This window comes from Ctenopharyngodon idella, chromosome 10 (assembly GCF_019924925.1).
Source record: "Ctenopharyngodon idella isolate HZGC_01 chromosome 10, HZGC01, whole genome shotgun sequence".
Taxonomy (NCBI): domain Eukaryota; kingdom Metazoa; phylum Chordata; class Actinopteri; order Cypriniformes; family Xenocyprididae; genus Ctenopharyngodon; species Ctenopharyngodon idella.
Window position 1 is genome coordinate 26,357,574 of NC_067229.1, and position 72,089 is coordinate 26,429,662.

Consider the following 72,089-nt stretch of genomic DNA (forward strand, 5'->3'; position numbering starts at 1 on the left):
GGTCACCTTCAGACAAATGCTGATGACGTGTACTCCAGGTGCTCCTTTTATACTCAGTCGCACTAGAGTGACGTCATAGGCTGTCGCAGGCCAATGCCATTGTCATGTTTCTATTCTTCAAACATTGTCAAGCCAAGGCATTCCCCAAAGTGTCTTCGGACGCAGTGTCTTGTTCCCCTTCTCAGGGAACCATGGTTACATGCGTAACCTGAGATGTTTTCTTTCTCGAACATACATTTCACAGTATTCCTCATTAAAAAAATCCCACTCGAGGCATACACAATATAAAGGTTAGAGGCCTGGTTGAGTTCCGTTAGTAGTGTGTTGAAACTCGCGGTTATGGTAAGCGGCGTGGCATTTCCTAAACATGCTCTAAGCGGTTGACAAATCACAACACACTGATCCACCCAACCAATCAGAGCACATTGTGCTTTTCAGGAGGAGAGGTTACAGAGCGTTACTGACAGACTGGGAGGAGAGGTTCTGCAACAATATAAAATATGTGAAAAATAAGGTGTTTTTGAACATTCAAGCATGAAAACCTATTAGAGCCCAAACACAAATTCAAGACTTTGCAAAACGACAGGAGCAAACCAAACAAACTTTGACTCTCAGAATGGGTGTGTCCCATATTTAGTGGCAAAAGAATATCCACAACCATCTTAACAGATATTATGAACTAAAAAAAAAAGAAGTTATGCAGTGTTGGGAAAAGTTACTTTTAAAACTAATGTGTTACTTTTATTGTGTTACTCTATTAAAAAAAAAAAAAAAAAAAAAAAAATTAGTTACCTTTTATGGAAAGTAATGCATTTTACTTGTGTGTTTTGTGTACTTTTCCCTCAGCTGGGCTGGGCTTGCTTATTGTTTTTTAATTAAAAAAAAAAAAAAAATGTAAAGGCAAATGTTTGGCAAATGTAAAGGCCCTTTTACACCAAAAGTGAAATAATCCCCAGACTGAAGGAAGTGCAAATTTATATTTGTGCAGTACAGGCAGCTCAAACAAACCTTTCTGCCATTCTAGGTTGATATTTGCTTATAAGTATGGTTAAATTGTATCATCGAAGGTCAGCAGCAAAGATATTGCTCAATAAAGTCAGATTAAATGCATAAAGTATATTTGTGTAATTTAACGTTTAATGATTGCGGGTTTGGATAATTTTCTGAAATCGCATTTCACTTTTTTATTAATTTTAAGGAATACTGAATCTGTTTTTGTGCAGGTGAGATGAGTAAATGCTCACATTGAGTCTACACAGTTTAAGCAGTGCACACAACTCCTCTGTGATTACTTACGATTTCTCTCAGAATAGGGACAGGAGAGCTGTCACTCAATAAATGGGAAAACAAAGTAAACTTGCTTTACTTGTTTGAAAAAGTAACTCTGATATTTTGTTATAAATTTAGAAGTAATGTGTTACTTTACTAGGGGTAAAGTCTTACACCAACACTGGAGTTATGTCATATAATTTGAGATGATACTTTGTTATATTGATACTGATATTGATAGTGTTATTAATGTACCATATAAATTTTATTCTGCCTATTCGTTGAAAAAAATTGAAACCGTTTCCATTACAACTATAAAAAAAATCAAACAGTATTAACTTACATTGTCACATGACCAAATATTTAACTTTAGTGTTTAGGTATCATTTTATCTTTTTATGCATTTTTATGTACATGAAAACATGAGTCCAGATGTTAAACAGCAGGACTAATATTACTTCTGGTTCATTGCATTGGGATGCAGTGTTCCATATGGTGTTTCCATATGTTATATAATTATATATAATATATATGAACAGCAAGGAAATCTGCAATTCCAAACATGTGCCACAGTAGTTGTTTACATGCTGACAAATAATCTGTTAACAACTCATGAGGCTAATATTTTTCCATATATAGAATTTTGAAATTTTTTGTGGAGTAAAATGATGTGAAGTCAGCTTCTTTCATGTAGTATTTCTACTTATGTTAGAAATGTTATGTTACAACACTCCAGTTATGGATATGTTGAATGGCATGATGTATTATTTTCTAGTAAATATCTTAAATATCTACATCTTGACAGGTTGATGTGCAACTATGCCATCAACAACCATGCATATGGAAGAAAATGCTTTTTGAATAGCTGTCCATTGTAATGACCTCTATGAATGAAAGGGTTAAGCTTTTGATTGAATACACCAGAGCTCCGAACAAGTCATCTGATGCCATCAGCTGCAAATTTTCCATAAAGTTTCTCTTTTGAACTCTTTTGAATTATCTAGTTGAACAGCTTCTAAAACATGATCCATTCTTCATCAAGTAACAATAATGATGTGCCTCTAACAAACAACACAGTCACACTTTATTTTGATGGTCCCCGTTAGACATTCTGTTGACTATAAGTAACTTTGCACCTAAATGTCAACTAACTCTCATTAGAGTATTAGTAGACTGTTTGCTTAATATTTGCTGACACTTAATTTTGATGGTCCCCCAAAAGACATTCCCAAGTTTGTTTGCCCATATAATCTGTAGCAGATGCTCCGGCAGTTAATTGAAGGATTAGATGGGTTCACTCCTCCCGAAATATGTTTTGGAACTTTACTTCTACTGACTATAAGTAAGTACATGTCAACTTAACCCCTTATTCTACTAACTGTAATCATACCCCTAAAAGTCCTACTAATACTCAACTAATACTCTAATGAGAGTTAGATGACATGTAGGTGCAACATTATGTATATTCATAATCTAAAGGTGATCTATATCTATATTCAAAGATCTAAAGTGGACCATCCAAATAAAGTGTAAAACACACTCTCTAACAACATTGGTCACATGGTTTAAACCATCAAGGTTATTGATGAGAGATGTGTAAAACTCATAGGATCTTGAACTCTTCGAAAGAGAACTTCCCAGTGAATGCAGGTTTGACCTCTTCACATCAGAATTGAACATGCAGTAAAAAATATATTTCAGGAGAAAAGTCTGTAAAAAAAGTTTCTCCAGTTATATGGGCAAATAAAAACCTCCACGGCAAAAGTTGAATGTACACAGCATTAAGTTGGAGTAAACAAATCATTTCCTACCAGCACCAAAACCTCATGCCATCTGTGCAGTGAGTTTGAGAGAATTGTTTCCTGCTTCAGGGTTTGAATGACTTGCAGTCATTAACGGACCAATGAATCACAATAACAGTGCATCTGTGATCTAAAAAGAAAGTAACTGACAATCTGACAATGCCAAGCAAAGGCAATAACAGGCTCAAACAAACGGAATTGACAAACTTTTCAATTTGGGGTGAACTATCCTTTTAAATTCTATTCAATTCTAAATTCTAAGTATTCTAAAGTGTCAGAGAAACATAATCAAGTTACTTAAAGCATGATTTCTTGTATCAGCCTCAAGTCATTATTATACAAAGAGAATGAAAAGTTGACATAAATCTCTAATAAATATCCCGAGAGGTTTAGATGAAGACAGTTCATGTATGAGGGCACTGAAGCAGCAGTGAGCTGTAGATGGGCTACGAATAGGATGGTTTAACTAAGCCACAGAGGAGCCAACTTTGCCCTTAGAGGATTCAAATTCAGTCTTTGCGATAATTAACATCTGCTGAAAATCATATCTTGCCTGCTTGTGTTCTTACATTTTACCGAACAAGATTTGTATAAATTATCATACAGTGGCATGAAAAGGTTTTTGATATTTGATATTCTCTTTTGATTTATATTTGGATAACAGAATGGTTGTACATTTTCAAATGGAATGTAATGTTGCACAAATGGAAACATTTCAATTAAGAGTTAACATAGACTCCCTATTATTAACCCTGTGAAAAAGTAAACAAATATTTGTAAAACTTATACATGTACCTGGTTGGACAGACACAGACATCCACATAGATTCACTATGCCAACCCTGTGTTTCTCTCTATTAAGTATGTTTTCTTTGCACACTTCTTATTGCTCAATTATGAACCCAGACCAGCTGGTGCTTGAGATGCCTGTAGTTCTTTTAAAGGTTTTCTGGGATGTTTTGAAACTTTTCAGATGAGGTGCCCCAGTAACATCTTTTCCATTTAGAAGTAAAGGCTTGCATTGTTTGATGGAGTCCAAGAACCTTAGAAATGGCTTTGTAACCCTTTCTAAACAAATATATGTATTAATTTTCTTAGCTGTTTTGGTATGTACCTGTATACATTTTATTGTGACTATAATGGAAAGGTTCAATATATAGCCTATGTGCAATTTAAATTCAACAGGACTATTCAGAACTGGTTCTATTAAAAAGGAGGAAACTGGCATCGAATAATTCTCATCATGAGTACTTAATTTAGACTTAAAATTTAGATATACACCAAAGTTACAACACACTGAAATTCTCTGCAATGCCTGGCAGTGGCACTGGATACCTCTTGTGGGATGGCCTTTAACTCCCCTGTCTCCTGATGCTGACTGGAGGCAACGGCTCCTTCAATGCCAGTGTCCGGCAACGAGTCCCAACCCGTTCTGCCTGCTCTTCCCCATACGGTGGACAGCAGCAGGCCCCAATGAACTGTGCCGACTCCACTGGCTCCGTCCGATGGCAGCCACGTTCTGCCTGCTCTTCCCCATATGGTGGACAGCAGCAGGCCCCAATGAACCCTGGCGACTCTGCCGGCTCCTTCCGATGGCAGCCACGCCATAAGGCCCCAGAACCATTAATTTCCTTATGATTCCCATCATGGTTTCACCAGATCTCATCAAAATCGTAACAATTCATTATATTGCGAAAGGACACTTGAATCTAATTTTAGAAGATTTGAAAGAAATATAATCTCACATCTGAAATAAATCTCAATCTCAATATATCTCAAAGCCATTTTAATTCATAGAAACATAACCATTCAAGGTTAACAGTGTGTGTTCAAGGTTAACTTTCTTGTTACAACTCTAAAGACAACGACCTGGCTTTCTTCTTAAAAATGTTCTCAGCTCTGTGTATCAATATGCAGGAGACGCTATCACACATCACAGTTTGACACCTTACATAAATGTCATTTTGACACATAAATGTCTTCCCTTTAGGCAGTTATGCTTTGTCTTTTTTTCATCGCCACATACAGTAAAAACAAGGTATCCTCAGAACTGAAATTCTGGGAATACATAAATACACACTGCTTATATCCAATTTTGACTCCCTCTGTCCCTTTTTCAAGTTCAATTCAATGAGGAATCATAATAATAATAATAATAATAATAAAAAAAAACTCTAAATAAAAAAAGGGCTTCAGAGAATGTGCTGAGAAAGTCTTGTTTCCCTTAGGAGCTGCAATTGAAATAACCAACTGCTAGGTCCAAGCCTTTGAACAATGTAACCCATAAAACTCTCCAAAGCCATATTTCCCACAAGTCTAGGACTCGGTTGAAGTCTCTGTCTTCTGATAATGCTCCAGCTCTTTTTTCTTCTTCATGGCAAGCTGCAGTTGCTTTTTGATATGCTGGATTTGTGTTTCCAGGTCTGTCAATTCCTGTACTATTGGGTTCTGGGCAAGACCCAGCAAGTCGGTTCTTCCGTTAGATGTGGCCTGTAATGGAAGCTGTCTCTTTTCCTGTGGGGACAGCAGTTCTTTACAATGTGAACATTCCAGGTCATTTTGTTGTCCCTCTTGATTGGACAATTTTCTCCTGTTGCAATTGGAAGTTCCCAAAGAGTTCCATGGCATTTGTTGGTTGTTTCCAACATTGCAGCTTAATTGGGACAATAATTATATCACAGTATCAGTATATAAATACACATTTTAGGAAGCAAGTCATTCAAAGTACTAGTTGTCCCAATAATGAAAATCCTGTCATGATTTACTCAACCTTATGTCATTCCAAATCCATATGACTTTCTTCTGTACAACATGAAAGGAGAATTTCTGAAAGACTGGATGCTATATTCCATGCATATGCAACAAAAATGATCTATTTTTACTTGTGTACTATATTTCAAGTGTTGTGAAGGCATATTATATCTTTCGGTGAGAAATTGATCACTAAAAATCTTCACATCTAACCTAGCTTTCCTTAGTGTGTTCATGAGAAATGTAGAAATCATGAATGATTTGGGCTGGATTTCCTGAAACCTTCTTAACTCTACGTCGTTCTTAAATTATACCTTAAGCTGTACCTTAACATTAATACGTGTTTCCCGAAACGTTCTTAATTAAGCATACCTTCTGTAAGTCATTTATTCGGAAGGTTGGTCTAGACCACTCTTAGCTATACCTTATCACTGTTGACAGTCTATACGAATATAATTCTGAAGTTGTAATACACACAATGTTCAATTAGGATAATGGTAAAGAATAAAATGCAAAGATTCACTGCTAAATTCAAATGTGCTTTGTAGCGGTCAGCACTTGTCATATTCCATACACACGTCTATGGAAGCTGCAGTAATAACCCTTTCAATTATATAATTTGACGAGGGTTGGGGGCTCATCTAGAATATAGAGCTCTCAGAATATACATAAAATACAATATAGATTTCGATTGCAATTTGTATTATTTTTATAAGATCCCATGAGTCCTGATAAACGCCATTTCTACTTCTGAAGTGCTTCTTTTATAAAGACCACTGCTTTCTCATATAACGCAGTGAAGCAGCCCCTGTATAGAGTGAATTTCCGATTCTAGAGCCATTGATGTCAACCAATTCAGCACCACTGCCATGGACAGCACCTGATAACGTCGCACTTAAGAAGATATACCTTAAGCAACCTCCTAAGGTATAGTTCGGGCAACACGCCTGGAAAAGGTATATCTTCAGTTAAGGTATACCTTTAGAGTCTTCGTAACGCACTAAGAGACAACGTTATCGGGAAATCCAGCCTTGTTTCTGTGGGTCAAATCTTTTAATGATCTACCTGAGGTGCTTCACAAAACTGGTCTAATAAAAACCAGAACAGTAAATAATGTCTTTAAAAGACTTACTAATAATATACTAATATTGTAGCATACAAGTCATGTGACAACTTGTATGATACTTTAATGGTGCTTTATGTCATTTTTAGAAGTGTGAAAGCTCCAATTTACTGTAATTACAAGAAAAAGCTGAACAAGTTCACATTCTTCAAAATTTCTCTTTGTGTGTTTCCTGGAAGAATGTCACTACTTCAGGACTTTAATTCAATGTTGCTTGAACGCTAAAAAGTATTTAAAAGCTCCTTCAGTATGACAGCAGTTTACCTTTTCTCCGGTTTTGCAACAGTCTGTAATTTGTCTTCTTTGAAAGCCGGGTTAAGTGCTCGATGTAATCTCTGAAAAACAATTAAATTAAGAATTATTAAAGTGAAGAAGTGCTGAGAATTACAAAGTAAATAATGAGCAAAACATTCTCTTCATTTTAAAATGTGTCACCAAGATTACATGTAATTATGTTTAATAAAACCAGCCTAGAACTCTACAAATGAACTTACTTGACTGGTGTGGAGCCAGTACGTATGCTGTGATGACTCCTGCATTCTGGGTATCAGCCAGCGATGGACGATGTGTTCACCTAGTGTGGTGAGGAGAGACAGGGCCACTCCAATGCATAGCATGACAAATAACCCTGAGAAGTGCTTTATTCCCATCTGTAAAGTCTGGGTATGACAACAGAAAGTTAAGGTTAGAAAAGAGGAATAGTTGACCCATGAATGAAATTTTGTCAGTATTTAATCACCCTCACATAGAACCTCTTATTATTTATTATATATATTCTGTATCACACACACACACACACACACACACTCTTAAAAAAAGACAGGCCCTTCAATGTCCCACCCCTGAAGTGTGCATATTAGTAGCCTAACTATATCAGTACTATATTTAAAGGAACACTCCACTGTTTTTGAAAATAGGCTCATTTTTCAACTCCCCTAGAGTTAAACAGTTGAGTTTTACCGTTTTCGAATCCATTCAGCCGATCTCTGGGTCTGGCGGTACCACTTTTAGCATAGCTTAGCATAGTTCATTGAATCTGATTAGACCGTTAGCATCTCCTTAAAAAATGACCAAAGAGTTTCAATATTTTTCCTATTTAAAACTTGACTCTTCTGTAGTTACATCGTGTACTAAGACTGACGGAAAATGAAAAGTTGCAATTTTCTAGGCCGATATGGCTAGGAACTATACTCTCATTCTGGCGTTATAGTCAGGGAACTTTGCTGTCGTACCATGGGTGTAGCAGGCGCAATGATATTACGCAGCGCCTGTGACCCCCTGTTTGCACAGGGAGCGTGCCTTGCAACCACGGAGACATTTGTGAGAGGCGCTGCGTAATATCATTGCGCCTGCTGCAGCCATGGTACGACAGCAAATTTCCTTGATTATTACGCCGGAATGAGAGTATAGTTCCTAGTCATATTGGCCTAGAAAATCACAACTTTTCATTTTCCGTTGGTCTTAGTACATGATGTAACTACAGAAGAGTCAAGTTTTAAATAGGAAAAATATCGAAACTCTTTGGTCATTTTTGAGCGAGATGCTAACGGTCTAATCAGATTCAATGAACTATGCTAAGCTATGCTAAAAGTGGTACCACCAGACCCAGAGATCGGCTGAATGGATTCGAAAACGGTAAAACTCAACTGTTTAACTCTAGGGGAGATGGAAAATGAGCCTATTTTCAAAAAAAGTGGAGTGTTCCTTTAAACAGCTTTATTGAGTGAACAATCAAAATTATAGCATTTCTGATTTTCAGTTTGTATCATGACTTACTTCTGTGACTGCAAAGCTTCTTTTACCACAGGGTACCACCTTGTACCACTTATCATGTAGCATGTCCATAAATCCATCAGATTTGTACTGACTGACCAACTCAGAGATATTTGAAGTCAGAGGAGAGTTCTGTTTGAGCCCAATGCCATAGCCTGTGAACACAAGGGAAATGTATTTTTTTATCTTAGCTATTAGAGCAGCATGTGCACAGTTTTACTCTGTAACCTATAAACAATAACAAGTGAGTAAAAAGCATTCAGTTACTTGCCTTCAATAGCAAACGGCTTTCCCACTGTCAGCATTTTGCAGTCTGCATCAATGGACACTTCATAGTCTAAAAGAGCTTTGTCCATTATAAAAGCATCCAGCTTTTGGGGATCATTCCTGAAAGAGCATCAAACAGTTTGCTATTATACAGTGACACACAGACAGTATTTGCTGCATCCAGACAATTTTATTTCTTTTTTCTATGGAGGTACAATGTCATGTAGTCACAATATGAACTTTTGATCAGTATAGTTGAGTCAGTCAATTAGTCCTAAAGTCCTCACAATGAACCAAATCTACTAGAACCAAATACCTATACACACTTGTAGACGGGAACACAGAGTCCATAACCTGACTTTACTACTAGCAGTTGCACCCTTGTATATCCTACGCAGTTCAAAAAGTATGCTATCTTGCAAAAACACGTGCTGGACTGATTTAAAAGGAGAGACCTTGCTAACCTTCTTAGGAAAATATTGCAAATTTAATCTACTTCTCCTGAAATCTATTCATTCTGCCCTGCTTGAAGGAATTATACACTGTGGCAATATTTTGGAGTATGTAGTCTGATTTGAGGACTGCATCAAATCATGTCCTGAAGGTTGTGGAGACTCAAAAGAGGAGTTTCAGACTTGCAACAGAGGTTTACGAAAGGAGGAAAACCTCTTTAAAACTTAGTTAAGTGTGGCCGGTCGAACACTCATGTGACGTTGTCTGGAAACTCTTGGCATTGACTTATTTGCTTGGGACATTCCTACAATTAAGTACATATGTGTTAAAAAGCCTGATTTCAGTCATTTTCGTCCATAACTTCTAAAAACAACAACGAAAAAAAAAAAAGTATCAAAAAAACAAAACATGTTTTCTTTAAATATATAGCTATAATTTATATATTAATGTTAATTGATGGTCAGGTTTCCCATCCCATCCATCCTGCCCATCACTTACTAAGCAAAAGCTAACTTAAGCTCACTGACATTTTAGTTTAAGTGCCCTGACAAGAGGCCGTGTCAAGAAATACATCCCTGCAGTACATTTTAACAAAAGCATACTTCTGTTTTTTTTTTTGTTTTTTTTTTAAGAGCTCAAGGGTTCAAAATGTACAGCATAATAAGAAAAACCTGCTTGCTTCCCCAACATAAACTGTTGTTCCCCAGCATATCTGTTGTTTTGATTCCCATATGGTGACAGATAGATAGATAGATAGATAGATAGATAGATAGATAGATAGATAGATAGATAGATAGATAGATAGATAGATAGATAGATAGATAGAAAGATAGATAGATAGATAGATAGATAGATAGATTGATTGATTGATTGATTGATTGATTGATTTCTTTTCTATGTGTTTTCGCACAGTCCAAACATCAGTCAAACAAGTCTATTCTTTCCTAGACTTGTACAATGAAACCACATGGATTTGTACAACATAGCAAGAAGGCGAAAGCCATCTAAGAAGGACGTGGTAGAGGGCATCCAGTAAATTAGTGCTGCTTCAGTGATCTATGCCACTTTGCAATAACGATTACGACTTACTTGAGATGATGTATTCCATCAGGGGTTGTAGGGACATTGTATCGTCTCATGTATTCATGCATCTCTGGAAAGCTTTTTTTCACATAGTCCTCAGCGCTGCTCTCTCGAACAGTTCCAAAGCGGAAACCTTGTGATGGATGGTGGAGCTTGAAAAGCAAGAGGACCATTTTCAGCAACCAGTAAGTATATTTTTAGCCTCTTAACTATTTGTAAGTTGCAAGCCTGCCAGTCATTTTGACATAATTTGAAAATGATGCACGCAAGTTACTCTTACCTTGGGATCATGTATACCTGAGAGTTGCTCGTAGGTTTTCTCACCAACCATTACAGCAGCGAGATTAGCTGTGTATGTTGACAGACAGAACAAACAGAAAATGGCCCAGAGGTTCATGAGGAATCTCCCAGTCCAACACTTTGGCGGCTTAATGGCGGCAGTCCTGCCGAATAAGATTGCGTAGCAAACGTTTAGCGCAGAGGAGAAAGAAAACACACGGTCCCTGTTCCTTCCCCTTGGGGTCAGCCCGAAAGGGCTTTTCCACTCATAGAAGGTCAGGAACACTGCTGTCACATGTAAAGACACAAATATTCCTAGCCACATACTCCAGTGCAGGGGCCACATGAAGGCACCGATAGGTGCAGCAGTATCTCTAGTCCTGACAAGAATTCCCAGACTGGTGGAGAAGAACGGGCTGGTGAAGTCAATGACCTGACTGCGTGCTGAGTTGATGCTAAAGGAAGTGACAGCCAGATGTGCAGCCCCACTCATGAGGTCCCCGACCAGCCCTGTCCAGCGACCACTCTTGTAAGCTCCGTATTTTCCATCTCCCACAATGTAGAGGTCAAAGTCAAACCCCATGTCCTCTGCCAGCTTCTCTAAAAGATCAATGCAATAACCATAGCAACATTTTTTAAACTCTATGGGCACGGTGTCATTGGCACCTTGTAAACCCTGAAAAAGACTTTCCAGCAAGGCTGTATCGTTTGTTAGGGGGTCAAGGCAAAACTGGCCAGCCGGGCACAAACCTTCTTCATCAACATCTCGAGTGAAGACAAACGGGTGTTCTACCAGGGTGACGACTCGCAAGTGTAGACGTGAGGAATGCCGCCAGTCTGCCCCTGTCTGAGACTGTCTCTTATTAGGCCAAACACCATAATCCATAACCACTTTTCCTTGCTTCCAGCTGCCGAGACGTGTCCACATGGGCTTGCCTATTGGGTCATGCTGTAAATTCCATATGAAGTGATTGTTTTCAGAGATGATGGTAGATTCCTCTTGAACATTGACGTAGCCACTCAGGCCATCAAATGACGTGTTGGCCATGTATCTGAGAATCAAGAGAAAATAGATTTCATCTAATCCATAGAAGTTAATCCAGTCTAATTCTAAAGCAAAAGCACTAAAGCAAAATTGACCTAATTTGCTTTTATAACAAAATGTCACTGATCTAATGGCCTGTTCACACCAAGGATGATAATAATAACTGTATAGTTTTAATAATCATTCTATATGAGAATAGCAGAGTCCACACCACAACTATAATAAAACAGAAATGATATTGTTCATTTTCAGAATGATTTTTCCAGTTGATGAATGATAAAACATTGACAGCCAATCAGAATTTATCTGACTTTAAACAGCACGAGCATTTAAAGCTGCAGGTGACATAGCATTGTGTGCTTACAATAAACAGAACAGTCTCATGCGTTGGTGTAGACGCTTTATATAGTTATCACTATAGTTAACATTCTTGGTGTAAATGGGCCTTTACTGTGCACGATTCATCAAAGAAAGATACTTGGTGTATTTATCCTTTAAACAGAATCTACCACAATACCACAGAAACGCTTGTAGTATACTTGTAGTGTAAATAGCTGCTTCCAAATAATGAAGCCCAATGTTTTATAATTAAATGAAATCCTGATAGATAAAATCAAGTCCCACTCTACATTACCTTTAGATTGGGCAGTAAAAATAAAATAGCGCTACTAACTTCCATGCCACATTTGCAGTAGCATGATCATTGCTGGGTTGTTTTTAAAACAGTGTAGCTTTTCTAGTAAAAAGCGATTCTTTTTTGTCACATTTTTGTTTTTATGAGATCCGTATTTTGTGCCATATAAATTCTGCTCTAATTGCAAAATATAAAATAGGCTGAACAACTTGTAAGATACAGCCCCTTTAATGGCTCCTGTGTAGTTTCTTAACATAGGTATAGCATAGCTAACTACTTTTCGTCCAAATGTAATTTTTACTATTAGCATTTATCTGTAGATTAACCACCTCAAATTATTAGCAGCTTGGAAATCTAAAAGCTTATAGAAGATTCCCCAACACTGATGATTTTTTACTGTACATTCTGTTTAATTTGTAAACATGTAGGGTTACAAAAGTTAAATGTCTGTGCAAATGCCTTGCCATTTTTCTTTAATGCTTTAACTTCACATTGATCCCATTGCCTGATGGGTAAGCTGTACCATTTAGCTACTTGACTGACCTTTCAGTTTAGGGAAAGGTATTATTGTGTCTTGTATTTTTCTCTCTTCAATGTAGAGTTTTTTTTTTTTTTTTTTTCTGCAACAGTAACCCTGTTAAATCAGTAATGGTAGGAGTGCTGAGCATGTGAAATTTAAGTCTTGAGGCAGTTTGGTTGGAAGTTGGCGAAGTAGTTTCCTGACAGTGCAGTGTTGGAGAAAACGCTCTTGATATGCTGTCTTAAAAAGCTCCTCTCAGCTGTGGATGAAGAGGATAATCCTTATATAATATGCAGACATGCAGTATAGTCACTGGTCACAGATTATCAGAATTCTGACATGGTTGGTCTGTCAAAAATTGTCAAATTTTACATAATGTAAAAAGTAACCTTTCTAAAAGGCTGGTGGAAACTGAGAGCGTATCTCTGTTCCAGCTTTGTCTGCTGCCTTCTAAGGCAGCATTCCAAATGAAATGGAACCTAATAAGATATGATTTGGAACACTCTACTCACTCTACATTGCTGTTTAAGTAGACAATGCATTTTGAGCTTGTCTTCTCTACAAATCGTAAATTTGATGCTTTCTTAGAATTTAGCCGAAAGAATGTACACTCTTAAAAATAAGTGTTCCAAAAGGGGGTTTTCACAGTGATGCCATAGAAGAACCATTGTTAGTTCCCCAAAGAACATTTCTTAACAGATCCTTTTTTTCTTCTTTTTTTTCAGTTCTTAAAAGAACAATTTAATAACCTAAAGAGCCTTTTTCCACTACACAGAACCTTTAGCGCAATAGAAAGATCCCATGGCAGTCAAAGGTTCTTCATGGAACCATAGATGCCAAAAAAGAACTTTTACTTAATGTAGTTCCAAACGTAGGTTCGGGAGGAGCTTAAACATTCAGTCCTGTCAATCATCATTACGAACGTATATAAGCAGCAGTCACTGCGTCATCCCAGCAACAATTCTTCCAGCAACCCTCCTCCTCCCCATCTCCTCCTCTATTTCTGTTATTCTCTCTTTACGCAGTACTGTTATAGGGGGGTTTAACTGGGAGCTCAAGCCTCTTTCGAGGACAGCAAGCCAAGTTTGTTTTACCATTAACCATTCAGACTGAATGGGCAGGCGAACTTATGAATTGTTAAGAGTGTACAAAAGGCAGCATAACATTTTGGTGCAGCATTTTCATTTGGAGCATGTCTGTGATGCCATTTAAATAACACAAATATTACAAAATATCAGACAGTGAGCTAAATAAAATACCTGGACAGAAAGGTTCCTGATGTGAGATTTTTAGTCTCAAGTCTTGCCAGACAATTTGTGATGCCAGGAATCAGTGCCAGCTCTGGAGACACAGTGGCGGCTGATCCCACTGCCCGTGCCACCAGCTCTAAAGCATCCTGGACATAATGATCCAGTGAAGGCTCGCCCATTTGACCATGTGCAAGAAGACCCAAGGGAAGCCCCTCTGTCCGTAATTCCTCCACGTTTTGAGAGTCTCCTATTATCCAGCGGTAATCAGGAAGAATCAGACCAAACTTTGCAATGGTGGTAAAGATTCTCCTTATATCCCTGATGTCACATCCAAAGGTCACTATAGTAGATGTTGAGTCTTTGATGGACTCCAGTTGACCTTGAAGTGACGTTTGAAAGTCACTTTTGGAGCTGCTGTTGGTGGATATCTTGAGAACTGTCCCCAGATGAAATTTGGAGTTGTTATGGAGCAAGAAGACAAAGTCTGAAATGTTCATCTGTTGACACATCACCAGACTGACATCATACCAGTTATTCATGGACAGTAGGGAGAAGATGAGATCTGCTTGAGAGGTTTGAGGATTTTGCATGGCCATCTGGAAATGGAGTGAGTTCTGCTGGGAAGAAATAAATGAGAATATCATTACAGAGAAATTAGTGTAGTAAGGACGAGTCACGTTGGTCAACAATCCAATGTCCAACTGGTTGATAAGTGACGTTGACTGGTTCATCTAGACTTAATTTGTTTTTATATTTTTAGCAGCAGTGCTAAAATTAGCATGGTTTTGTGGACGATATTTTCAGTCATTTATATCTGTTAGCTTTGAGGTCATCTATATGGTACTATGGTAGCAAGAATTAAATCATGAGGTGCATCACAATTGGCATACTTGTGCTGTTTTGTAGTATAAATAGTTTGGGTTGTGTGTACACACTGAACATTCCAACAATAAGAAGTACACTTTAAATACCCAGATGATGCACTTATTTAACTGGAAAAAGGAAGGATGGAATGTTGGATACTTTGTTGGAATGTTGGACAGCCATCTAAATGTCATAGACTAGACAGTAGAGTACACAGTACGTAGTTTAGTATAGTATATAATACTATAATACATAGTGCATATAGTATATAATTTGGGACACAACTATGATTCATGGCTGTGCTGTATCAAAACATAACAAGTTCAATAAGTCCCACCCAAACCACCCCGTTTCAATAGAAAATATATCAATGCAGGAAAGACATCAAATAATTGCTTGGGGGTTTTTAACACATCCAGACAGGTTGTATTTAGAGTGAGGTGAATGTAAAACCTGCCTAATTATGCTTATATAATTATATTCTTTAAGAAAGACTGATTGACTACTCATTCAGGCAATTCTCCATCTAAACTCCTGGAAAAAAAAAGAAAGAAAAAAAAAAGACCAAGCCAAAAATGGCAAAATATTTAGTGGTCTTTTAATGGTCTTAAACATTTAACCACATATCACGGAATAGCCTTTCCCAACTTGCAGATAGCTTTTTACAGTAAGAAGAGTCAGTGTTGTTCCACTCAAAGTTAATGGCTTCCAATAGTTCATGAATAGTTGAATAACGTCTCCCAGTTCATTTAAGTTTAATGTGAGACCAAATATAGGGTTCAGATCTGAACTTTGACCAGGCCAAAACATGAGCCTGATGGACTTCTTGGTTGTCTTTGCAATTTGGGCAGGAGCATTGTCTTGTTGAAAAATAACATCTGATCATTCCTCTTTAGATAACAACTTTTCAATTGTGGGAAGCACGCCATTCTGCAATATTCTCCTGTACTCCAAAGCAGTAAATGACTTTTCACATTGAAGTAGCTCACCAATACCAAGCAACTAAAAGGCTCCCCACACAATGACACCTCTTCCTCCATGCTTCACTGTGGTAAAGATGCATTTATTATTATACTTCTCAGCAGAATTTCAAAGACACTGCTTTGGAGCATCACCATGCAACTCGTGTTTCACTGTGATTCATCCCTCAACACACAACTTCCCGTATTCTGCCAAAAACTTCATTCTGTCTTTGATGGGTTTTTTTTCTGAGACAGCAAGTAGTGCATTAAGTAGTGCATTTACAATGTAGTCGATTTTGAAAGTGTGCAGTTTTGCACATCTTTTCCCATCTGCCAAATAGAGGGAAGGCATGAGTTTAAATTCCAACAGATATTTATCATAATGCATGATTTGATGGAATGTCTCCTCCTGTTTGCAAATTGAGTTTCTGAAGCAGATTCTCCTCTGGGGAAAACAAATATTTAGATTTTCAACATGATGTCCAAGTGTGCAATTCTTTGCTCCTGAAAACAATTACTTTAAGCACTCTCTGGTTCCATTTGTGATGCATTGAAAAAGAATTGCATCTAGAGGGGACAGAACTTTAAAACTAGTTTAAAACATTTGAAACTTGATGAGTCTGAAAATAGTCAAATCAGTTCTGATTTTTAATTAGCATCTCCATGCTATATTTAACTGCATCATGTTGCTCTAAAGACAAAATGTATTCAATAAGCCTAAATGATTTGATTTTGATTTCAGAAATGTTGGCTGAAGTATTTCAAATGACCAAATAATTTAATTGTTTGATTTTCCGTCTTACTTAAATGTCCATTAACATGACCAGTGGTCAAAAGTGTGCTTTATTGACTCTCTCAGGTCTTTTCCAGGTATGAAAATCATTCATACCCATCAATATATGAATATAGAGTATATCATTTCTTTCCAGTAGAAATGAAAATATATACTTAGTATCAACCTCTAAACTATCAACTTCTAAACATTACCCACTAAGTACAGTGGACATTTAGAAACATTTATTACATGAAGTCTGGAATCTTGTTGTTTTAATGATATAATTGCCATTAATAACATGGCATTGTCCTGCAAAGGAAATCAAGACCTTAACAGACACTGGCAGATCAAATGCTTAGCCGAGCCATTTAATTTCCCCTGGGGCTGCAATTATGTGATGGCAGAAAACAGGCTAATCAGAATTGATTAAGGAAAAGATTTCCAGGGATTTATTTTAACATGTCTATACAAAGTCAGACTTATTTTCTGTAGGAGTTGTCATGAGATCTAACTGACCTAACTAGTGGGAGATCAATAAGTACCACTAACAAGTTAAGAAGTGAGGTTAACCACTTAGAGGTTTTGAATGACTACATCATCTGGAATGTGTTTTATCTTGAGGGGGCCCATGCCATTAAATGATTTGCAAGCTGGGATAGCGCCAGATATTACCACTGTGTCATAAAAAGCACTGGAGGGTGATACAATTATGTGCGTTTCCAGCAGTTTTAAAGATGAATCGTTAAAAATGGCTGATCTGATACACCCCTGTCCTTCGGGCCTGTGGAGAGTAATTTGATGAAATTTCCGTTTGTCTTTTCATAACCTTGAATCCTTCAGAATATCCTGAAAGGTACTCAGAATGACAAATGACAAAACCATCAAATGGTGCAAAATTATATAGTTGCTATTATATTGTTATTATGATATAGGCAGGGGTGCTGCAGCACCCCCTGTTTACACAGGTTTATAAACGCAGCATAATTTTTAGAAAGAAATCAATACATTTTAAATTAGTAAACCTTCAGGAAGGAATTTAACTTTAAATTGTAAGTAGGCTACAAACCTTTTCTCTTATTAAACTGTTTTAATCTTACAGTTGACTTTCTCAAAATAGATTAGGCTATTATTTTACTCCTCTTGGATCTTGATTGATGCACACCAGGGGGGCTATCACACGAGAAAAGGCTGTTTTTCCCCAAAAAACATATTGCAAATGTGTTATTGATATTATAGAACAGTTAAATAATCAAGAAGTTAATATTAAGTAACTTACATTTTTGACACATATTATCTGTTTTGGTAACACTTTAGTATAGGGAACATATATTCACTATTAACTATGACTTTTCCCCCAATAAACTCCTAATTTCCTGCTTATTAATAGTTAGTAAGTTAGTTGTTAAGTTTAGGTATTGGGTAGGATAAAGAATGTAGAATAAGGTCATGCAGAATAAGGCATTAATATTTGCTTATTAATTACTAATAAGCAGCTAATATTCTAGTAATATGCATGCTAATAAGCAACTAGTTAAAATACCCTAAAATAAAGTGTTACCTCTGTTTTTGCTCCAACAAAAATTGTTCCAAACAAATCTGTTGCATGTGTCTTATAGCAACATGTTTAATTCCTGAAAGAATCAACGTTTCTGAATGAATTGATTTGAATTAATGATTCAGTGACTCACTCATTTAGACAGTGACTTGCCTACAGCTGCTGGCGGCTTTCTGCTGCACTTCACTCTAGAGTGCAAGTCTGTAAGGTAGGCACAGGTGTTTATTTATTCATTCATGCATTATTGTTTATTTCGTCATGCAGGCTCATTTATTGGCTGCAAAAATACCTCAATTGCCCTTTTTTAAATGTGTTATATATTATATTTCTTTATATACCATTAGGGTCCAATTCTCATTATTAACTAACTATTAACTATGATAAACTCCTAATTACTGCTTATAAATAGTTAGTAAGGTAGTTGTTAAGTTTAGGAATTGGGTAGGATTAAGGGGTGAAGAATATGGTCATGCAGAATAAGGAATTAATATGTGCTTTATAAGTACTAATAAACAGCTAATATCCTAATAATATCCAAGTTAATAAGCAACCAGTTAATAGTGTGAATTGGACCCTAAACTAAAGTGATACCACTATTTCTTTACCACAACCCCCTTAACCCCTCCCTTTCAGCACCCCCAAACCTCTTAAATTCTTGATTTATATTAATTTTTTACACATATGGTAAATGTATTATTATTATATTTTAGTTCTTTCATTCTGTAAAATGATATGCGATAAAATCAATTGAATACATTTTATTATCTTTCAATACCCCCAAATCCCTGTTTACATTTAAGATTACTAAAAGATTAGAAACACTATTATGAAGAACCAAACAAATAAAAATCAAGTAACATTATGATGGCGATGGTCCCAGAAACCTTTGGGTTGAAAGGTATGAACTTTGTGTTTATCCACCATCTGTGAACAGCAGTAACAAGCACATTGGGAGACTAATTGCTATTTGGACAGATACTAAACACTGATTCTGAGTTTACAGATAAATTGGATAGGATAAATTTCACATAATCCTTGTAAACAAAGACCTGACCAGAAGATGGTGCTAACCTCAAAAGATCAGATATCAAGTAAGCTACTTGATATCAGCCCTAAGGGTGTTTAGCAAAATGTATTTTTACAGACACCATGTGCCACAGGCATCTAAATTGCTGTTTTGTGATTTAGGCTGATCCAGCAGGTGTCATAATAAACTTATTAGTTTAATGAAAGCAATCCAACCCCATCTGACCTCAAACACCTTCAGTGCTAGTTAGATTCAGACACAGGCAAATGTAGTGAACATTAATACCAGTCTTTAAAAAAAAAAATCAGTTGCACTAATAAATACCACTGGCGATGTTTATGCACTAAATATAAGACATGCATCAATATTAGACACACCCATTCTTTATGACAAATTGTATTTGCTCTTTAATTTCTAAAAATTATATTACTATTTCACTCACTCCACCAAACACCACCTGTCATGATGGTGGTGACAACTCCATAATTCAAATAGGAGCTTATAATCAGTTTAAAAGAGTTCTATATTTTCAGTTCGTTATTAATTTAAATTAAATCTTGTCACTATGTGTAATAATTATATGACACACATTCTTTTTGCATCTGACATGCTGACATGTATTGAGTGATCACAAGGGGAAATAAACATTTTTTGAGAAGCAAAGTGTATCAGTGAGTTTCATCATGCATTTATACTCTGTAGTGTATTGTTTACAACCCCAAACCCTAAAATAACTACTAAAATAGTTCATTCATTCGTGCTTCCAAATAATGTATCAATCTGCTTCCTCAGACATTTCAACATGTTTCCTCTAATTCCATTTGAGTGTAGTGCAGTTCCCCAACATTACAGCATTTATTTTCATTTCTGCTGGAAAGAAATGGTGCTGGGGGAAAACAGCACTTCCTGTATATACAATATGTAAACATTATGATTTATTATGAAAATAAACACACCTGACTCTGGCGTTTGAATACCTTCTGGACGACGCTGATGACTGGAATCTGTAGCGTTGAGGCAATAAATTCCAACTTGATCAGTTCATCTCTGTTTTGTGGAAAAGCAATGATGGCAGAAACTCCTTGCACAATGACAGTGTGGCAAACACTTTGCAGGAACGACACAGGATCACCACAGGCAGCTGTAGATGACGAGGAAAATGAGAAAGCAGGTAATTCTCCAAGTCCTGCTTCCACAGCCATGACTATCTCAAGGGTGAGGTTGTAGGGTAAAAGCCCCACCACTCGATTAAGGGTCTCCGTAGCGAGTATAACAGAGTCGCGAGGTAGAAACACAGCATCCGTACCCACTTGTTTGAGTGCGGTTTTACTTTTGGAGGCCTTGTGTGGGTTATTCGCTGAGCTTTTAGTCCTAATATCCCTCCAGCCGTGTCCGTGAACACTTTGGATGATCATGTCCCAGTCTTCCCACGTTTCTCTGTCTGCATCCCAGTCCGGATCTCTCCCGCTGAGGGGATCCTGCCTGAATACTCGTGGATGCAGGTGCAGAGCTCCGACTCTCACCGTATGTCCGATCCTCTTCAGAATCTGACATGGTTGTGGATGCGCCAGAGATGCTGGGGGAACAAGGAGCATTATCAAAGCGCTCGGCGCAAGTAAAGAGAGACACACCAACCTGCCCAGCGCACCACAGATCCAAGAGCCCGGCATTACTCCAAACAAGGCTTTCTTAAGCTCTGGAAATGACGGGATCCGCGTCCACCTGCGCGCCCGATTGTTCCTGTACAGCGCTGGATAGATGATGGATCACCGGTGAATCTCCTAGACGCAGCAAAGTTGCGCTCCTCTCCAACTGGCTTCTGAGGGATCGCCAGCAGTGCACATGTCCAGCGCGGCTTAAAACACTCGTTGCTCATCTCAAAAGCGTTTATGGACGAAATACTCCCGGTGTGAAATAATCAAGAGTGTTTTTACGCGCTCTCCAAAGCAGGCGAAAAGGCAGCTAACTAAAATGCAAAGTGACTGTAAAAACTCAAAAAAAAAAAAAAAAAAAAAAACTAACAAAAAAAAACGATTATGTTCTCCAAATCAATGCAAGGTATGTCCAAGAAAAGAAAGAAAGAATTGGATTTTCGATTTCTCTTTATTTTTGTTTGCAAACCTTTATTCCATCCTGTATTTGATCACGAAAAATCGTGACGGATCGATCTCCACAAATTACTCGCAAACTATGTAAAAACAGAAACGGTCGTGGCTTTACATTACAGTTTAAACACGTTGCGCAGTGAAATTGTCCCGATAAACTCCCAGAATGACGCTGGAATAGTTCAGATAATTGCACTGGCTGTGCTGTGCGTTTAACCCGTTCACTGCTGCACTGACGCCTCTGCTGCTATAGACAGACATCAATCATAGATTCTGTATGCGCATAGTTATATGGATTTATATATATATTTATATAGTTAGTATATTGAATCGCTAACCACACACATACATATATTCTATCAAAAAAAGGTAAACCAACCAGATTAAATCCCATCCAATTTGATTTTATCTCTATAGCACTTCTCAAAAAAAAAAAAAAAAAAAAAAAAAAATTCGCACCAGTGAGCAAGTTAAAGGTGACAATGTGGCAAGGAAAGCAGATGCTGATACTTTCAGTTAAATGGAAAATTTCTAGTATCTCCAATTTTCAGTTGATAGCTTCACAACACTTTATCTGTTGCAGCAGCCAGTTGAAATTACTCACCACTTTTAATGAAAATGATTCTTATTGGTTAGGAAGTATAACCTCTGCCTCTCCCTTGAATCATCAGCACCCCTTTCGTCCTATCACTGTGCAATCCTGACTTACGGCTGGAGAGGTTGGATAAGAGGAGGGGTGTGACACCAGAACACTGCTGTCAGTGAGTGATGAACACGGAAAAATCTGATGGCTGTTGTACCTCATCACCACTGCCATAAATCTCACACATCGTTCCTCTGCTGAAACAGTGCAGCCAGTGCAACGGTTTCCCCCTGAGGTCCAGGTATGTCGTATACAGGTTACAACAGATGACCTGATGACTTACTGTTATGTAAAGTGTTTTAGAACACATATTTTTTTATTTTTTTTCTTCTTCAGATTTTGATACAGTCTGATGCATACAATAATATAGTGTTACGACCCAGGGTCAAAGTCTGTACCAAAGGTTATCGTTTGCTTGTTTCTTTATTCTTTTTCCTTGACACAACTCAGATTAAAGGCAATCTTTTCAGGATTGTGCAAAGCCAAAATAATAAACAAAAGAGGTAAAACTTTACAATAAGGTCTCATTTGTTAGAATTAATGTATTAACTAATGTACAATTGTTACAGTATTTATTAATCTTTGTTAATGTTAGTTAATAAAGAGAGTTCATTGTTTGTTCATGTTAGTTCACAGTGCATTAACTAATGTTAACAAATACAGCATTTGATTTTAATAATGTATGAGTAAATGTTGAGAGTAACATTAATTAAGATTAATACTGTAAAGTATTGTTCATTCTTAGTTCATTTTAACTAAAGTTAACTAACGGAAACTTATTGTAAAGTGTTACCACAAAAGATGCCGCAGACTAAACCCACAACCACTGGAAACCTACTTGAAAATAAATGACAGTGGACTACCCTGACTTCCTAACTACACAGTAGAAAACATTAGAAAAAGTATTTCCAATCAAAAATAAATGTCACCCAATCCCTAGCCTGTCACGTTTTGAGTTTGTCTTTTGATCTGTTTCTCCTTCCTGTTCATGTTTGAGTTTCTTTGTTATTCTTTGAGTCTGTTAATTAGTTCAGTTCTCCTCCGTTCTCCTCTTGTTTGTATCCTAGGTTACTGATATGATTTGTCCTCAGTTCAGGTGTCTTATTAATTAGCCTCGTAAGCTCCTCTGTTTTCTTTGTATATAAGCCCTCAGTTTCTATTTGTTCTTTGCTTTGTTAATGTCATGTGTGATAGTGGTATGTTTCTCCTCTGTTGATTCTCTTGTTTATTGTTTTGATTGTTATATTGAAAGTCTCTTGAATAGATCTCCTTTGTGCTCTTTAATACAGCCACCAACCCTGACATAGCCTCTGTGGTGGAGAAACACAATAATATTTACACTATTGACAATAAAGTGTAAAAAAAAAAAAAAAAAAAAAAAGTGATACTTGCCACATTGACAAAACAAAGAAAAAGAACAAGCGCATGGGTAAAGTTAATGAAACAATGATTGACACCAGGGGCCAGCTGCATAAACTTAGCCTTTATTTTGATACTGTGTTTAGTAACTAGTTTGACCAACTAGCAGTTGTACAAGAGGTAATCACTCTGACTTTTCATATTCAGATGGAACTACCTTTTTATGTAACTGACTTCAAAAAGTTAGAATCTTGAAGAAAAAAAAAAAAAGGTTAATAACTTTTAAGACTCCTCTAAGATGTTTATGCAACCGGCCACAGAAAACAAAGAAATATTTGATCAAGAATTATACACTGCCCGGCCAAAAAAAAAAAAAAAAAAAAGTCACTCTTTGGATTTTAATAGGCAAATACTTAAGAGTCTATGGATGGATCATTATTACATTGATTATTACTTTCTAGCACGTTATATGTTTGGCAACGGTTCTTTTAACCCTAAAAGATAGAGTGTGTAGCTTTTCATTTCTTAAACAACCATGTATTAAGATGTATCATGGCCATATTCCAGGGTGACAATGTCAAGATTCATCAGGCTCAAATTGTGAAAGAATTGTTGGGAGGGAGCATGAAGAATCATTTTCACACATGAATTGGCACTGACCTTAACCTCAGTGTAAGTTTTTGGGATGTGCTGGAGGAGACTTTACAGAGTGCTCACCTCTTGCGTTGTCAATACAAGATCTTGACCAAAAATGATGCACCTCTCGATGGAAATAAATGTTGTGATGGTATTTCCATCAAGAGGTGCATCAATTTTTGGTCAAGATCTTGTATTGACAATGTAAGAGGTGAGCATTCTGTAAAGTCTACTCCAGAACATCCCAAAGACTTTCAATGAAATTAAGGTCTGGACTCAGAGGTGCCAATTCATGTGTGAAAATGATTCTTCATGCTCTCTGAACCATTCTTTTACAATTTTAACCCTGGTGAATCTTGACATTGTCATCCTGGAATATGGCCATGATGTGTCTTCCAACATGGTTGTTTAAGAAATGAAAAGCTACACACTCCATCTTTAAGAATTAAAAGAACCGTTGCCAAATATATAACATGCTAGAAACATAATAATCACTGTAATAATGATCCATTCATAGATTCTTAAGTATTTGCCTATTAAAATCCAAAGAGTGGCTTTTTTTTTTTTTGGGCCGGGCAGTGTATAACAGCAAATCACTCACACCAGAATATAATACAACGCTAGATAAGTACTACACACCGATTCACTAAACACAACAACGGCATCTCTATTCTCCCATATCCTTCTCCAGCATCCGTGGTGTATTTCAAAGCACGCCAGTCTTAGGCTGGAGTCTCCTAAGAGCGAGAAAGAGAGAGGCCCTGGCTATCCCAAATGGCACACTTAGGGTGCTTCTCATTTCTTATTTGTGCTTCCTCGTTTCCTTTACTCGCTTCCTTTCCTTGCTTTCTAACTCCATGCAAGGAAAGAAAATGAGCATGGAGGAATGGAAAGAATGCTTATTTGTATATTGGAATATTCTTGATCACTCAAGCATCACATTAAAGCATCATCAGCTGTACTCAAGGGATCTGCCCTTATGTTGTTGAAGTTTGGTTATTTAGGGAAATTCATAATAAATAATAATAAAGTAAGATGCTCTGTTGAAATATGTGAGATGTGTGGTTTATTTAAACTGCAAAGGTAAAACATAAATACAAAGTTCTGTCATGAAACTCTAGAGGGCGCAGGCTTGTAAGCCTGCTTAAAATGATAAATCTGCTTGTAATTACACCATTCTCTATAGGGCACAACTGATTGGTTCCCCCTGTATTGGTAGCAAATTAGATTGCGGTTCAACATTCAAATTCTTGCCTATTGTTTGCTGTAGCAGTTTGAAGCATGCTTTCAGAAGCCTCCACCTTCCCCAGCTCCACCTGTACAGATCTGCTACAGGGGTGATTCATGTGTGCTTGCACAGCAGCAGGATGTCTTGCTTGCTCATAGCAGCATGTTGTGTGTATGGGCAGTGCCATGTTTCATACTTGCTCTGCAACAGCAGCAGCTATAAGCAGAGTTGTCATGACAGAAATTAAAATTATTGTGACAGACGTGAACAGGGAGGAGAATTTTGTATGTGCGTCAGGTTTTTTGACAAGAAATATTTCTGCATAGGATACACTGCAAAGTATATCCTCGCTCGCAGCTCCTCTGGAAGCTTTCTCACTACTCATTCCTCACCTTCTCGCAGTCCAATTAGAGAACTGAAATGTCCTTCAATAAGACTAACTTGGATTCCATTGGTTTCCATTTCGGACAGGACCAGACACGCACCAAAATATGTACCAACAGTATAATGTCATTAAAAGTGTTTAAATGACATTAGTTAATGTTTAAGATTTTACATAATTGTGGTAGGCGATAGGGAGTAATGGTCAATTAGCTTAATGTAGCTTATTGTTAGTATGACATGTGGATTATTTTAGTGTGTAACAATCAGCTCCATTTTGAAGACTGTGCATGTGCATAAATGCATAAGGCAACCTCGGAGTATGATCAAACATCAATATGGGAGGAAAGTTTACTCCAAATACATACTGCATGTTAACCTGAAAAAAAAAATAAAAAATAAAAAAAAAAAATAAACAGCTTTCTGTGCTTTGTGTAAATTAACTATATTAATATGACATTATTTGCAATCTCAAATCTATTAATTAACATAAGTTAACTCAACCGCCTGTGTGTGACGTCATTCTATTGTTGAAGCAAATCAAATGATCATGTGACCATGTAATGGTTTCGGGAAACAGTTGTGACTAGCTAGTTAGTTTCTGCACTGATGCTTAGTACTACGGCAGTTAAGCAGTGAGTTACGTCATTGTATGAGAAACGCAGCCCTGGTCTGTTCAAACAAACCATAAAAATACTGTATATGAATATCTCTGAGATCACCCTGTACACTTGCCTATATCTGGACCTGCTGTATTTCTTTCCTGCATGATCTGACCTTCACCTCCCCTACATGACAAGGACACTATGCCCATTTTATTATTTTCACATGCAGGACTGAATCACAGTCCTTTAAGCGTCCTAGTCAAGTCTTTTAACTGCTGCCAACACTCCTTGTGATAAACCCCTTATCATACAGTATATTAAAGTCACCATGAAATCAAAATTGAGAATTCTTATTTTTATGGAATATTGCATTGATTATTATAAATGATTTATCCATGCACATTAATATTTTTTTTAATTCATGTGCCCTTCTAAACAAACAAACAAACAAACAAAAACATAAGACATAAATTAGTCAGACATAAAATGTTAAAAAAGCAAGTTCGGTTGTTTAGTGAAGCTGATATCTTCTAATCATCTTAGGCATGGAGTCTTCATTTTTAATTTGTAGCTGCTGTTCGAATGGTAGCTTGGTAAACTTGTTGGCAATCAAATATTTAATATCTCTACTCTCCATAATTAAGGTAGTTGCTATATTATCAGCAGTAGCAGTTCAAATATCACTTAATTTAGACCTATACGTCTCTGTGATGACTGGTTGATATACCAAAGGAGGCTAGCCTCCTCTACGAAATAATATTTTTTCTCAACACTCTAACCACTGAAAGTGAAATACTCGATGGTGATTGGGTAATTTGGTGGTAGCAAAAGTCTCCGGCTCCCCCTCCCCTTATCTATTTTCTCAGACTTGCCACAGTTTTCTGAATGGCAGATTTGGCATGTTCAGGGAAAGCAGCAGTGGTTCAGTAATACTTCAGTAATATTTAATGGTGTTACCATGGTGAAATTACAAAAAAGTTGTTCACATTCTGAGACGTGAAATTAAATGAATAACTGAGAATTTTATTAAAGGGGGGGTATCACACACAGTTTCTGCCAATCTCATGTTAATCTTGAGTACATATAGAGAAATACTGCATCCTTCATATCTCCAAAAAGTCTTTAGTTTTATCATATTTATAAAAGATAGATACGCTGAGTCTTTCCAAAAAAAGCAGAGCTCCTGGAGGCGTGCCTGCCGTCAGTGCTGTGGGCAGAGCTAAAGTGTCACAAGCGCGCACAGCTTTTGCGTAGAGATCGTCTGCAAGCTGTGACATCTTTATAAATAAAAAGGGAACAAAAATGTTCATGTTGTTTACATTTTATACACTTGCACGCCGATTGCCAACAAAACACAGACATCTGATGCAGCTTTACTCACCACCCGCGATCTGCAAATCCAGTGCCGAACTGGGACTTGTTTACAAAGCATTTGTCACCGAAATCCCGGGAACAAACAAACATACGTGCACAACTCCGTTGCTGCCCCAGAAAAACAATTTTTTATTCACTGTTCCCTTAACGCTGGGTTGTTTTGGGAAGTTGAAAAAGGTAATCTTTCCCTCACAACCAAAAACACACTCCTTTGTTGACAGGCTGCGTCTCATTTCGGAGGCTGCGTCCTCCAGAGGTCGCATTTGAAGGCTGCATACGTCATCAAGGATGTCATATTTAAGAAAAGTAACCGTAATAAAATTGACTGATATTTATTGTGAGGTGTAAAATACTGTAATTTATTTCTTACTTTGCAATCTAACAGGTTATTTTTCTTAAATGAGACTGCCACGATGATGTACGCAGCCTTTAAAGAGTGCAGCCCCTGAATTGGGACACAGCCATTGTTGAAAAATCTCTCGGCTTCCGTATCCCGACCGAAGCGCGTTGATGGGTGTGCTCTTGCTCTTGCTCTGGGTGACGTGTGTGTGCACGCTTATCAGGGAGAAGTGCCTATACAAGGAATTCCACCCTTTATGACGTGAAATAGGCCATACTCGAAAAAAAACTCTCCGAAACATGTCCACAACCAGAAGTAGTGGATTTGGCACAGAAATACTCCGTCATACGTCCAACTTGTGTTTTGAAACTTTGGCCATGTTTAGCATGAGAATGCAACTCTTTAACAGTGTAAATAAGTCAGAATGCATGAAATAGCATTACACTCCCCCTTTAACATTAAATCATCCTTCTCCCATTTTCCATCTCAAATGTTTGGGTAGGCTGTGCCTCCTTTGCCTCCCCTGACAAGCAGCCACAGTTTGAACTAAGATTTTGGATGTTTTTTTTTTTTTTTCTTTAAAGTGTTTTATTGTAGAATAAAGTGCCACACCAAATGGCTAGAACATACATTAATCATTTACAGTTTATAGGGCCAGATTTACTGACAGTGCACAAATTAAAGAACACAGACACAACAGGAACTCATTTCCATAATGGCCTCATTTATCAACAGTTCGTAAAAAAGGTTCTATGTTTTGTCATATGAATGAAATTTAGAATGCGCCTCACTACAAAAATATCTGTATTTATCAAACGTGCATATGCGGTTCTTACACACACCAGTAAGTAATTATTGTTGAGAAATCCCACATGTTCTTAAGCACCATGCTCGTTCACGTTCATGGTCATTTGCATTCAGAAATGCCTGCAATGAACCATATATGGTGACAACACTCTCTTTATAAATCTTGTTAATGTATATGAATTCTCTGCGCAGTGCATGGTTTGCCAAATCTTCCAGCAAAGCGAAACCAGCCATGACACTACATTTCAAATGACTTATCAGCTGTCTTTTATAGCTTTTCACACCAATTATGCAAATGTCTAGCTTGAACTATGAAATTACTAATTGAGTATTTGCAATTAAGGACACAGGAAACACGCGGCAGCAGTTTCTTTTTGTAGTATCACCATTCTACCATTAGATTCACCACGTAAGCATGCTCAGAGTTGTGCTTGTATTTACACACATTCCTACGTATAAGTACAAGTTGTTAGATCCCACACTTTGCGTGAAACTGTTCTTACGCACCCATTACTCACACATCTGGTCATACGCACTGTTGATAAATGAGGGCCCTGCAGCACAAATTATAGTGTAGGGTCACAAACAAACAGAGTCGACGATAATCAGGTGAGGGTAATCTATATTCTGGTGATTCTCCTACCGTTGTCCGTTTTGGATTTATTAGTCTGTTTCTGTCTACTCCTCATCTTCGTGCGCTTCACAGCTACCTAACGTGACACCTTGGTGTTCGTCTTCCTTTAGCAGTCTTTAGTCATGCAGCCCTGAGTCTTTGGAGGCCCTTGGCAATCAGAGGCCCCAAGTCCCTGCTCATCTGGTCTATAATCCAGCCATTATCAAAGGCTTTTCCAAACTCATGGACACACAGATCATCTCCTTTATTTGACATTTTTGTTAATGGAATTCCAAATTTCCAGTTTAAATCATATGACTTGTCATTCAGATAAATGGCAATGAAATATAACTAAAGGCAGGATGATTTCTACAAATCACAAACTATTATTGATTCAAAAACAAGTGTGTAATGAATGAATGTCATCTCAGTAATTGCCCTAGCATGAAATCTACCATATAGAGGGCATTAAACTCAGAGTGTAGACCTGCATCATGAGAGAGATGTGCTTTCAACGGTGACACTTTGACCCTTCATTGACAAGCCACAGCAATAAATCTCATGTTCTCATTGCCCTTCTCTCAGACTTGGGTCCCTCTCATAATTAAGCATCAGGCATGACTGGTTGCATCATCATCTTCTGATGCTGTGCTGATGCCTAATGTAGGTCATGAGAAAATACCATTGTGACCTGTTTATACACTATAGCATGGGTTCTAAACTAGTGTGTCGCAGACAGGAGAAAGAAAAATAGTAAATGAAAATAACACAGTTTATTCAACCTAATCTCATGAAAAAAAAACAAAAAAAAAAAAACCTTTTTTTTTTTTTTTTACAAAGTGGGGATTTTGTATGAATTCATATGATGTGAATTGTATGAAAACATGCAATTTTTTAGAAAAAAAGTAAGCATTAAGGTCTACCCCGAACCTCACACTGTCACTTTCTCTTATGTTTCTGTTCTTAGGACTCTTAGTTTGTATTTTTTTGTTTCCCGTGTTTAGTTCCCACTTTCTTTGTTCCCTTGGTTCATATGTGCTAGTTTATCATTTAGTGCTTTTTTTTTCTGGTTTTGTTGCACCCCTCGACTTGAAAAGGGGGAAAATATATCTTAATAAAAGAGACACAGACTCGTGCTGCTGTCTGCGTGCTGAGCTGTATTGGCTGTGTATTTTCTTTCTTTCAGTATATACCATATAACATATAACATTAAATTGAATGCACACAACAAGACATTAATTTCCAAACGTAAAGCATCACGTTAATATCCAGACTAGATAAGAGATGCAGATGTATCACTGTCAGTATAACACTGTAGTTTAAATACTTCTTTGGTTACATCTTCATAACTTTTCACTTTTATAATTGTTTTATAATAACACTAAACCTACATTTCTTAAACATTCAGTCCTCTGTATCCATTTTTATGACTTATTTGAAAGTAAAATAAAATAAAATAACTATTTGAACAATATTTCAGTAGCCCATTATCAATCAACAAGTTAACCATGAAATACAAAAGTAACATTGACTACATCCAAAATATTATATATTCTCAACCATTTCCACTGATAAATTGTTTTCACATTACAGTTTGGTTAGCATGTTCATTCCTCGTGGTTAGCATGGTTAACATGACAATCAGACCATTAAACCTCACATTTTAAGCACGTTCAAAAATAAAAAGCATACAAACTACTGTGCAATATTAACTTATGACAAGGAAGGCATTAATAAAAATTCCATACCTTGAAAAGGGGGAAAATATATATTAATAAAAGAGACACGGACTCGTGCTGCTGTCTGCGTGCTGAGCTGTATTGGCTGTGACGCACAGCATAGTTCGAGTTTAGCTATTCCCGGCAGCCTTTGAGTTCCCCCTACTGGACACTCCTTGAATTACATCTAATTTTTAGTTAACCAACAGAATTAGAACAATAATAAACATCACATGAATTAATCATTTTGACTTAGCACTCTTTATGTTGCAATTAACAAACTGATAATAGTTATGAACTGTAATAGTTAATCATATTGATCTTTTTTAACCACTACAGTTTCCTTTCTTTTGCTTGTTATTATCTTTGTTAATTTAGTTAAGTAAAAAAAAAAAAAAAAAAAAAAAAAAAAAAGCTGCATTTAGATCCTCATTTCCTGTTCCTTGCCTGGCTTCACCGTAAATACTGGTATATCGCTACACCCTTAATTCAAAATATTCTGGGGGCCATGAAAGACTTGTGAAAATGATCAAAAATGCTGGTGCTTTCTGGCAACTTACAAATAAAACGCAGACAGGAAAAGAGTCAATTAAAATGCAACACAATCTCATAGTAATTTGTAACTATTTTACATGTGTCATGCTGGGTTGCAGGAAGGCAGACACAGACGAAGATAATAAATCCAAAGTACTAGTTTTAATGATGACTCCAACGGGCAGAAGAGCAGGTGTAACACAACATACATGGACGATGATCAGACCAAGACTGAGTGAACGGGAGGAACTTAAGTAGCAAACATAACAAGGGTAAATTAATAGGATACAGGTGATACAAATGAACTGATGATGAAGAGCGGGAAAACAGAACAAAGGGACACGTGACAAATGACGACAAACTGAGAGTCCTTACAAACAGAAACTGAACAGAACAGACTGTGACAACATGTTGGCAAATTTTGTATGAATTTGTACAATCTCTTTCTGATAACATCTCAATAAAGGTTATGTTTAGGTGTTTACATCCCTCTGGGCTTTTAGTCCAAAAGTGTGCTCATTCGGATAAAAACTTATGGATTATCGTACTTAGTATTTTTTCTTCTATTTTTACCCAAAAATAAGATGCTGTGAGCATTATGGAGTGCTAAACTCTCACATGTAATTTATGTTTCATTCATACTAGACGCCAAAGACATCCAGCGATCGCTGTAGCTGAATAAAAAGGAGATAGAGACATTTTGACTAATTAAACATAAAGAGAATTAACACACCATTCTGACAGTATTATGGTTTATTTGTTCTTCAAGCCATCTTGGGTATTTTCATAAGGATAATGTATATTTATAATGCAATGCCAATCGACATAGCCTTTATCACTATATATAATACCATAAAATAATATACATTTTTTAAAAAAAATTCTATTTGACTGATAGCATTAATAAATTATTTTTATTATTTTTTAAAGATTTTTATGAAATATGCCAGTATGTGTATGGTCATAGAAAACAAGGTGTTCAAATTTTAAGACGTAGCGCTGCGCGGCGCTTCTCTCAGCTTGCGACTCTCTTTACGCTTTGTTTTGCTAATGTTTGAGGCTCTTTTTAGGAGAAGGGTTCTGATAGTGATGCCACGCAAAGTGATAGAACATAATTTATGAATCATAACCTGCCAAATTGGCAAGTGTGTTGAGATGTGTTACCTGCCACGGTGGATTTTCACGTGCATTTGGGGTGTTAATTTCAAACATTACCGTGAATTCCTTAGGCTATGATAACTGTGTAGTGAAAAATCTGATATCGTGATAGCCCTATTATGGATATGCAATATGTATACTGTTAATATATCAAAAGAAAGAACATGCCACACGATCAGGAATTTCATGTGAGGGCAAAATATTTCCACACACAGATTTTGAAATGCAAGATTCACCGCATTGACCAACAGAAAGCTGCTTAGTTTCAAAGTGAATTCTGTGTGAGCTGTGCTTTATGCATTGCTACACTATTGACAATAGAAATTTAGTCAAAATTTCACTAATGTGTTCGCACCTTTAATGTACATGTTTGATTTTAGTTTTTATTATTTTTTAATTATTATTATTATTATTATTATTATTATTATTTTGTTAAATAATTTTGGTTTTCTGTTGCTTGTGCTCTGAATTCCTGGAGCAAAACCAGAACAACATAGTATTGCTTATTTCAGGCATTGATGCTTAGTATCATGAAATAAAATATGGATGACCAGGATAAGGACACCAGAAAATTCCATCAGGATTGTTCATTCCATCTTCTGTGAAACTGCAAAATGTAGTGACACAAATCATGCTTATAATGCAGTGTGCTGTTCTGGAAATCTAATCTAAACTAGAAAAAAGGAAAATACACTCCGCTACAGCTCTACAAGAAATAAAATCCAATAGCCAAGTAAATGTTCAGGTATTGATGTAACTGTCTGGGTATACGTGTAAGATTGGCTAAAAGGCCTGGCACATCTAGGGTTGAAGTACTTCTTGGTTGTACATACTAAAATAATTTAAAAACATGTAGAAGTAAGTAGAGATATTAGAGCAAATGTGGCTTTGGGCAAAGCAAGATGCATTTTCTTAAATTAAAGATGACCTATGCTTTTCAAACGTTTGGGGTTGGATGGGATATTTTTTATTTATTTATTTATTTTTAAATGTTTTTGAAGAAAGTGTCTTTTGCTCACTACGCCTGTATTTATTTTACCAAAAGCACAGTAAAACAGTAATATAGTAAAATATTATTATAATTTAAAATATCTGTTTTATATTTGAATATGTTTTAAAGTGTAATTTATTCTTGTAATAAATCAAAGCTGAATTTTTAGCATCATTACTCCAGTCTTAAGTGTCACATGATCCTTCTGAAATCATTCTAATATGCTGATTTCTCAAGAAACATTTCTGATTATTATCAATGTTGAAAACAGTTGTGCTGCTCAGTATTTTTGTGGAAACTGTGATACTTTTATTCTTCGAAGAATAAGAAGTGTAAAAGTAATGTAATGTCAATATAAAGGTCTTTATTCTCACTTTCAATTAATTGAATGCATCTTTGCTGAATATAAGTATTCATTTCTTTAAAAGAAATCTTACTGACCCTAAACTTTTGAGTGGTAGTGTATGTAATGTGCTGTTATTTACTTACTCTAATATAACCCTGGCCTGAATGCTTATAAATTGTAATGTCTATATAGATAAGACGAGAAATCTCATTCGTTTATACATGCCATTTGATGCCTTAGGTAAAAACAATCTATGTTTTTAAATGTCATTACAGCAGGTTCATTACGGAAGATATGATTTGAAAGAAATAGTAATTATTTGAATTCATGACATTAACCAGATGCAGCACAGGTGCTACAGAGGGCACATGACTCATATAATGTTTATGTTTTATTAGTGTATCGGAAGCCTTCTATTTCTTGTCTCAATATTTTTACCCTGTGGCCTCAAAAACCTTTTCCCTGCTGTTGTCACGATCGCTGTCTCGTTCAGTTTGTTTTGGTTTGCATCTGTCACATGTGCTCCTTTGTTCCACAATCAGTCACCATGGACATTAATCATATCATCACCGCTGTCTGTCATTTTAGTTAATTGTCTGTGTATTTAAGTTCCTGTCTTCCCTCAGTTCATGGTCGGGTCTCGTATGTTTATTGTGTTGTGTTGCGTTCCTGCCGGTATCTGTATCTTTCCCATTGGACTCAAGTAAAGACTTAATTGAGAGTCATCTTCTTTGTCGTGTGTTTTCCCTCAACCAGCATGTTACAGAAGACCCGACCACCCAATGGATAAATGGGTAAAATTCATCACAGTGGCTCAGGAGAGCCATGATCCTCTTACGTTCATGTTAGAGTTTTCCCGTCTTGCTGTCACCAGCCAGGTCGAGGAGGAAGCCCTAAAGACCCTGTTCTGGATCGGGGCGAACTTTCACAGCCCCATCAACCTCCCAGACACCACCGGACTGAACTGGAGGGAAGCCGTGCTGATGTGTCTGGAGAGCATGCACCCCGATCCAGAACCCAGCCAAGCCCAGTGCTCAGCCAGAAACCCACGGACGGCGAGGAAAGACAGCTTCTACTCACCACAGATGGAGTTAATGACTCCACCGCAATGTTAGAGCCTGCGCTAAGAGGAGCGACCGAGCTTGACATCACACCGGAGCCTGAGGGGAGTCCATCTGAGGAAAGGTCTGAGTCGGCTGTCCCATCATGCGCCGAGGGAGTAGGTGTCGGAGTCGAGGGGTTGGTCAGAAGCCCCGCCCACCCGCCCGTCACTGAGAGTGAGTTTCTGGACAACAACACAGACTCAACCCTTCATCTGCCTAACTGTTCTATATTGGATTGACTGGTCCCACCCAGCCTTCCTCTCCCACCTCCCTCAGGGCGTGAGGATCCCGTGGCTCCGCCTCCAGCTTCTGATCGTGTCATTCCACCTCGACCCGTCGCCCTGACTTCTCCACTTGTGCTCCTCCCTCCCTCGATGTCTGCAGGGACCTTCGAGCGTTCGGCTTCGCTGAGCTCCCTCAGATCATCGGCTTCACCTGAGTCAGACATCGCGTCACCTTCGCCACAGACTTGCGGGCCGTCCGTTGCTCTCCGGCCCTCCACCCCTACAGCTCTGGCTAGCTCCGCTCTCCCTCAGGCTCCACCTCCGCCCTCGGTCACTCCAGCTACACTTCAGCCCTCCGGATCCCTGCATCCATCTCGGGGGGTCGTCGTTGCGGCTCCGTCGTGGTCGTTTGGGTCTTCGGCATCACTCCACTCCATCAGCCCTCCATCTGCGCTGTGGGTTCCTTCTTCTTCGTCGCTCGTCCCCAAGGTGGCGCTGAAGCCTTCACCACCATGGCTCCTCCCTCCAGTGCCGCCGCCATGGTCCACCATCCTGGCTGTGGCCTGGGCCAACCTCGTGCTCCTCCTCCCAGTTGGCCGTCCTCCTCCAGAGCCACCTCCTGCATCATCTGTCATCTCACCATCACTCCGTCCACCTCCAGAAGGATGGTATCAGCATCTGCTAACTCAGACATGTGTAAGTACCGATCTTTTATACTCCAAGTGTTAGATAATGATTGTTAGATCTGAAGTAATGGGCGACGTAACATTTGAGTCTTCCCGGCAGAACTTGCGCTAGAGCTTCCCTCAGTTCATGGTCGGGTCTCGTATGTTTATTGTGTTGTGTTGCGTTCCTGCCGGTATCTGTATCTTTCCTGTTGGATTCAAGTAAAGACTTAATTGAGAGTTATCTTCTTCGTTGTGTGTTTTCTCTCAACCAGCACGTTACAGCTGTGTCTTTTTTACTTTCTCCAATGTCTTTTCTTTAACTGTTCATTTTTTTTTTTTTTTTTTCATGAGAAAATTTACAGAATGACTTCTAGCTGATGAGATGGTACTTTTTAGAAATGCTCACCTATGTTAATTTCTCTTAACATAATAACAGACACCGTGGATTGAGTGAATCTTTTGTCTAAATGGCTTAGCAATGATTTGAATGAAAGCAGATTAATATACATTTAATTATTTATTAAGCCCACTTCAAGGCCAGCTGGTTTGTATGACTTTAATCTATTTTCACAGAGATCAGATTCGGTTAATTCATCTTGCAAGGCTCGTTCTGTTTGAAGGTATATTATTTATTTATCTTATCTTTTTCAGGGAATGACATCTGATTCTTGACATGGAAAAAGGGCTGTTCAGTTCATACTTTGAGCTGGAAACTGATGGGAGAATGTGAATTCTCAGAGTTTAAACACAGACATGAACTTTTCATTTGAAGGCAGATTGTTCTCTGGAGGATGTCAGTAAAGTCAAAAGTTATCATAGAAAACATGTTGCTGGTCGTTTGATCAAAACGATTACACAGAAAAGACATAGTGATTTTCTAATCTCTGCTGCCCTGAAATTATTCTAATTTCTAAAATATTCAAAGCTAATTTGTATGTAAGTGATTCACCCTCATTTGTAAGTCACTTTGGTTAAAAGCATCTGCTAATTAAATGAATGTAAATGTAAGTTTTATTTGATGTACATTTACCAGCTCTGATTTAATTACAAATTACGTAATTTGCTGCATTCACGCCATGGTGTAATTACCTTAGTCTCCAGATGATGTGATGTTATATTCTGAGTTGTTCACATCCTTGGACTGGGAATTATGCGTTTCTATGGCACCACTATCAACGTGAATAATGAATCTGCAGTGGTCAGGTGTTTACAGCGATCACGTGGTACAAGTAGGAGCTCTCAGAAGATTTCCAAGCTGTAATTACAAGCTCTACGAGGACGTAAATCCTTTTTAAATGTTGAAATCACATAATTGTTGTAATTGTGACATGTTGTGAACGCACCTATTGGCTAGTTGCACATTTTGAAAATATAGAGTTAATGTAGTAAAATTGTAGATGAAGTTAGCAACTTTTTTAAAAGAGTAGTTTAACTGTAGTTTAAGCCTTTAAAGCCTGACACATAAAATAAGTTAGAAAAGTCAGTTTATTGAGGCATTAGACAATATATTTATTTATACTATGGGACTGGAGTAACATGCAACTGGTCATTACCATAGGCATCAACAAGAAGTCGCTCAACCCATTCCAAATACATGTCTTCATCGTGACCTCATTCCAGGAGACCTAATGGCACAGTTCCAAAATCTCCACAAAATCCTCCAAAGGATCAAGACACATCCGTATCCAATGTTTGCTTCACTTCCTGTCTCCTGAGACCTTCATCTGATTTTGGAGGTTTTTGAAGGCAGCATAGATCCTTCACTGCCTTTGATATCCCACAATCCTGTGTGTTCCATTCTGTGACAGTTGAACTAAAAAATAAAGATGCCGTCTGAAAGTTGCAGTTGGTGGTCAGTTTCTGTGCAAGTGTACAGTTTTTGACTGTTTTCCACTTTTGATTTTATTTCTAGCAAGAAATTACTATTGTAATAATTAAACAATTGCTCAGTTTTCACCAAAGCTCACTCTATTTTGTTGTAGATCATTAAAAAGTTACGCTTCCTTGGAAGCCTGTCTGAAAACAGTTTCATGAGGTGCCTTCATGCACAAATTCTGCCTACAAAATCATTGCCTGATAGGACAGCGAGGCAACACATCAAGTTTTTGGACGCAACCAAAGTTTGTCAGAGGTTGTCAAAAAGAACCAAATTACATAGTTCGTTTTGAGTTGGACATGACGAAAAGCTGACTTTCAACTTTATATTAGGTGGCCTTAACTACTATGTACTTACAAAAAAAAGTACAATGCACTTATTGTGTTCATATTATATTGCAAAACACTTTTGAGGTAGGATATGGGTAAGGTTAGGGACAGGTTTGGTGGTATGGGTAGGTTTAAGGGTGGGTTAAGGTGTAAGGGATGGGTCATCAGTGTAATTATAAATGTAATTACAGAAATTAATTACAGATGTAATTACATGCAGGTATTTTTTTGTTTTTTTTAAATATAAGTACAATGTAAAAACATGTACACAATAAGTGCATTGTATTAAATGATTAATTTAAATGTAAGTACATAGTTAAGGCCACCTAATATAAAGTGGGACCATTTGATTTGTTCATTTCAAGCCAGTTCTTTGATTCAATAACCCATCGGGACTCGGGACATGCTTATTGGCTCATTTGGTGCTGCTCAAGGAGTGTGCCTGCTACTTCGGATGTGCATCTTACAACATCAACTTAAGTTCAATTCAGTTTGATTCGGTTCGACCTGTTACCTGCTTAAAAGAAAGATTCGTTCAAGAATCGAATATCATAATATTGAGCTGGTCAGTCGTTCTGCCACAGACTATATATACAGAGATAATGAGCAAGTGAACGTAAATCAAACTCTATGGAAAACAAGGAAAACAGGAATCAAACACAGGGAAAAAGAAGGCACATACAACAGAATGAAACTAACATCACAATAAAAGTCTCTGGAACAAACACACAGGAATTGTGTGGCATCAGGATTTAGGGTTAATGTCTTTAAATTATGAGTAGCTTAAATTGTGACAAATTACAGTGTAAACGTAGCTTCTCAAACACTAATGCACTAACATGCCAAAATAGTAGAGTTAGATGATGGATTAACCCTCTTATTTTATGTGATAATGGGTGGAATGTGTTATTAAGGGATTTATGGAAAGAACAATCCCTGGAAACATGCTGTGATGATTGTAGCCTGCACAATATTGTTCAAGTTGACCACTGGTCCACGTTGCCTCAAATCACCTCGAAATTCAACATAGCTGCTATGTCACTCTATATTGACAGTTACAATTGTGCTTATTATGCCATATGGTTTTGGAAGACAACTGCCCTCTTGAGTCCTATTGTTGTCTTTCTAACAAGTAGTCCTCCCAGAGATGTTTTAATTTTAAAAAGTGGCTCATTATTTTGGTGGTTCTTGGGCGTGGCGCAAAGCAGAGCACCTAAAACCCTTTTGCCAAATAGCTTTTTTCATATCGCTGCTACCAGTTTCTTTAGCTCTTTGTTGATTGTTGTCTTTTTGTGCATTTGTAAAGTTGTTTTGATTTTCCAATTTGAATGTTTTATCTAAGTCTTGGATTATCTTCATCATGTTAAATGAAGACTTCTTGCAATTAGATCCTCTCCACTTTTCCTTCAGCCTCCTTCCTTCCCAGTGGCAGAATGACTGACCAACTCAAGATTAGTGATGTTTGATTCTTGAACAAATCATTCTTTTAAGCAGGTAATGGGCGACCCGAATCAAACTGAATTGAACTTTAGTTCCAAGTTGAAAACCGATAGCAGATCATGAGAACATTGTGATTATGAGAACAGTAATTGTCAGAGCATATCAAATTAGCTCCTCTCCTTTCCATGGACTTGACAGAGTCTTTCTCCGCACTAAGATGTCTCCCCAAGGCAAACAACAAGGCTCTTGGTCCTTTGACGATGTTTCTGTCATTTTAGACAGAGTAACAAGAACTGGAGGTCTTTTGGGAACAAGTAAGTTCTCTGCATAACAAAACAGCTGTGCTTGAGTCAAAGAAGCATATCCACAAAACAACACTGATATGTCATCCACACATCACTCCAGACCCTCGCAATACACTCAACACAATAAACACATTTAAATACATTTAGATAAAGACAGCAGATTGTTGTTTGAATATCACAGCAACTAAACATTAAATGCTCAGACTTTATATCAGGTGGTTTTAACTATAGGCTACTTACATTTAAATTAATAATTTGATACAGTGCACTTATTGTGTGCATATGTGTTTTTACATTGTACTTATATTACATCTGTTATCAATTTCTGTAATAACATTTATAATTAAATGGACCAATTAAATCAGGAAAAAGGTGTTTAATAAAATAATAAAAGTCAAAATACTGATTTTTGAATATCTACGAGAGACACACAATGTTCTTCTGTAATTTTCTCATGCAATAGACATGAAACTTTTGATAAAACATTTTCAAATAGAGTTTGTTTTTAGAGCTACTCTATTGGAAATTATCCAGAGCCATTTGAGATAGGGAAAACTGGGGCTAGTTGTTACACTTTTTATTCCAGTTATTTTTGAAAGTCAATTTCTGTATTAAAGGGATAGTTCACCCCAAAATATTTTCATTCAATAGCTTTAATACAGAAATTGACTTTCAAAAATAACTGAAAAAATAAATCCCATAATTTACTCACCCTCAAGCCATTCTAGATGTATATGGCTTTCTTCTTTCAGCCAAACACAGGTGCTTCAGAGGGCATTTTTTAACCCACTGGAGTTGTATGGATTACATTTATGATGGATGGATGCGCTTTTTGGAACTTCACAAACTCCATTCAATCCCATTACAAAGCTGGGAAGAGCCTGGATATTTTTAATATAACTCAGATTGTGTTCGACTGAAATAATAAAATCATATACACCTAGGATGGCTTGAGGGTGAGTAGATTATGGGATAATTTTCATTTTTGGGTGAACTATCCTTTTAAGTACTGGCTACATAGAACAGCTATTGAATATTTCCATTGTTATTATCCAGAAACATCCAAAGGAGCATGTTGCAACACTGTATGAGGTAAAATGTTACAAAGGGAACCTGCTTTTCATTGCTATTGTTTTGAGAATGCATTGTTTGAAAAGCCATCAAAAAGCCATCTTCAACAACATAACTATTCAAAATTATAAGCATTTAATTATATATTGAACAATTTTTAATGGCTTTTCCACAATATTTAAAAACAAAATGTTATGTAACAAATCAATTTATAAAACATGCAAAACTATATAAAAGAGGAACAAAATGAACAAACAAACAAACCATTGTTTTGATCAAGAGATACTGTAGAACTTATAAATTCCTTATGGAAAAATTGACGACAGGCAATTGGATTATTAAAAAAATAATACACACCCGAAGTAGTAATGCGGCCATTGTGCGACCGACACATCTCAACAACATGTCCTGACCTGAAAAATAAAATGAAAAATACTCTTAGAACACAGTTCAACCTTATTGATAAAATCTCCCTTCAGTATATAATTGACTCTTGTCTTTAATGTATGCCAGTGGTTTTAGTGCATTATTCTTGATCTATAAAGCTGTTGGGGAAAAAAAAAAGAAAAAAAAAAAAACACGATGACATAAGAATTTGGGCTATCTATTTTGTATGAATAAATAAATCTGTCAATCCAAACCTACCCTTTAATTTCAGGTTTGACCTTCATTTCCATCTTTGAAGAACCAGAGTATCAAAATCTGCAGTTCTTAAATTCACTTTGTTTTGTTTCTGTTGTCTTTGCCCTTCAGAAACTAGATGTTGTTTCATTTAAACATGAACAAAGCAAATAATCCCAAAAAAAGACACACTGAATAACAAAGGTTGTGTTTTTGAGGGATGAAAGTATCCTTTATTTATAAACATCATTTTTATCCTTGTAGTTTATTTATTTACATGTGCTTCAGTATGTTAGTCAACACATCAAAATAAGTGTACTTTTTAAAAACATGACAAAAGATTATTAAAACAATGATTTAAAATATACTTTAAAGTCAAACTTTTAATTCGACATTGTATTTAAGTGTGTTTAGAAACCTGATTAAAGTGTGTTCTCTTTGAGTACACCTTGGCAGCCTTTTATTTAAATGATTATATTACCTGCAAGGTGTATATACTGTGTGTATGTATATATATATATATATATATATATATATATACACACACACTCACACACTTTTAGGATTTAAAGTAAACTACCAGTGCACATTTAAAATAACATTTAGTGCGCTTAATTGCACTTGTAGTTGTTATTACCCTTGCTTATTAATTTCATATGTGTTTGAATCATTTATGTTTTAAAATTGTGTTGAAAAAAAATCTATTTTTGTAATTCACACCACAATACAGGTGACCTTGAAAATAATAGGTGGAATGGAATTGCTAATCAGCTGTGATCTTCCCTTCCGGAACATCTGTCCTGAGCTCCTTGGTATTCCGGACAAGAGCTGACGTCTGAAGACAGGCAGGCACATGGAAGAGATTATATACACAGTTAATAGGAAAAACAAATTTGCGGTCTGCAGGTGTCACAGGCTGACACATAAACATATGCACACGCACACACACACGCACACACACGCACACGCACACACACACACACACACACACACACACACACACACACACACAGACAGACATCAAACAAGAGTTAGATTATATTTCTGAACATCCTAGAGACACTTCCACAGTCAGATTTATTTCTACCATAAACACAGATAAGAATTAATAAGCTTCAATAAGAGATAATAGGATTTTCTTCTATCAGGCACTTTATGTTATTTACTGTAGAAAGGATCTGGCCTGTCAACCTCAAGACTATATATTCTTGCAACAAACAGGTCATCCACTTTGCAGTGCATTTTCAGTCTTAATATTGGACAATATGTTAAAATCATTTTTAGGTGCAAATCAGATTAGTTTTCTTTTATCACAATGTCACAATTAAACATAAGGGTGATATTTTGCACAGTCACTTATTCTAAAATAAATAAACAACAAAAAGAATGCAAAATGTTTTCTGACAAACTTGTCCTATTAACTAGTATGAAAGCATTCACTCTAAAGCTAGTTATAACATCAGACTGCAGCCATTTGCTAGTGAGCAACAGATATATTCAGGATGTGTTCAGGGTACGAGGAGTAATCGTTTAATTGCCATTCTAGGCCATTCTCGTTTGTCTCTTGTGTTACTGCAAGATTATGGAAGTAGGTTTGTGAATACAAATGTCACTTTTACAACAGGGATAAGACAAATACCCATGGTGCTGTGTCAGTTTATAAAATGTCTTGTAGGAACTGAATGATTTTGTTACCCTTTACATGTCTTTGAAGCAGTGTGAGTAAATTAACACTAAAAAGTATACTTACCTGACTGACGTCATTTATTTGATGACCTTTTCATGAGATTTCATGGCACAGATGTACAGATAAAATCAACATGAAATGACATTAACAAGCAGTTTTATTTGGTAAGGTGATGCATTGTCTATTTTCTCTTTGTTATTTACTATTGCCATTATGAATTATTCACAATAATACTTTCACACAGATTATGGTATTAATAATATGCATGATGCAGGAAGTCCAAAGAAATACTTTTAATAATAATCACAGAGAATGCTCGCAAGGAAAAATAACACATACTACATATTAAGTACATGAGAACCGACAAAGGAATGAACAAGGGAGTACATATACACAGAGAACGCCTCGGTTACATATGTAACACTCGTTCCCTGAAGGAGGGAACGGAGACATCACGTCAGTGACTGACGAATTGGGATCTCGCTGAGAGCCCAATCACCTAAAATGCATTTATACCAGCCCTGCTGGGCGGACCGCGAGATGCAAATCTCGCACGCCAATGTGTATTGGTTCACTCAAAGGTGATTGGGCTCTCAGGCGAGATTCCAATTCATCAGTCACTGACGTGACGTCGAACGTGACTGACTGGAAGGAAACTAAACTAGATACAGGTGGGATTAATTATTAACCAAGGTAACAAACAAGGAGAATTTAGTAACTATAGAAACAGGAACTAAACTGCAAGGAAACACAGAAACATGAACAAAAACACAATGAGACACAACATAATCCTGACATTAGTCCCCCTCCCACAAGGCGCATCAAGGTCTTTTACCACCTCTTGCTACTTTTACTGTGTCTGGAGTATGAACGCTGTATTTTTTCAAAAGACCCTGATTTCTTCTCCAGTCATCAATGCTACGGCTCTGTGGTTGGATACTATTGGACCTATATACCTGTCCTCTGGCACAATTTACTTCATTTTTAAGGTAGCACTTTATTTTACAGTCCTGTTCCCCATGTACATACTATGTACTTATTATAGTAATTGTAATAACTGTGTAATAACTAGGTACTAACCCTAAACCTAACCTTAACCCCTGTACCTACCTTATATTACCCAGTACTTACTTAGGTAAGTACACTGTAAGCACACATAAGTGCAAGTACTGTAAAATACAGTGCAACCATTTTTACTTTAACTACTCTTTTTTTAAGGATAAACATAGACCTACTGAATTTTTGAATATTATTTTCATAAAAAACTGCTGCAGTGATATAAATGTAGGTAAATATGGATTTTGAGGTCCAGTATTTGTTCAATATCCCTCATCATGGATTCACTCTGCCAATTTGCAACTACCAGTTACACTAATACTAGCAACAGCACAGTTTGCATGTAATCTTTGTATGTTGTATGTTACATACAATACAATACAACTTACAAAATTATTGTATGTTGTATTGTATTGTATGTAGTAACTTTGATGTATAATTGTATATGCAAACTCCGCTGCCTATCTTGGCCAGGACACTCCTGCAAAAGAGATTTTAATCTCAGCGAGTCTAGTTAGATTAAATTAATCTTGAAGCTAAAATACACTGGCAACCACATACACCTTTTCATCTGTTTGTAGCAGGATAAATAAAAATACAGAAATATTTCAGAAATAAACAAACACTGGCTTTTCCACAGATAAAGAGTTTAGCTATGGTTTACTCACCCACCTGGAAAAGCTTTCCAAACACCACCCATTTCATTTTTGGTAATGCAGAGATTTGAATGGAAAATCTCAAGGATGAAGTCCTTATGAACAAAGCACTAAACTGCAGTAGTGTGATTTGCATATTTTTATCTGTGCTGCTGGAAGTCTGTAAAATGTCTTGAAAGTGAACAGATGGGCTTATACCTGTGGATTAATTCATTAGTTTGAATTTTTGGTTAAAGTTAATTCAGTCAGGACCACTCTATTTGATTAAGATTATTCACGAGTTCACACTTACATATAATTAAATAGAGTAAAGGTTATGCGTATTTGGCATGCTGTCCAAGGGAGGGCTCTGAGCTCAGAATTTGGGGTGAGTCAAAAGATGGGGGGCTGGAGGGATGCTGGAAAACTAATAGAACAGAGGTAAGTCTGTTCTATATACCTCCTGATGCTAATTCAGTTGATTAACTGAACACGCTTCTCCCATGTTAATTGCGTTAATTATCTGAACATGCTCTTCCTGAACTTTGTTAATAAAACATTATTTGTAGAGGCTCTGAATTATTTGGTGGCAGGCTTCACTCTGAAGGGTTCAGCTTCTGAGCAGTCCACAAGCAAACCTTGCTGAGGTTTGAACCCCCGAAGCCTAAGGCAATTAATCATAAATTTATAAGCAACAGTTACATAATTCCACACAAAAGTAATACAAGTACTGTAATGAGTTTGGACAGGATTGAGCAACAATAAGCTGGATAGATGGACATTGACAAGCAACTAAACCATCATGCGCCTGCATAAGTTGGAGTTGGGGATGGAGGATGGGTAAGCGCATGTCTGCGCGACAGACTAAGACAAGTGAGTGTCCGGATGAATATATATTCCTTGCTTAATTAATTGGTAGTGGGAGGAGTTACGGACCAGCTGAGTGTCAGCTGATGCCTAGCTGTCACGCCATGGTCTGCCTGAATTAGTCTTTTGGTTGCCTTGTGGGCACAAAAGCATTGTGAAATTTTACTAAAGCATTTAGCAGAATGTCCAAGTTGCTCATACAATTAAAGTGGATGGGGACCAGGGACCAGGGACAGGCCTATCTGTAGTCACTCTTCCCATTCATTTTATGGAAAAGAGCTGTGTGGACCTTTTGCTATCAAGATATCCATATGTTTGAAACAATATGAGAATGAATAATGACATATATAAAATCATATTCATTTTTTTGAGTGAACTAAATTTTATTAAAGTGACATAATAAAAAATAATCCTAAATCAATTTATTTTTATTATTATTTATTATTATTTTTGACCACCTTTTTTTAAGGTAAAATTAATAAACGGGTTTTAGTCAGAGTCAAGTATTTAACATTCTTCTAAACATAAAGCTCTGGTCAGAAATTCAGAATGCATAACGAATTCTAATGAAATGTTTATTTTAATACATTTAAAATCTTAATGTTCCAAGTAAAGGAATGTTCTGGGTTATATCAAAGACTATATATAAAAAGACTATGAATGGGAGAAAGTTCAATGCTCAATATGGCGGAATACAGGTGCTGGTCATATAATTAGAATATAATTAGAAAAGTTGATTTATTTCACTAATTCCATTCAAAAAGTGAAACTTGTATATTATATTCATTCATTACACACATACTGATATATTTCAAATGTTTATTTCTTTTAATTTTGATGACTATAACTGACAACTAAGGAAAATCCCAAATTCAACATCTCAGAAAATTAGAATATTGTGAAAAGGTTCAATATTGAAGACACCTGGTGCCACACTCTAATCAGCTAATTAACTCAAAACACCTGCAAAGGCCTTTAAATGGTCTCTCAGTCTAGTTCTGTAGGCTACACAATCATGGGGAAGACTGCTGACTTGACAGTTGTCCAAAAGACGACCATTGACACCTTGCACAGGGCAAGACACAAAAGGTCATTGGAAAAGATGTGGTAGAAAAAAGTGTACAAGCAATAGGGATAACCACACCCTGGAGAGGATTGTGAAACAAAACCCATTCAAAAATGTGGGGGAGATTCACAAAGAGTGGACTGCAGTTGGAGTCAGTGCTTCAAGAACCACTACGCACAGACGTATGCAAGACATGGGTTTCAGCTGTCGCATTCCTTGTGTCAAGCCACTCTTGAACAACATACAGCGTCAGAAGCGTCTCGCCTGGGCTAAAGACAAAAACGACTGGACTGCTGCTGAGTGGTCCAAAGTTATGTTCTCTAATTAAAGTAAATTTTGCATTTCCCTTTGGAAATCAGGGTCCCAGAGTCTGGAGGAATAGAGGAGAGGCACACAATCCACGTTGCTTGAGGTCCAGTGTAAAGTTTCCACAGTCAGTGATGGTTTGGTGTGCCATGTCATCTGCTGGTGTTGGTCCACTGTGTTTGCTGAGGTCCAAGGTCAACGCAGCCGTATACCAGGAAGTTTTAGAGCACTTCATGCTTCCTGCTGCTGACCAACTTTATGGAGATGCAGATTTCATTTTCCAACAGGACTTGGCACCTGCACACAGTGCCAAAGCTACCAGTACCTGGTTTAAGGACCATGGTATCCCTGTTCTTAATTGGCCAGCAAACTCGCCTGACCTTAACCCCATAGAAAATCTATGGGGTATTGTGAAGAGGAAGATGCGATATGCCAGACCCAACAATGCAGAAGAGCTGAAGGCCACTATCAGAGCAACCTGGGCTCTTATAACACCTGAGCAGTGCCACAGACTGATCGACTCCATGCCACGCCGCATTGCTGCAGTAATTCAGGCAAAAGGAGCCCCAACTAAGTATTGAGTGCTGTACATGCTCATACTTTTCATGTTCATACTTTTCAGTTGGCCAAGATTTCTAAAAATCCTTTCTTTGTATTGGTCTTAAGTAATATTCAAATTTTCTGAGATACTGAATTTGGGATTTTCCTTAGTTGTCAGTTATAATCATCAAAATTAAAAGAAATAAACATTTGAAATATATCAGTCTGTGTGTAATGAATGAATATAATATACAAGTTTCACTTTTTGAATGGAATTAGTGAAATAAATCAACTTTTTGATGATATTCTAATTATATGACCAGCACCTGTAGGAGCTGCAGAGGCGTTCAAAGATGGCTGCTGAGTGAAATGACTTGCCTGAAAGGGTCTTTGGTTAAATACAAGTTAAGCTCTATGGACAGCTATGGCATGTGTACAACCACAAACAGTTATCCCTCAGTAAAAACAAAGGAATGTACAGTGATGTATTGCAATAACAATAATACAGTTGTAGTCTAATATAGGTTTTAAGCAGACATGTGAATCATGTATTTTATTTAGGTCCTTATATTAAATGTTCAGTGAAAATGTGTAAAATTTGATATGTAATATTTGCTTAATTGGGATTAATTTTCTTGGTTGAAACTTATGTGTTACTAACTTCTTGCAAATTGAGTTTTGCTTTACATGCTCATGACATGTTGAAGGATTGCACAGTTGCACGATTCTTTTTACTAATGCACACTGTTTTGGATTTATGTTTATACTATAAATAAATAATAAAAAAAAAAAAAACTTTTAAATAGTTTTGTGACAGATGAAATAGGCCTATATGTTGCAATTTTCAATGAAATTCTGCAAGTTATCCCAATAGCTAGAACCTGCAAAATGAAAAGCATGTCTTTCTTTTTGGAACATTTAGAACAAGGCATTTAGATGAACTAGTTTGGTATGTTACAGAAAGGAATCATAAAGGTATCATAAAGTAGTAAGATAAACGTCTCGGGTTACTTGATTATAACCCCGTTCCCTGAAAAAGTAGGAATGAGATGCTGCGCTTGATTCAGCACTATGGGAACACATTTTGTTGTGACCAGCTGTGAATATGTGTGCAACACATCAATGAAATTGACCTAGAACTTTTATAGCCTCTGGCAGTGACATCAGCATGCGCCCACATCAGAGGCTATAATTAGATGTGCCACAGGTGCATTGTCAGGTACATTTTGTCTGAAAAGCAGTCCTGGGATATCCTCAGTGCGGCAATGAAGCGCAGCATCTCGTTCCTGCTTTTTCAGGGAACAGGGTTACAGACAAGTAACCCAAGACGTTCTCTTTCAAAAGCTACAGTTAATGCTGCACTGTAAAAAATTGCTGTAAAATTACAGCCAATTTCCAACAGTAAAATACTGTTATTTCAATAAACAGTTAAATCATGTAAATTCACAGCTAATGATCGTTAAATTAAGCACTTGCAGTAAATTTACAGCATTTAACAGTAAACCTAAATAAACTGTATTGCGCTGTAAAAAGCAGCACATAGGGGCGGGGCATCTTCAACACGAGCCCTCTTCGTCGAGATGTCTCCAGAGTGCAGAAAGCAACCGGTCAACAGAATCTCTTCAAAACTCTTACCGTCTGCGTCTTCTAAAGAAGAAAACTACTCAAGGTAAGTTTATTTCTTTGTTGTTATTTTACTATGTTACACTCAACTTGTAAAATCGCCTTTTTTGTGAGATATTTTTGACTGTACTACTTGGCGCGAATCGCGTGTGGCGGCCAGACAGACAGTTCTCAACGGGGTGGTGATGCATTTCTCTAGTCGTGTTCTCCAAACTGCGATTATAATGCTAGGTTCGCTAGGTTTGAGAATAATTGACGAGGGGGCACTGAATTATTTGAAAAATAATTCACATACGAGGTTCTAATGCAGCCACGACTCCAAGCGCAATTCAACGGCCCGTCGTCATTTATTCCTCCTCGGTCACCACACCTCAAGACATTGTTCAGATGTTGTATTTCAAGACATTTGTCAGGTTTTTGCCCTTAAAACAATCTTGTGTGTAATTATTTCTTACACATCTGATACCAAGCCTCCATTGCTAATTCAAAACGTAATTTTAGAGCTAGTAATGGAGAAGTGCTTCAAGAACAGAGACATTACTACATCACAACTGAAAAATGGCACAAAGCCTTTTAATTGCGAAACTATTTTATTGATAAAGATTCAATGTATGTTCACTCCACGTACGAGTGTGTGTCTGCACTATATGTGCGTGCATTTGTATGGAATAAAGTGTGGGAGAATGAGAGTATGTGTTCCATAGAATAGATAATAAAACATGAAAAAAGTTTGTCATTTATATCCTGTTGTTCGCTATATTTTTGGTATATTTGCTTGATCAATCTCTTTGTGTGTGTTGGCTCTTTTGCTGTTCAAATCATTTGGCAAAGTATTATGGAACTGTAATGCGGTCAAATCCTTAAGATGCCTGGAACTACTTGGAACTGCCTGGAATAGCTGTAGTATAAAGAGGTAAAATTGCGAAAATTATTTTGTTTTCTTTTATAGGAACCCTTAAATTGATTTACATGTATTTACGATTTAGTAAGATCAGAGTCATGCATTCTTGCAAACTTTGTGCACACACATGCAGTACCATCTTTGCATTTTGTGAGGCAAATGAAAATTCACATACATGTTTCCAGTTGCATACAGAATACACCCATAGCTTACAGACACTCAATTAATTATTTACTTAGCTCTGGCTAACTGGAAAACACACAATCACTTCTTTTTACACACGGCTAAACTGTCTGGGCATGTCTTGGCCCCTGCTTCTGTTAAAGGGTTAGTTCACCCAAAAATTAAAATTATGTCATTTATTACTCACCCTCATATCGTTCTACACCCGTAAGACCTTTGTTCATCTTCGGAACACAAATTAAGATATTTTTGATGAAATCCGATGGCTCAGTGAGGCCTCCATTGCCAGCAATTTCACCAAACCTCTCAAGATCCAGAAAAGGTACTAAAGACATATTTAAAACAGTTCATGTGAGTACAGTGGTTCAACCTTAATATTATAAAGCGACAAGAATACTTTTTGTGCACCAAAAAAACCCCGCAAAATAACGACTTTTCAACAATATCTAGCGATGGCTGATTTCAAAACGCTGCTTCTGAGCTTTACAAATCTTTTATTTCAAATAAGTGATTCGGATCATGTATCAAACTGCTAAACTGCTGAAATCACGTGACTTTTTAAATATGTCTTAAATATGTTTTTAGTACCTTTCTGGATCTTGAGAGGTTCAGTGACATTGTTGGCAATAGAGGCCACACTGAGCCATCGGATTTCATCAAAAATATCTTAAATTGTGTTCCGAAGATGAACAAAGGTCTAAGGGGTGTAGAACGACATGAGGATGAGTAATAAATGACATTATTTTCATTTTTGGGTGAACTAACCTTTTAAGATGATATTTTGTCTTGTTTTCTCTACTATAACAAACATATTTATTTACTTTAATTTATTTAAAACCTCATTTATTTACTTTATAAGTTTCTAATTACGTTCATCTACTAAACAGTTTCTGTGTAATTTAAAAGTGTGTCCAGACTGTATATGATGACTGTCTTTTGCCATGTGCTACATATAGTCACTAACATTTTCTTAATGCTTTCCTCTCAGACCTGGGCGTGTTGACCAGTTTCATCAGACTTCTTGCTAGATCCTTCCAAAGTTGGTGTGATGTATTGGCCTTTTTTTTTTTTTTTTTTGTCTCTTCTTTAGGTTTATTCACACACCAGTTACTCTCATTGGACTGTGCAATTTACACTTTTCTCTTTGACGTTGTTTATTCCTCCTAAAACTGTTATCATACTGTTTAAATATAGAGCAGTATAGTTTCAAAAATAAGCATTCTCATTATTCTTATTATTCATTTTCATGGTATGCATCTACAGATCTCGAATTTCTTTTTAAAAACATTTGTGTTCTGCTGAAGAAAGGTAGTTGTACACATCTGGGATAGCATCAGGGTAAATGAATAGTGAGAATTTAGTTTTTGAACAAATTCTTAAAGGTATTCTTATTTGTGTTGGTTAAAGCAAGTGCTATTTTCTTTTTTCTTAACTTACTGTTTGTGTTTATGCTGAGATTCAGTTTGGGTCAGTTTCAACCAATTTGTCAATGCCTATTCTGCCTGTGTTTTAATATGATGTACGATAATCTATTTCGTCTTTATTTATTTACTCTCCATCTAATTAAAATATAGTTTGACATGTCTGTACACATTATATACTATACTAAAGATTTTAATTATGTATTGTTTATGTAATTTATTATATTGTAGAAGTATAGCTGTAACCATTGCTGCAAGTACTTTACTGTGAAATTACAGTACAGCTGTAAAATGTAAAACGGTATTGAAATGGTAGAATTACGGTAAATGGCTGGAACCACAGCTGCCAGTATTTTACTGTGAAATTACAGCACAGCTAAAAACGTTGTTGAAAGCGTAAAATTATGGTAAATGGCTGGAACCACAGCTGCCAGTACTCTACTGTGAAATTACAGTAAAGCTGTAAAATGAACAACAGTATTGGTACTGTTGAATTACAGTAAAGAGCTGTAAACTGGAAAAACGACATTGAAACCTTAAACTTATGGTAAATGGCTGGAACCACAGCTTATGAATGTGTGCAAGAGGACCAGCCTGCCACATCACAAACATGCTGCAGGGGGGCACCCCCCGCCATAGCTTTAGAAGAGGTGACCCCCCTGGTAGAATGAGCCCTGATACCTACTGGCGAAGCTTGACCACGCACCTCATAGGCAAGGGCAATTGCATCCCTCAAACAATGTGACATTGTCTGTTTCGTGGTGGCTGCTCCCATGACAAACAAATAGTTGCTATGACTTACGCCACTGGCTAGTGCGGTGGACGTAGGTCTGAAGAGCAAGGACTGGACACAGTCTGTGAAGTCTCTCCTGATCCAGCGTTGTGAACGGCGGAGGGCAGAAGGCTTCAAGTGAGGTGATAGCCATAAGAAAAAACATTTTCAGAGTCAGAAGCTTGTCAGGCACTGACTCTAGAGCTTCAAAGGTGTCTCCACCAGCCCCTGAAGGACCATGGCTAAGTCCCATGAAGGAATGTTGGTTTTAATGGGAGGCCTCAGTCGTCTGGCCCCACAAATGAAGCGAGTGAGCAGAGGATGCTTCCCCAGTGGTACCCATCAATCAAGGTGTGGAAAGCCGATAAAGCAGCCACATAACCCTGAGAGTGGAGGGGCAAGTGTCTGCTGATAATTTCTCCTGCAGAAAGTCCAGAACTGAAGTAATGTGGCAGTTGACTGGATCTGCATCAAGTGCAGTGCACCACCTTTAAAAGACACCCCATATATCTGTCTCAATAACTTCAGGTGAAAGCCCAGTGTCCCTCTTAGTTGGTACCCTTCAGGGGCCAAACATGAAGGTTCCACAGGTCGAGCTGGGGATGAAATATTGTCCCCTGTGCTTGAGACAGAAGGTCCCTCCTTTCCGGTATCGCCCAGGGCAAGCCATTGAGGAAAGATATTATGAACCATACGGCCAACACGGCGCTATTAGTAGAAGGCAAGATCCTTGTTGGCGAATTCTGGCTAGAGTTCTTCCCCATCGGTATGCTCTGTCTGGAAAGTAGATCTGTTCCCACATTGAGATATTTGGGGATATAAATCGCCCTGAGGGACAGGAACTTGTCCTGAGGCCAAAGCAGAATGCGCTGTACTACCCTGTTCAGATGGCGCAAACACAAACCCACCCTGGATATTTGTATTAGAGGCTACCGCAGTGATGTCCACCCGCACTAGGACATGGTAACCCCTTAACTGGTGGAGGAAGTACTTCAGGGCCAGAAATACAGCCATCAATTCGAGGCAATTGATGTGCCAATCGAGATGATGACCTCACCATATCCCTTGGGCTGGACGGCCACCTGAGACTGCTCCCCAGCCTGTACGGGACGCGTCTGTTGTTAGCATCTTGCAACATCAATGCATCTAGAGTGGGACCCAAGGTCAGGAACTGGGGTCCGAACCACAGAGAAAGGGAACGAATCCGCAGCGTGTAACCCTTACCATAAACATGGATTATTAGAAAGGGCACGAAGCACTCAGTGCGTGTCCTTGCCCTTATTTGCCTTCGGGGATTACTTGGATGAAATCCCATGTCTTTGACCCACAGCTGAAGTGGTCTCATGTGCAAAAGGCCCATTGGGTTCACCATGGAAGCAGCTGCCATGAAACCTAGGATTTTCTGAACAGTAATGTCCTGAACTAGCCTGATGTTGCTTAGAGTGTTTAAAATGGTCTCGACATGAGCGGTAGACAGTTGTGCCCCCACTGTTGACGAAGTCCCATTTAACCCTGGGCGGGAGAGAGAGAACGCTTTTCTTAGCATTGCATCTTAGCCCCAGAGAGATAAGATGAGCGAGGATCGATCTCAATGTCGAAGCGCAAGCTCTTGAGACTGAGTCAGTGCGGGGTGACAAGGCTAGGTCGAATGGAAGAACCCGATATTGGTAAGCTTCGCCCCTAAAAGCAAACCTTAGGAACTCCCTGCGTTGTGGCAATATTTCTATGAAAATGTGTGTCTTTAAGATCGATTGTGACAAGACAATCGCGATGTTGAATTTGCAACATGATCAACTTGATAGTTAGCATCTTGAACTTGAGCGTTCTGACGGAACAAGAAGACCTGACGATGCACCTTTGGCACATCTAATTTTAGCCTTTGATGCGGGTGCATGCTGATGATGTCACTGCCAGAGACTAAAAAAATTCTAGGCCAATTTCATTGATGTGTTGCACACATATTCACACACAAAAGTGTTCCCATATCACTGAATCAAGTGCAGCATTAAGTGTAGGTTTTTCAGGGAACTGGTGTTAGTCATAACAAATTTTTGTAAATGAATACTGTACCAGTGATGTTCATGCCTGGTTTGTAGTGATGGCCAAGTAATAGTGAGAATATTACTCATAACTTACCTGTAAAAAATATGAAGTAGCACAACTGTTTTCAACATTGATAATAAAAAATGTTTCTTTTTTCAAAAAAGAAAAAATCTTACCCACCCAAAACTTTTGAATGGTAGTGTCCCAGCAAACATTGGTCCGACGGCAACGTCGTGTCCCTGGCCAAAAATAGCCACGGTAGGACGGCATAAATCAGTAAAAATATGTAACACAGAACATTTCTTAAAAATGCATTCAGGTACATTTGTACATGATTACAATTCTCTGGGGTAATCTATACAGTAAAACTTGAAAAAACTTGACTTGAAATAGGAATATTATAGAATAGTAAAATCCAGATCTCTTGCCACAACAGACAATAAAGAATAAGTATGGATAGTAAAGACTGAGTACAAATCAATGTTCTAATCTAGAATATAGTGTATAATTATCTCCAAATTATAACCATACTATGAATAACTCAAGGCTTTATTGCAAATGAGGCAACATTATTCTTCCAGGGCCTTGTTTACACCTGGTATTAAGAAGCGCTTTCGTCAGTCCGATCACATGTAAACAACGCTAAACACAGGTGTAAACGTGGTCTTAAACGTTTTGAGCCTATCCACTTTTGACCACTTCCAGAGGTTGTCGAATGCATGCGAGATATCTTTTGTAGTGTAGACACTCATGTGGTCGAATGCATTTGAACAGCCACAAAAGACCACCTACTCTCTGCCTACTGACCTAATGCATATACATTATGGGAAGCGCTAACCAGATTGGATTTAAAATTACAAATGAATTACTTCTAGCTTCTGACCAAGGCTGTATCTCAATACTAGTTTTACCAGATCTTAGTGCTGCATTCGATACTATAGATCATAAAATACTCTTAGATTGACTACAAAATTACACTGGTATTCAGGGACAAGCATTAAGGTGGTTTAGATCGTACCTGTCAGGCCGTTACCATTTTGCCTATTTAAATGGGGAAAATCTAAAATAATGTTAGTAAATTATGGAGTGCCGCAAGGATCTGTGTTAGGCCCTCTGCTATTTTCAATATATATGCTGCCACTTGGTAATATAATAAGAAAACATAGAATTAGTTTCCAATGTTATGCCGATGATACTCAGTTATATATTTCATCACGACCAGATGAAATCTCTAAATTAAAGATGCATCTCTTTTGCCAAGCATTCACATAATGCACATCATAGCCTTGTACTCCAGTTATATAAGATCAAATGCACATGATTATCTTTGGTTAATGTTATGAACAGCAGCTATGCTAATTATTTTCCATTTGCTTGTCTGTTTTATCTCGGGATGCCCATCCCGAGGTAACTAGAGAGTACGTCAGCTCCAGTTTGGATCCAGCCTCTTATGAAGACTTCAGATGCCTCAAGGACTTCGGAAGACGCAAACTCTGGATCATCATTCACCAATGCAAAATTTTTCTATATATCCTAATCATTTGTTAACATGTAATCATTACTTCAATAAGCTCATTGTTTCGGCCTTAAATTAATATACTGTTTAAGTTAATAGATTGTTAGCTAACTGTGTGATTTGTACATACATTTCTGAAATTACATTACTTGCACAGAGTCACGTCTGATAACAGATCACTCTAAATTGCAATGTTGACATGCATTTTCTGTAAAGCTGCTTTGAAACTATATGTATTGTGAAAAGCACTATACAAATAAATTTGAATTGAATTGAATTTAAAGGTGCTGTATGTAATTTTTTTGACTGTACTAAAGCACAAAAATACCATAATATGTTTGCAGAGATTTAGGATTCACATACTTATTTCTCCGAAAAACTGTTATTCTACTTTGAGATGCGTTCCGTGTTGGAATGTCTGTTTTTGTTTTGGTCTGTGTTATCCTGCTCACTGCCAATTTACTAATGCTGCCCTCGACTAATGATTTTTCTAGTCGACTAGTCGTTAATTTATGATTAGTAGACTAATTGCGAGTTTATATTAATAAGCCATATAAATCATAATAATGAGCATTTAATCGTCTATATATAATACATAGCGTAATCAGCGCTTAAACACACACATAAACACATAAATGTAATGATTATGCATGAGGCATGAACAAACTGAAGGGACTGTCTTAACATTTTAATAATTTATTGATGAACTAGTGTTTTTTGTGATTCGGCTGCAGAGATGAAGTCAACGATGCTGACTCGTGATCTCTGCAGTAGTGAACGTGCCTATATGCAAGTTTCAAATGGATAACAATCTGAGAATATTTGTTTTAGATTTGAATTGGTTCATTTAAAAGTAGACATTTCAAGCTTTCCATAGATATATTTCTTATGTCTGTGAGGAAAGTATATGCTGAGTTTCGGTTCATTTTTGTGACGCGCTCAAGTTCACTTGAAACTTAGAAGGCTTTCTGTTTGTTTTCATTATTTTACAAAAGCACCATGTTTTGTTGTAATTGTGAGTTTCCAGAAATAAAAACAAACCATTTACAGTCTCAAATGTTGGATTATTCTTATCTGCATGACCAAAAATGATGGAGTATTTTAAGTTAAATGCATGGTGCACGGTGCCTTCATGGCTACGTTCACACTGTCAGACCAAATCCGATTATTTGTGTATCTGACTGGAATCAGATCTAAAATTATTGATTGTCCACATTGTGTATCGCAACTGTTCAGATCCCATTTGTGTCTCCATGCCGCTCAACAACCGCAACATGGAGGGGTTTGCAATACAGATGTTGCCTTATTTACAACATGACAATGTGTAGCCACCCCACTGGACTACTGCAGCTTATGAGGCAGCGGCAGAAATGTAGGATGCTGGTATGCATGGCTTTATTCCGTGCTGTTGATCGTCTCCGCCAGTTTCAAAATACGTCTCCAATATATTGTCATGTTCTGCTCGTCCTGCACTTTGCAACGACACATCCTTGTTTCTGCAGCAACTTTCAGCATGTTTCCTATATCAACGTCTGACATTTACGTGGGCGTAGAATACGCAGGGGACGGGGGGGACGTGTCCCCCACACTTTTAATAAAACGTAAATTCGCCCCCCGCACTTTTTGCATGACCTGTCATTTAATTCTTAACTAAAATGAGGCGATCTAAACATTATGGAGCGCTCACTCTCGTGTAATATGTTTCATTCATACTCAGAAGCCGGAGAGCGTTCTCTCGCAGAAAGTCCAAAATGGTTTCGTAGAAGTAATTCAGCTATTCGCTCTAGCAGCAGCTGAATAAAATGCAGAAACGTATTGACTGAAACGTGAAGACAAACACACGATTGCAACAAGATATGGTTTATGTGTGTTTTTCAAGCCATCTTAAGGTATTTATTGGCAGTAAAGTATATGAATAATGCAGTGCTAATTGACAACCTTTTAAATGTTTTTGAAAGAAGTCTCTAATGCTCGCTAAGGCTGCATTTATTTAATCAAAAAAATAAAAATTGCTGTTTTCTATGTGAATATACTTTAAAATATAATTTATTCCTGTGATTCAAAGCTGAATTTTCAGCATCATTACTCCAGTCTTCAGTGTCACATGATTCTTCAAAAATAATGGTAACACTTTAGTATAGGGAACATGTATTCACTATTAACTACGACTTTTTCCTCAATAAATTCCCAGTTTACTGCTTATTAATAGTAAGTTAATTGTTAGGTTTAGGTATTGGGTAGGATTAAAATTGTAGAATAAGGTCATGCAGAATAAGGCATTAATATATGGTTAATAATTACTAATAAACAGCCAATATTCTAGTAATATGCATGCTAATAAGCAACTAGTTAAAGAACCCTAAAATAAAATAATTCTAATATGTTGATTTGCTTGTGGAAACCATGATACATTTATTTTCTTTCTGGATTCTTTGATGAATAGAAAGTTCAATAAACAGCATTTATTTGCATTTATTGTCATTGTCACTTTGATAAATTTAATGCATCCTTAATGAATAAAAAGTATTTATATATATATTGTCAGGGAATCTACACAGCCACCACCGTCTCCACCCACCACAATGATCAGATCCCAATCACCCGACTTCTAATCACTCACACCTGTCATCAATCACTCACCAGCACTATAAAGCAGCACTTTTCCCCTTCACTCACTGTCGGGTCTCAATCTTACCTGGTTAATACTCACCTGATCCTTGGATTACCCTTTTCCTTCGCTTGTGATCGTCTTCAGCTCTGCTCCATGCCCTGGAATAGGGGAAGACTTCAGTATACAGATAAGACATTATCAAAGACTTTCCATCAATACGTTTGCTTACCTGGATCTCTTGCTGTTTACAATAAACCTGCCATATTACCTTCACTTACCTCTGTGTCCCGTGTTTACCTGCCTATATATAATATAATATAATATAATATAATATATATATTTTAATCTTACCACAAATGTTTGAATGGTGTCATGGTTTCCACAAAAATATGAAGCAGCATAACTGTTTTCAACATTTTTAATAATCAAATATTTCTTGAGCGGCAAATCAGCATATTAGAATGATTTCTGAAGGATTGTATAACACTGAAGACTGGAGTAATGATTCTAAAAATTTCAGCTTTGATCACAGGAATAAATTACAGTTTACTATATATTCACAGAAAACAGCTATTTTAAATTGTAATACTATTTCACAATATTACTGTTTTTACTGCATTTTTTTGATTAAATAAATCCAGCCTTGGTGAGCAGAAGATTGTAATGTTTCCTAACTTTTGATAGGTACTGTATTTGCTTAATTCGTTTTTTTTTTTTTTATTAAAATCCATGAGGACTTCATGCACAAGTGTTTGTAGTACATAAACCAATCATAAAATTGTCAAAATATAGGGAAAAATATTAGATATTGGTTATTGTTCAGCAGTGTATTTGATTTCTTATTAAAAGCAAATTGATTTCAAATTAAAAGCAAGAAATAAGATAAAAAAAATAAATAAATAAATAAAAAAATATCAATTAGACAAAGGTCAGATAAAAACTGGTATTACACCCAACATTTTTGTCCCCCTCCTAAAATGATGGCTACGCCCCTGGACATTTACATTTTACGTGGTGTGAGAAAGTCACATAGACCACGTGATTTGAATAGGATTTCAATTGACATATGAATGTAGCTTGAAATGGATTTGTAAAAATCGCATTTCATGTGATTTTTGGCCATTCACACTTGCTAAATCTGATCGGATTTCAATCAGAGATGCACAAAAATCGGATTTGGACTGACAGTCTGAACGTTACCTAAGTCATGCAGTAAGCATGCTCTCCACACAAACAGTTGGATATGCGCCAAATAATAGTGCACATTTATCTAGGTTAACAATAGAGTGAGCGGACTTGTAAAGTTGCTACTACTTGCATGTTTCAAGTTGTAGGAAACTTTTTCCTCGTCGAAGCAGAGACCAGGAGACGTTGGGATATCTTTCAAGCAGAAGTTACTCTTTATTGAGAAATGCGCTGTGCATCGCTGTAGTCATCCAAGTCCAACTAAAGCAGGATACATTGTAGTTTATATACATATAAGGGGGAGGGATACATACAGTAGAGGTGGAGACAAACAAAGCATGCAAATGCAGTGCAGGAATCAGCCCATTACCGGCATTTCCCCAGTCCTGATCTAATCAGCATAACAGTGTCATTCAAATGCATAGGTGCTAATCCAATCAGTCTGACAGTATCGCCCATACCTTCACATTATCATAGAGACAAAGGCAGAGCTGTGTCTTGAGCTTGTCATGTCAAATGGTCAGGAAGTGCATAAAGACACCTGGGCTGCCTGACTTGATTTTCTTAGAAAGTCATCCTTTTTACCTTAAAATGCTAAATACAATGTACTTCACCATAGTATTTCATGTGATGTTATGTCAGGATGTAGGATCAGCAGATCTTAAACAGATTCTTAAATTTGTAATCCCACAAAGTGATAAGCCATATTTGAGGTCGGGGAATGATGAATGATAGGCGAATGATTGGATTTCCTGCCGTTAATGGTCTGTCTGTCACAGACTGTATACGCCACTTCCTGTGTAGTTTTTTTTTTTTTTTTCTGCGACTAACCAACTAATAACAATTTTGGTCGACTAAGCCTCTTCTCGTCATCTAACGGTTAGTCAACTATTAGGGGGCAGCTCTACAATTTACCCTATAGTATTTTGACACCCTGGGTTGCTAGTTGGCGGAAAACACAGCATACTGCAGCCACGGAAGCCAGCAAGCAAACTGGGTCAGAGACTGCAGATTCTACCCGACCTAAAAAGCCTCGGCATCCATCTAATGTCCAGAGGCATATTAAAAAAAACACATAAATCAATTCATAATGTAAGGCTCGTTGCCTTCCATTGTCCATTGTGCTTATTCCCGTTGTATGTCCTAAATCTGGCAAATCATGAGAAACAACTCTCTCCAGTATTTTGAATTTGGACTACAGTACCTATTAAACCACTAGCTGTCAATATTACATAATTCACCTTTAAACTTTGTCGGCTGATGACCTAAGTTTGTTTTGAAGATGAAAAAATTACCAAGCACAATGTTCTCTCACCAGTCCTGATGTCTAACATGTACTCACATTTTACGGCATGGTCTTGAGGCTATCAGAACACAAACAACAGCTGCTGCTCTCCGTATGTTTTTCCCCTGTCTCCTTTCGCGTTCATATGTTAAATTGCGCAAGCTTATTTCATCCATTAGATCGAAAGATCTGAAAAAAAAAAAAAACACATATATGTTTACCCACGCATAGACCCTCCCCTCGAACAAATCAGGACATAAGTGATCGAAAGTGGACAAAAGAGACGACTTAAAACACCAGGTGTAAACGGTAATGTGTCTACTTACTGTACTTGTGATCTGTTCGACCAAAACGCATCTTAATACCATGTGTAAACCGGACCTAGGTGTTATATTGTTCTTCTTTATTGCATTATGCTTTTGCAGTAGGTATACACAAGAAAGGCCAAATTAACTGCACCTCAGTTGTGCTCATTGAAATCCCAAGAGAGTACCGATAACTGCATTTAGGAACTTGCAAAGATTTGTGCAACACCTAAAATCTATAATATCTTCTTAAAAAGTGAAAAAGTATACTACATGGATTGGCTCTCCACAACCTTAAGAGGTATTTAAAATTTCCTGCTAGTGGAGTACATTTTCCATGCGTCAACAGAACGTGGCTGTATCAGAAATTGTTTCTTCTTATAATCTCAAAACCTTTCATGAATAATTCCTTCCCTCTTACAGTATCTGTAAAGATGTCTTATAACAATGTGATTGTGAGAGAGCAGATAAAAAATGACATGAGCATTTTCCACATCACTGCATGTCACTGTTGACCCCTTTTAACTTTTATCATATCGCAATTCCTCTAGTAAAGCTGTTAGACATTCTATAGTGGATCTATATGGTCTCTGTGCTTGAGGTACATAAATGGTATTCATTATTAAGGAAGTTTAAGAAAGTCCTTATTAAGAATTAAGTATTACGAAAGGCCTTACACTATCCAGATTAACTCCTATCTTTCTTCAAAAATTGCAATTGTTTTTTAACAAAACACCTAAACGTACACCCAGAAAAGGAAAATGCAAATATTAATACTGCTTTTGGCAAAATGTGCAAAAGTCTAAATTCAAGCAGCATGGTGTATTTTGATACATTTGCATTCATGTGATAAAAACAGAATTAGGAGTGGTGCATAATTACCCATTTAATATGGAAAGACTGGGGAAAGTTGTCACAAACACTCTTTATGGTTTTTAGTAAAGATTGCCTTAAAGGGTTAGTTCACCAAAAAATGAAATTTCTGTCATTAATTACTCACATTCATGTTGTTCCAAACCCATAAGACCTTTGTTTATCTTTGGAACACAAATTAAGATATTTTTGATGAAATCCGAGGATTTCTCAACCACACATAGGCAGCAACTTCATTGCACCTTTTGATGTCCAGAAAGATATTAAAGACATCATTAAAATAGTCCATGTGACTACAGTGGTTCAACTTTAATGTTATGAAGTGACGAGAATACGCTTGTGCGCAAAAACAAAACAAAAATAACGTCTTTATTCAACAATTTTTTTTCTGTACACATGAGCAGCACGTTGTATGTGTGTGATGCTGACCCAGGAGCTGGCCAATAATGAGTCGCCATTCTGACGTAGAACACGGAAGCGCTGCACTGTGTTCGCTACTTTAACAGTGGAGGAGATTTAGAAGAGAAGAAATTGAAGCTCTTTAATCTTCCTAATGATACTCAGTTTACCCAGATCAAGTAAGAGTGTTATGTTTAATGTGCAGTGAATGTTGAGCAACAATAATCTGGGGCTGTCGTCGATCCTTGAACATTTAGGGGCTAAATAACAAATAGAGTGAATGGATTTTTAACACAATAGGGTGATTGTGTACATACACTGCGGATACATAAATATGTTCAAAAACAAAATAAAAGTGAAATATAAAACAACTTATTACATCAAGGATTTCACAGCCGATTTTGAGCAACTACAGCGCCTGGCCTAGGTGGCTGGTCTCGCTTTGCTCTCCCTGTCCTTTGATGGCACGTGATTGTAAGGCGGCTACAGCGCCGATCAAAGTCTGACAAATTTTCTAACCAGAATGCATTGCTTTTGTCAGGCGGCAGCTGATCTTTGTGACACCACATGAAGTCGAACAAGCCTCCACTTTCTGAAAAGCCCCAAGTGCTCTGATTGGGCAGCTAAATCACTGCGTTGTGATTGGTCAAACACAGCAAGCATATGTCTGAAATATAATGACCCGTACCATAATCACGAGCTTCAGCTTCCGAAACTTTTAAAGCAGGGGTGTCCCTGAACTCTGCAAAACAGTGGCCCTCCAGGAGCAGGATTGGACACCCCTGTTCTCAATTATAAACACACAGTTAATAATGTTCTCGGTATTAAAGTGTTAGTTCATCCAAAAAAGAAAATTCTGTCATTAATTACTCACCCTCATGTTGTTCCACACCCGTAAGACCTTTGTTCATCTTCGGAACACAAATTAAGATATTTTTTATAAAATCCAATGGCTCAGTGAGGCCTCCATTGACAGTAAGATAATTAACAAAGTCACGTGATTTCAGTAAACGAGGCTTTGTTACGTCATAAGTGTTTAAAAACGTTTCGACATTTCAAAGGTTCACATCACTTTGGCAGTTTGATACACGCTCCAAACCACTGATTCGAAACCAAAGATTTGTAAAGCTTATAAGCTTCATGTTTTGAAATCGCCCATCAAAAGATATTGTTGAATAAAGTCGTTATTTTTGTTTATTTTTGGCGCACAAAAAGTATTCTCGTCACTTCATAACATTAAGGTTGAACCACTGTAGTTACATGAACTGTTTTAAATATGTCTACAGTACCTTCTATCTTGCTGTCAATGGAGGCCTCACTGAGCCATCGGATTTTATGAAAAATATCTTAATTTGTGTTCCGAAGATGAACGAAGGTCTTACGGGTGTGGAACGACATGAGGGTGAGTAATTAATGACATAATTTTCATTTTTGGATGAACTGACCCTTTAACGTGTCAATTCAAACCCAAGTCGGATTCTGAACATGCATATGATCAAGCATATGGCCAGTGGAACCAACTTTGCAAGCACGACTTGAGCAGAACGTTTCAAAGTGGTAAGTTTTTATTTTGTGACTCTCTTACTTTTCAGATACACTGTTTGGTTTTATTTGTCTTCTTCACTGTAACAACTTACTGAAATGACAAAAAAAAAAAAAAAAAAAACACACTCAAGTGTATTTTTATAATTCAGAAATTTGTCTGCAGATAAACATGTAATTGCAAAAATGTCATGTAATACTGTGATATTTTACCAGTAACATTGCTTGTGTAACATACCTGACCTAAAATGCCCTGGGTTTACATATATCTGGGTAGTATTTCATTTTGCTCTGAAGATCAAATCCTTGGCTTTTGAACAATGACTTTCAAATAGAAAATGAATACGCCTGTATCCTTATTTCTAGTTCGCAGATGCTGCTTTTCTGGCTCAGCGGATGGGACACTTCAAGCTTTTGAGTATCAATTCTCTCCTGTTTGAGGAGAGATACTGTGATTTGTGTGTGTGTGTGTGTGTGTGTGTGTGTGTTTATATAAACCAATTCATACAAACGGATTCTGCTGAGCCATAAACTGCTTTGCCTTCTGAAAAGAAGAGTTATGAGAGTTTGACACACACACAAAATAACAATCCACAGTAGCAGTGCAGACAAATTGTCTGAGGGTTAGGTCCTTGTTAATGGTGCCAGAATGTCTTGGCATTATGGGTGAGGACACCCATTGGCTTATTTTGGCAGTTAATAGAATCATTCCTTGTAAATTACATGATGTACCATTTGGCTGTATGCTAGAGACATTAGCAGAGAGAAGATATTAGATATTAAAATGTTCCTTAAGATTGCATGATATGGGGTATCTTACAGACCTAAGGTACAATATTTTACAAAAAGAAAATACAGCTGCCTTGATGCTGCCAGGATTTTGAGAAACATTATAGGTTCAAAAGCACCTTTCTTCATTGACAATTATTAAAAAATATTTGTGCATTCTTGTTATTTCTTCTTATTAATTTGCAAAAATGTTATATCACAAATATTTCATTCTTTACCTGTGATTTTTAAGGTTTTTTCCCCCTGTCAGATAATTTTCTTGCAGCTTTAGAGTAATTAGTCACATGGTATTTACGACTCAGATTGGCTTAAAAAAAAAAAACCTGTTATCTGGAACGACACAACACGACTAGAGATGAATATGAACCAAGGAGTGGGAGTTTATTGCAAAACAGGATTACAAAACCAGGTTCCAGGTTGCGGTGGTCAGTGAGAACCAGGAATGGATGACGGGCTCCTTCCAGTGCTGCCACTCAAAGGCCTCCTTCAGGGTGTTGAAGTTGTGGGCTCTCCTCTGGTGGACTTGGGCTTGAGACTTGAGCTTATTCTTGAGAAGCAATGTTAAAGGAGCTGTGAATTGGCACTTAACTCAAATAGGCTAACTATTAAATAATAAAATAAATAACTAGAAAATTCACTAAAATCAGCTTGCTTTCATTTAGTGTTCTGGGTGTTCATTGAGAAATATCTCGACACGTACAGCCGTGTGCTTTCGGGTATTTCAGCCTCGCGCCTGTTGACTTTCTTCTTGAGGGAAGAAATCCATATGTATTATGAATGGCTAAAATCTTGCGTTTGCCAAGGCAACGTGTAGATTACGAGACCATATAATAAATAAGCAGCTTAGATCTGTGTGTTTCTCTGCCAGACGCTACGGAAGAGACAGTAGCTGCATATCTCTCCCCTGACGCTGTGTCATCCCTGAAAACCCAGACATTGCCCACCAAGCCTTGCCATATAACATTTTCGTTGGTGGGCAAGGCGTATATGGCGGCAGGCCAGGCCTGCATAGGGACCTGGATGAGGGCCAAGGTGTGGGGCCCGATGCCATTAAAGAACTGCATTGGGCCACTGATTTATCTCTCTGTGCCACAAAGGAGATGGCTCATGCCATCGGCTGCTTCATGGCAGCAATGGTGGCCACAGAGAGAACCTCAGGGGGTAAAACCTTTCTCTGTTCATTCTTTATCACCAAAGGTCCCGAGGGGCTGCTCCCAGTGGGCAGCCCCAGCCATTTATGTCCGGCTCCTCATACCGGCACGGAAGGAGAGTGTTGCTGCTCAAAGCAACACTCGTAGCTGAAGCCCAAGAAGGAGAAAACGGATCTGAGGACCGTTATTCTCTCTAAGCGGGCTTCAGGAAAGAGGTCCTGATGTTAGAGTCAGGCCTCTGAGGGCGCCCCTAGTCCTCAGGAAATCGTTTTGTCAACCCTGTCGCCTACGGCGGGGCACAATGATTTTCAAAGAAACCCAAACCCCAATGTCCGCCCACCTTCAGGAACCATGGTTACATGTGTAACCTGAGACATTCCCTTTCAAGGGAACATGTGCTGAGTCGTATTAGGTCTCTGAACAAAGACCTCAACCTTCAGAGGCCTGTTGCATAAAGCTAGTTGAACAAACTCTGAGTTTCAGAGTAGGTTTGGAGTTGACAAATCTATATAAATCCAACCTGGTTTAGATCAGGCTCAACAGGCTCACAACGCTCAGTATAAACATTCTCTGTCAACTCAGGTTTAATCCAGAGTTTGCGGTTAACTCTGAAACGCGTGCACCTGCGACACGTGCGGCAAACAGCCAATCACACGGAACATGGAGAGCATCCGTTTGATTCACTTCTTGTGAGAAAGACGCACAATTCACTTCAAATATCAAGAAATTAAATGCATTTACAAAGTAGGAATAAACACTGCTGCTGCAGTGAAAGTTTGAGAAAGCAGCTGATAGAAAATATCTGACTATATCAATGCATGTGAATCAAACAAATAGGCCTTAAAATTTATATAGTTTCACAAAGACCTCAAAAGAAAACATGTAAGCTTAACTTGTTTTAAAGCTTTATATATGAATGCATGTATTATATTTATTTTAATTTAATATTGTCACTTCATATAATAATTATATGAATATATTATATGAATTATACATAATTATAATTCGTAAAATATAAATATAATAAATAATTAGCAGCAAAATATGAGCAATTTTGTCTTAAATTTTCACTATAAACTGCTTTCATTTGGAGCAAGAGATACAGGGGAGTGGCTTTATTGCATCAGATACAGGTGTACACAAGCTTCAGAGCAGTCACACTGAAGACATTCCCCAAAGTGTCGTAATATGACGCAGCGTCTCGTTCCCTTCTCAGGGAACCATGGTTACATATGCGTAACCTGAGACGTTTTTTTTTTTTTTTTTTTTTTTTTACTGTTAATTTTCACTCTATTGTTTCTGCCTCTCTTCGATCTCACCCACTTGTCCGAATCTGTATGTAAATTATGCTACAGATACCCTATGCTCCAGTTTAACATCCTGTCTAGACAACATATGTCCTTTCTCCTCCAGGCCAGCATGTGCAACAGCTCTGGCTGATGTTCTTCATGAACGTCAAAACCTCAATAGTGATTCAAAACCGAAAAGTAAATTTACTATTTTTTTTATTTTCACATGAGGAGATAGACACAACTGTTTTCTCTATCAGGCCTTCTTCAGTGCACTTAATTATACTGAATGTGCACTTGTAGTGTACTTCAAATCTTAAAAGTATATTTTTAAAAACTGTGTACACATAATATTAATGAAATACAAGGTCGCTTAAGTGTACTTGAAAAGATTACACTTTCATCACTGTTACATAATGCTTAAGTACACTTAAAAAGTGCACTTTGTAATGCACTTTTTAGTTTAAAGTACATGGTAACACTTTACAATAAGGTTCGTTTGTTAACATGAACTAACCATAAGCAATACATTTGTTACTGTATTTGTTCATCTTTGTTAACGTTAGTTATTAAAAATACAGCAGTTTATTGTTTGTTCATGTCAGTTCACAGTGAATTACAGTTTTTTTATTCAACTACTTATTCTGTATTATGTACTCTTTTTAATATTATGCTAAAATATACTTCATTTTCACAACGGCAACAGATTTTCCAATTCTAAAATAAAATGTGAAAGGTTTGTTACAGTTTTTCCTTGATTGCTTAAACACATTCCTTGAAATTATGCCTCCTTTTCTCAAAACTTTAAACACAAATCCATAACTTCTCACCCAATTCCCCAAACTTCCTATTTTCAGGTCAAAATGAAGCTCTCCACTCAAAACCATTCAATCTTGCTGAAAAACCAAACTTTGCCCTCAGACATGACACACAAGCCTTCAAAATACACACACTACAATATAGTCTTACACACTGGTGAGATAAATTCAAAACAATACTACAAAAAACAAAAACCAGTAATAAGTTATGTTGCTTTTGGTTCTCCACCTCAAGAAACTTTTCACATGATGAACACAACAAGTGTATACATTTGCACATTTTTATTCCTTAATGTACTGTACAGTACAATACACCAAAAAAAAAATAAATAAATAAAATAAAAAATATTCTGCCCCAGCATCACATCTTTGGTCTGGGACAGGCCAGAGAATCTTGTAAACGTCACAGGCTATATTGGCCCTAGCCAGGCAGTGGGGGTAAAATCCTCTTGCACGCCTGATCCACCCCTGGCTCGCATCAACTGAAATGTCTAGTCAGGCGTCTTCCATTCCATTGTCTCTGTGTCCTACAAAAATAGAAGTACTCATTACTCTGACTGTAATGCATGCTTTTTACAAAATCAACTTACTGAGGTAAACCCTGCACAACCCTGTATCGCTTTTTACAACGTCGGATACATAACAGTAATTAATATGATTAGCATTTTGTTTGACTATGTTATCAAACTAATTGCTAATGTTACACAAATCATGTTCACATTCACGAGTCAGACAGCTGCCTTCTAACAATCAATACCCTTAGAAATGCTTTGAACATCTCAGAACATCTGTTTTTGGTTTACTGCAGTTTTAAAGAGAAAATACTCAGCAATGGTGATGACTTATGAATTTGCACATGGTTTGTCTTAAAACATGTAAAAACACCAGACAGACATATGAACAATATTAAAAACTTGATTTTCACCACAGGGGGACTTTAACTCTTTACTCATATTGCACTCGTTCATTCGGATTCCTATAGAGTCTCGCACAGGCCGGGTATACGATCTCATACTCACAAACTCGTAGTCTTGGTCATTAGACAGAGGAGATGACTAAATTCTAGAGGCCATACCCACTTTGCTCATTATAGAATACATTATTTAGTCCGCATAGATCTGAACACACTGAATTAAGGCAAGACATCTAACCAGAGGTCATGACCATTACCATAGAAATTAGCTGACCAACTTAACTACCTCTAATGGTATATAATCATGCCGTGGTTTCCCGCATACACTTAGTTAGAATAATATTGCAATAATCAGAGGTTGAGGCCCACCCCTATTTAGATTGGTCTAGCAACACTCTGTTGCTCTAAACGGAAAAACCCATTATTAGCCTACACAGTCTAAGTATACATAACTAATGCCAATGTGTTAGTCGAAGCTCTAAAATATCAGTTGGTGTGCCCCACTGCTCCACCTTAGGTGTAGTCAATAATTTCAGAGTAAGTCAGAATAAAATCAAATGTAACAATTTATTAGTCAGGTAAATGTATCATGCCAATTACATAATCAATTTGAAGATAATCAATACAAAACATCAAATGCTCAGAAATAAGGAGTAAAAGATGAATATCTGACATCAGAAAGATACATAAGTGTCTGCTGAGTAGCAGACATAAATGCTAAGTGTCTGAAGGACACAAAGCATTACGGGCCGACCTGGCTACAGAATCGTGCCTTGAGCCTCCTGCAACATCTCTTTAAATACTCAGGCCAAGACAGAAATTTCTTTCAAATGGAATAATGAAAAATGGGAATTTGCATTAATCAGGGTCCCAGAAAGCAAGATATCTCTAAACTCTTAAAACTGTTATTACCTTCTTACTTCTTACTTTATTATTTTTGTGGGAATAAGACCTTTCTACCAGTCACACTGAGACATTTCAAATGATACCAAACATGTGTAATTTGTGTGATAATTGTTCACATTAAACCATATATATTTTGGGTGAATTTCAGGTCATTTCTGCGTGTAGAGAGAAGAAATGGGGGAAGAGGGAGTGAAGGAAAGGGAATGTAGATTAAGGCAATGTTAAGGTGTGATCGACTCAGTGTGATTGCATCTCAGATAGGGATGCTAATTTTGCAATAGAGAATTCAAATGTTAATTTCCTTTGTTTTCTCAAAGAGTAGCTCTCTCTTGGCCCAGACAGTCTGGCCATTTTTAAGTTTCTGAATTGTTCACTGTGCCACAACCCCAAATGTGACCACCTGTGCATCGCAGTCATTTTGATGTATGTGGAATGTTTAATAGGACAATGTTAAGTATTCTTTTATATGCTAATATTTTTTTTAATGGGGCTGAAAGTATAAAAAAATGCATTTTGTTTTCTTGGGTGAAAATGTTTGGTGGCCTAAATTTCTGTCCATTCAGTTCAAGACATTTATCTCTGCCCTTCTCCACCTCTCTACTAGCTTTGCTAGCTTTTTTTTTCCACAGACAAGACAACACACCATCAGCAGTTAGTTCTCACAACACAACCATCAGCAATCAATGCCCCACAAACACCCACCACCCACATGCAATTTCTTTACTCTTCTCTTTATCTCCTTTCACAGAGGCTGAGGTCTCTAAACCTCTCCTCTACCATTCTACCTCCTGCATCCTTGACCCTATTCCCTCCCTCCCATCTTATAAGCTATTTCTCCTACACTCCTTCCCACACAGCATCAACACATTTCTTCTGAATGGCACGTACCCAACAACATTCAAGCAGGCTCAGGTAATCCCACTGCTTAGTGGAAAATTACAGACTGGTCTCTCTACTCCCATTCATAGCAAAAAACCTTGAACAAGCTGTTTTCAGCCAGGCTTCTTCTTTCCTCACAGAATAACCTGCTAACAATTGACACAGTCAGAAATTTGATTTGCTGTGCTACTGAAGAACCAACAGGAGCACAGCAGTTGATGATATTTATTTAAAGTCGGCATGAAATGAAAATTCACTCTATTTTGAAAATGCATGTTATAGATCTTATTGTGAACAATTCAACCATGTAAATGCTTCTTTTCTCTTTTTTTTTTCTTGTAATGTTTATAGTTTTTCTGAATTGCTAAAACACATTTCTCAAAACCATCACCTACTTTCTCAAAAGCTTAAACACAAAACCAAATCTGCAAACTTTAGAGAACATCTGACTCTTCTGGCAAAATCAATCAATAGCCTCAAAACCATTTTATTTGTGCCCAAAATCAAACAATGCTTTCAGATCACACACAGCCAGTCAATATTATGAAAGTAAACAAATTTTGCAATTACGTAAAAAAAGTATAGTAATCACAACTTATGCTGGGTACACACCACAAAATAA

At 37.3% G+C, this 72,089-nt stretch overlaps 1 protein-coding gene and 1 long non-coding RNA gene across 2 annotated transcripts; one reads left to right on the forward strand and one right to left on the reverse strand.

Moving 5' to 3' along the window:
• Positions 1 to 761: 761 nt before the first annotated feature.
• Positions 762 to 22,193, reverse strand: grin3a (glutamate receptor, ionotropic, N-methyl-D-aspartate 3A). Its single transcript, XM_051909958.1, has 9 exons — positions 20,388 to 22,193; positions 14,258 to 14,862; positions 10,801 to 11,851; positions 10,527 to 10,672; positions 8,989 to 9,104; positions 8,721 to 8,872; positions 7,439 to 7,603; positions 7,209 to 7,279; positions 762 to 5,723 (listed from the first exon to the last, which is right to left on the reverse strand). Exons 1-9 carry the CDS (start codon positions 21,099 to 21,101, stop codon positions 5,387 to 5,389), a joined length of 3,357 nt encoding a protein of 1,118 aa, XP_051765918.1. The 5' UTR covers positions 21,102 to 22,193; the 3' UTR covers positions 762 to 5,386.
• A 110-nt stretch (positions 22,194 to 22,303) lies between these two features.
• On the forward strand, positions 22,304 to 38,056 carry LOC127521085 (uncharacterized). The gene is made up of 3 exons (XR_007932273.1): positions 22,304 to 22,420; positions 35,026 to 36,292; positions 36,916 to 38,056. It is a non-coding gene; the product is annotated as an uncharacterized LOC127521085 (long non-coding RNA).
• The last annotated feature ends 34,033 nt before the right edge of the window (positions 38,057 to 72,089 follow it).

What these genes read in the sequence shown, in the direction of transcription:
- grin3a (XM_051909958.1), bottom strand. Translation starts at nt 21,101, where the DNA reads ATGCCGGGCTCTTGGATCTGTGGTGCGCTGGGCAGGTTGGTGTGTCTC. An exon ending in GATGGAATACATCATCTCAA is followed by an intron (nt 9,105 to 10,526) that starts GTAAGTCGTAAT and finishes ATGCTCTTTCAG; the next exon opens with GAATGATCCCCAAAAGCTGG. An exon ending in GAAGCTTTGCAGTCACAGAA is followed by an intron (nt 7,604 to 8,720) that starts GTAAGTCATGAT and finishes TGTCATACCCAG; the next exon opens with ACTTTACAGATGGGAATAAA.